Source organism: Triturus cristatus, chromosome 2_2 (genome assembly GCF_964204655.1).
Source record: "Triturus cristatus chromosome 2_2, aTriCri1.1, whole genome shotgun sequence".
In the NCBI taxonomy this organism is placed as follows: domain Eukaryota; kingdom Metazoa; phylum Chordata; class Amphibia; order Caudata; family Salamandridae; genus Triturus; species Triturus cristatus.
In genome coordinates, this window is record NC_140582.1 from 1,116,706,619 (window position 1) to 1,116,778,707 (window position 72,089).

The window sequence follows — 72,089 nt, forward strand, 5'->3', positions numbered from 1 at the left end:
TGTGCGCAATGGATACAAAACAACACTTGATATCTCAAATTGATTTTCCTGCCAAAATATAGTGCCTGAAAGCAGGTATCTGACCGCATTCAGACAATTTTGTCGACTAGCCCAAGAGTATAAGAACAGCCCAGGGTATTTTCAGCAAGGGTAACAGAGTTACTTCAAAAATTTGATGAAGAAGCGTTGTCCTATGTGGATGATATTTATCTGACGGACGATGACTTAGAGAGGCACTTGACCAGGGTAAGCACTATTATTATGGGATTTGCCACTGAGGGCTACAAATTTATCTTTAAAAAATCAAAAATAACCCACCTCAATGTTCTATTTTTGGGATACAAACTGTCAAGTAAAGGGAAAAGTCTGGCAGCAAACTTTTTAGAAAAGTGTGCGCTGCTCCAGCCTCCAAAATCAAAAAAAAATGTACAATCAATACTTGGATTCCTAAATTTTGGCAGAACATACATTTTATATCACGCACAAATGGTAAAACCTTTCTACAACTTAATAAAACCTGACTTTTCAGCCAGCAATTGGACACGAGCACATACTAATATTCTTTGTTCATTCCAGGAAGACATGATAGCTTCCAAACACTTATAAACACGCGTAAACGTATGCCACTTGGTGATCCGTATGATTGCAGGTCAATGCGGGTACACTTATTTAACCTTCAATGAAGGCGAAACAGTACCAATCGCATACAAATCACACCTGTACACAAATGCAGAAATGCGTTTCACTTCAACAGAAAAAATCCTGACACCTGTTCAGACTGCTGTAGCAAGAGAAAGAGCACTGGCTCAGGGGAAACGCATTATTGTCGTAACCCCGGTACCGGCTTTAGAAGCTGTTACAAAACACAAGCATTCCTGCAATACAAACAAGAATATCCTCTACCAAATGAAATCTTGCCTCTCGATCAGTATGAAAATATTAATTATACTGACGGATTTGCGCAACCGGCCATAGGAAGTAAGCAGCAATATTTTTCGGCGTGTGCTATCATTAAAGCTTACATGCGTGATGGCAAGTTCCACCCTAGTTGCACAAAAACGCAATCTCCAGGCGACTGCACTGCACAGTTGTCAGAATTAAAAGCACTGATACTGGCACTTGTAAATACGGATCACAAATTCCCCACACTAATCGTGTGTGATTCTTTTTACTGTGTACAGGCGTACAATAAGTACTTAAAACATTGGGAACAAAACGGGTTCACAGATGTGAAAGGTGGCACGATTAAGCATAAAATGCTATGGGAACAGGTAGCAGAGTTGAAAGCCGAGCTACCGAGGACTCCAATGATCCATACACTGAGTCATCAACGTGATGTTGTTCACGTTGCAGGGAATTAATTGGCTGATGAAGCCGCAAAGGGGGCTGTTCGCACAGCTTCCGTAGCTACACTTACTCATTCTATAACGAGAATAGACTGAGATATTATGGTAGCTGTCTTCGCATCACGCAAAGGCAGCTCAGCAGTACCTAAAAAATGTCCACTCAAATACTTCTACCACTTAGATGCACAAAACATTCCATATGCTCAGATTCCTGGAGTGGGGGATAGAGTAATACCAAATATGGATCGTAGGCAAGGTTTAATACTAGCTGCACACGAGGGTTTGGGCTCTGCACCCACAGGCGTTACAGCCGCTATGTCTTTACTAAACTAGAGCTATTGGTGGCCAGGGTTAACTAAGCACGCCCGGCACAGATGCCATTATTTAAATCAGACAAACCTCTTGCAAGTGTCTACTTGGACCACTGCGGCCCCTTACAAACGGATGGGGCTTACAAATATATTGTGGTTGCAGTGGATTCCTGCTTGAGATTCCTATGGGTATGGCCTCAGCGCTCGGCTGATGCTTGAACTGTTATAAAAGATTTGAGAGTCTTTATCGGCACATACGCAGTTAGCATGTTACATTCTGACCACAGCCCTACATTTATCTCTCAGGCTTACAAAGAGGCCATGGAAGGAATGGGCGTAGCATTGCAGTTCTCATCTCTGTACCATCCTGAGGGAAATGCGGTTGTGGAGAGAAAAAACTGTGACTTAAAGTAATCTTTAACAGCTAGGGTATTAGGCAAGGGCGGTAGTTGGCTCAAACACCTTTATGGGGTACAACAGACATTAAAAAACCAGCCAAGAAACTCTCTAGGGGGTGTCACTCCATATGAAGTCCTCTTTGGGACACAAATGTGGTTACCTGATCTTGATTGTGAAGGCGCAGTGGCGGATGAAAAACCATTTGATATCCATGATTGTTAGGCTGTTTTACAGGATCTAAATTAATCCAGGACAAAACAAAGCAATGTCCATCTAAAGCAGACCGCCACTGAGGAAGTCATGGTAGTCACGGCAACACCTGTCTGGATCCCAAAAGTCAGGGATCTGGTCAGAGAGAAAATTGCAGACAAAAAGGAATTTGAACCTTCATAGAGAAAACCTGTACCAGTCCTTGCAGTACACAGAACAAGAACGGTGCTGCTCCCGCCTACTGCCGGAAAAAAAGGAGAAAAGATTTGTCTCAATCGACTCAATCAAACCACACTATGTGGCCGATACTAAACAGTAGGCCTCGTGGACTCCTCTGTAGCAGACGCCTTCCTCTTGCTGCACTCCACGAAGCTCAAACAGAAAGACTCATCATGTTTGAAGAGCCACCTGTAAGGAATGAAGGACTAAGCAAAAATGCTATGGAACTTGTTCCACTTGAACCAGACATTCAAATTCAAAATGAACATCAGAATAATTCACAAATTGAATTAGACCTAATACAGACGTCTACATCAACATGCCTCGTCGAGAGGAAAATAAAATTTCAACTAATCCCGATGCAATTCCTACAATTGATCGAACTGCTTCTGGCTATTTCATGAACTTTCTTACATTTTCTCTGGATCCAAGCAAGCCGGAAATGATGCCAGCCAAAACACCATTCAAGCAACAGTTGAAGAACTTTCTTCTCTATCCTCAAAAGACATACCTGGTATCACCTTGGCTTGAACTCTGGGTAATTTCTGGGATATTGTTTTTTCTTTTCTGGCTAGACTTAGTACTAACTTTTAGTATGCTTATTAATGGACACTATCTTCAACAAAGTTCCACAGCCCAAAATGTCAACATCCTACTGAAGCCACATACATCATCACATCGTGAACAAAGAGACTTGTCATCAGTGAACTTTACAGCAGTTCCTATACCTGATGGTATAGTATGGGACAAGGTTGATTTTAACATATTCGGCCCGACCGAGCTTTAAATATTAATCATGTATTGAAAATTTAATTAAGTGATATCATTACCTCAAGTACATTTTCTGATGATTGGGACACTGAAACAATCAATAACATGTTGTCTGATTTAGAGAAAACATCTGCATTTTCTAATAATGAAATGTTAGAGGGTTCTTCAGACTATGACACATTGTACTGTTACCAACATTATGGTCATTATTTCCTGCACAAATCCATTTCACCTAGGAATGTTTTTGAGTACCATATAGATTTCGATACTGGAGTGGGGATCGAGAAGTGTTTCTTAGTGGTACAAACTACAAGAACGCTTTAAGTCGGTTCTCTCATGTGCCAAGATATTGTTCTGCACGGAGCATTTAATGGTTCAGTACTGAATCTGTTTTGCCACATGAAAGGAACTCCAGCTGCCATGATCATGCCAGCATTTGAGTTACTTTCAAATGGGAGTTACTTGATGCTGAATGATCAAGGTTGCTGTGGTATGCTTCCGGGCATCACCTATCTGGTCACCATGAACACCAAGGTTACTTGCTCTATGCAAGTACTGTTTCCACCGACAAATACAGTCAGGGATGCGCCACTATGGCCTACACTGAATGTTTCTTTTATACAGTTTGATGCTTTGAGCAGAATGAAAGTCATGCTTTTACAGCAGACCGTACAATTAACCTCCGTTCGAGAAACCTTTGAACTTCAAATCACAGGGACCTTGCCTGAGATACAGGCACTTATTCATACCAACTGCCCTCTACATTTTGTAGAAATGGTGGGTCGTATCTTTAACATGTCAGATACATGTGGTATTGTACACCTATTTAAGACCATAGGGTCAGGATTCCTTAGGACCTTCCAGACAGTCCTCGGAGTTATTCCTATCTTTATACACTCTGTATTTGGAAGCATTTTCGGGGGTCTACCTCTGATCCTGCTCACAATAGCTGGAATCCTGATTGTCGATTACCTGCTACGCAATGGACGGACCAACCGCCAGCGAGATTGTAAAAGCACTCCTGGACAGATATTACCGTGAGCGCATGGTACAACATCTGGGTGCACCTCGCCTTCGAGAACTAAGTGCTTTTTGGTTCCTATTGTTCAGACCAGTCTTTGAAGACTGTATCATACCTGTTTTCCGATGCCTGTTTTGCAGAGGAGAATGCGAGTTGGAAATCTGTCTGACACCTCTAATGGAATCACCGGCGGACTTAGACTCCAGGCTGGAACTAGTGCGGTCCCATGCTCAACTCTGTCCTCAGCATATTCCCATCTTGACAAATGCATTCCTCAGGGAACCGCAGGTGCCCTTTTCAACTGAGTTGAATTTCAGCTCCACCATTGGCACTGAGGTATCGACTACAGCACCGGCTGCCTCTCCAACAACTGTTGGCAGCACGGAACTTCATCTGTGCACTCTTGACGTGCTATGCGAGGTACTACAATGTTTGTCCCCTGTGGCACTAGGCTGCGATAATGCTGTGTCTCCCAGCCAGGACATTTAATCTAAATCTGGCTCACCATGTGCTTGGAATGAATTTATATTTTTTACCCTTTCAGTTCAACAAAATTCCTCAAATTACACTTGCAATAACAAAGCATGGCCTTCTAAGTACGCTTGCAGTAGTTCAACTTGTGTGATCGAACTCATTTAAAACTGTGATTTGTGGAACTTTACATCAAAAATTCATATTTCAAGAGAACATTTCTTTCTCTCCTTGTTTTTAAACTGTTTTTAAATGAATTTTTAAAGTTTTTAGAAACATTTTAAATGACTAATGGATAATCTTATGTACTGACACCATTATAAATGAGTATTTCCAATTGTGTATTATTATTGTTGGGTATTATGAGGAGTGTATGTTATATTTCATATTGGTACCCTAATATATATCTCTGCTATTGTATTACAGTTGTAGCAGCGCATTTATTTTATACTAGAAGAACAACGGTACAATAAATTCTTATTGTAAACACGCTTGACTGTTTCTTCCGTGTATGTCTCTGAGACAAAATGAGCAAGCACGAGTGACTGGGTGAAAATTAGTATATTGTTTCCACGAGTCTGAGGAATCAGGGTTTGTTGTGTTCCGAGGTTGCCAACAACGAATCTCTCTGATAAAAGGAGATTCTAGTGGCACTGTGAGCTAGCTACTGCAAAAATAAGCCTACATACGTGGTGGGGGTGCACTGAGTCAGTCTACCACCTGACCCACAGTGTAATGTTGTCCAAAAGCGCAGGTCTTGCAGGGGTACTATAAGAAATACACTACACTACGTTTGCGCGAACAAATGTTCACAGTTGGCGCTTCGATCTTTTAGGTGCTAGCTTTTCCCAATACCTGAAAGAAATCATAACTCTGGTTCTATAGATTGGATTTTTATTGTTTTGTTGTCAATATTATTTAACTTACTCTATTGTTGTAAATTGGTTGGAATTTTTCTTGTGTTCCGTATTCACGTTATTATTGTTTGTGTGCTACCTAAATACTTTACACATTACCTGAGACTTTTTGTGCCAAGCTACCCAGGGTTAAGCATAGGTTAATTGAGTGACTTCCACACCCAATGGAAGAATATTTTCTCAATCCTATTTAGGACATGCTACTTTTCTTAGATGACATTTTTACTAATGATAGTCTGAAAAAATGGCAGATGTCCTTTCTGTTAGAATCCAGTCTATCTGTATTCTAAATTGAGTGGAAAGGCTATCTGATTTTTAGTCAGTGTTCCAGATCTAAAAAGCTCTAAAAATGGCCCAAAGACAATAAGCATCAGTAATGTAGAGAGGGAACTCCTTGTGGCCTGCTTTTCCTCCTTTGCCATACATGCAGTGACACGAGTTCTTGGAAGTGACAAAGTGTGCTTGTGCCTCCAAATGGGACTTGATCTGGTTCCTCCACTGTTCATCCCCTGTGCATCACATATTGGAATTACCTTTGTAGACTTTGAGCTTGGACACTTGTGGTATGATCTTGCAATTGTAATGACCCAATCAAATTAGTTAAATACAGATAGTGGTCCCAAAAAGGTAACACAAATTACCATGGTGTGCAGGCTGCCGACAACGATTACAGAAAGGTTCAAGTTTTCCTGCATGTTCCAATATCTTTCTGCAACAAATATCTAACAGCTTTTTTGTGTTTAATTTTCCATTAGAAATTCTAGTTATAATTTATAGTTTTCAAAAATGCTCTCTCTTTCATATGAAAGAGCTACACAATACGGATTCAAGTGGTTTGTGGAAAGGTGATCGGTTGGGACCATGTTATATAATAAGGAATAAAATACCCCCTTCCCGACATGATAAGAATATTGCAAGTCACCTGGTTGTATCTTGACTGGATACAACCAAAGGCGCATAGACTTTATATATTAGGTTGAGGCTCTACATCCTCCGAACCTAAGCTTTTTTGGCAAATGGTGTAGACCATCTAGTAATGACCTCTGTAACTATGAATTTGAGGGCTGGGATGCGATGATGCTCTTCAGGTTCTTATGCACAAAAAAACGTTGGTGACTGCTGTAAATAGCGTGCTTCTCTATTCAGATCTTTCTCAATGACAGCTTTTGTTGAAGCCTTAATATTTTCTTTTAGAACAGATGATCCCACGGTATATTATTTTTGAAGCTGATCATATATGCACTGCCCGGATTACTTAAAATAGAAACTAGTGGGCATGCTATTATTGAGACTACCACAGGCCTCCAGGAGATGAATTTTAGAAACAAAATACTTTTATTTGTGTTTTACAATCAATTGCTTGCTGCATATTTTAGACTTTTATGGTGTTCCTGTTTATCCTAAATTTCATGATTCTACATATATTATAGTCAATCAATCAATCAAATAGACTTTATTCGGATTTCAAAAACCATCCATAAAAGCACAAAATCTCGATTAAAATACACAATTTAACACTACAATTTCGGGCCGCAATTTATAATAAATAACATATTAAATATAACTTACAGGATCAACAATTAGAATACAATTATACCATCTTACTAGACTATGCATGAAACCATCATACATACATATATAAAGGTATACAGAAATGTAACTACTGACTTTATAGAGGCAAAGCAAATGCGATGCATTAAGTTTGTGCAAATTAGGCTTTAAAGTGCAAAATGCGTATGTAAACAAAATTACTCAATTTTCAAAGACCTGCGTGAACGTACAATTGCATTAAGAAAGCCACTAACTCTAAAAATTAGTTCGTCTGATCCAAGCATTAAGAAATGTCTAAAAGCATGATTGTGGTCAGTCAAATCATATTTCCTGCAATAAGGGATTAGGTAATACTTTGTTTATTTTCTGTAAAAACCACAGCCAAAAATAAAATGGAGCATACTCTGGGTTCCACCAAGGTCACAAGGGCAATGTAATTTTTCCAAATTTTTAATGTAGCCCAGTGGAAAGCAGATAAGATGTACAATGCTCCTGTCCCTAAATCTAAATAATAGGATCCTGTTCCACCTGCCCAATTTTTTACGTAAATAGGGCTGGGGTAACGTCGGAGATTCAATATATGGTTCCCGGATCATTAGGTAGTTTACTGTAGATTGTTTCAGAGAGTCCACTCTTTCCCTCTCATTATAGAAGTATTGGTAAAGTGCCCTTCTCACCAGGTTTTTATGGGAGCGGTCAATCTGGTCGGGATCTGTAAAAAGATGACCATAGTTGACACTCACAAGGCTCCTTTCTACCGCATTTATCCATGGGATTAAACTCGAGTTCTCACTTTTCAAACAATCCATAATGATCTCACGGGAAAGGGAAGCTGCTGGGTTTTGCCAAATCCTTAACCAAAATAATGCAGGTCTGGCTCTTATGAAGTCCTCGATATAATGCAATTTTAATTCATTGTGACATACGAAGGTCGATGCACTAATAACTCCCCCCAGGATCTTCCTACAGAATCTATTCTCTTCTCTTTGTAATTCTGAACAGTTCGAGAACCCCCAGACTTCTGCTCCATACGTTCCAGTTGGGAGGCATTGGGTCCGATAAATTTGTAATAAACTGGAAACCACGTCAGCCCGACGGGGTTGATGAAGAGAGGTAACAGAATTAATGGATTTAGAGAGTTTGTTCCTCCCCATTGCAACGTGGGGTTGCCATGAACCGCTATTGGAGAATAGCAGACCCAGATAAGGGAAAGTGCATGTGCTTTTTAAAATGTTTTGACCTATCTCAATCTTTGAGATTTTATAATTTTTAGGGCCGCAGGTCATTATAAAAGATTTACTAAAATTAGTGCACAAACCTAAATCAGACATATAATTAACAAATCCCGAGATTAAAATACGCAGAGCATTCGGGGTGCGGCCCATAAGGACCGCATCATCTGCGTAAAGTAACGCCGGGATAGGTCTCTTATTAATGATGGGGACGTCCTTTGTCAGATTACATAGAGAGTTAGTTAATTCATTGATGTAAAGTATAAAAAGCAAGGGGGCCAAGACGCAGCCTTGTCTCACCCCCTTGCCAATTAAAATATCGTTTGAAACCTCACCTTCGTTGTTTACTCGTACTCGGGCTTTCAAATTGCGATGGAGGTTGGCCAAAAAGTGGACTAAAGGTTCATCTAAACCATAATTTAAAAGAATGGACCATAAGCGGGTACGGTTTACAAAATCAAATGCTGAGCTTAAATCCATAAAACCAAAATATAAGGGGGATTGTTTGGCTCTTGTATATTTGGCCATTAGGAGATTAAGGTTCAAGCATTGTTCCACCGTACCAAGTTTACTCCTAAAACCCAACTGGCAACGATGGATAATAGAGTTCTCATCTGCCCAGGTGCTAATTTTATTAAATAAAACCCTTCCAAGGACCTTCAGGGTGTCATCGATCAAAGATATTGGTCGATAGCACCCCGGGTCCATCCTGTCTCCCTTTTTAAAAATAGGTACAATAGTACTGCTGGACCATGTCGAGGGGATGGATTTCTTACTCAAGTTGTTGAAAAGGTTACAGAGTAAGGGGGCCCAAAAACAGGTGTTCGATTTTATCTGATCGATGGACAAGCCATCTGGGCCAGGGGCCTTAGTGCCAGCACTATTGGCAATAGCTTCCTCCACCTCCTCTAATGTTATAACTATGGTACTGTCGGGGAAAATGTCCTCGGTTAGGTCTCCAACCGCAGCATAAAGCTTAGAGAAATGATTGACCCATGAATCACCTGTGATATTGCAGTTTATCGGGGTAATGTTACTGCCCAGGGCTCTCAAATTCTTTACTTCTCTCCAAAACCCTGTCGAATCTTTTAGGGCAGCAGTTATGGTGAGATTGTCCCAATGGCTTATTATCAACTCCTCAGATCTAGCTTTTAATGCATGTTTATATTTGAGACGTAATGATCTAACAAGGGACACATCTCGGGGTTTGGCTTCCAAGGCCTTTCTAAGTTCCCTATTAGCCCTCGAACAATTGGTATCAAACCATCTGTGGTTATTTATGTTATATTCTTTTGGGGGTTTGGAAATTGCCCTTTTTATAACTGCACATAAGTCACAGAAGGACTTGATTATGTCAGGGCCACCAAATGTTAAGCAGTTAGAAATCAATAGAGGGTGGTTCTTAATCACATTAGCTAGAATCTCTTGGTTATCGATCCCTCTCCATACAATCCAAAGCCTATCTGTAGATGCAGTAATATTTGAGGCCCCAACCTCATGTGGGCCTATAGGTCTTTTAATGGATTTAAGGTGGATTACTATTGGCAGATGATCACTATATGAACTACTGACAACCTCAGATTTAAGTAACACACCGCTAAGGAGAGAAGAGGTAAACATATAGCCAATAGTTGTTGAACTACCACGGCCAATGTAAGTGGGGGCCGGTACCTTTTCCTCAGCAATTCCACTGTAGCCCATTACATCGTCTAAATCCCTACTGTATAATAAGTCCAATAGTTCAGATCCTCGTCTACAAGGCGGGGATATAGAATGAATGTGAGCATTAAAATCTCCGCCTACACAAATACCATCGAATTGGCCATACTTTTCTCCATTTGCAACTTCATCAATAAAATTGGACAATTCTAAAAAAGTAGGATTGGGATGGTTAACGAAATCATTATCATAAAAATTTATAAAACAAATCTTTAACCTTGCAACATATTTCGCAGCTATCAAATGTTTACTGACCACATGTAGTGGTTCGATTTTCACGTCCTTGGAAATTTTTGCCCAGATAGATAGACCACCACTAGGTCGCCCCATAACAGGAGATGGTACAATAAGATTATGACAGAAAAAGCCCTCCAATAATTGAGCACATGTGCACCATGTTTCTTGCAACATTACCACATCAAAATTACTTATCCAAGTAACCCATTCTTTGATTTTCATTTTACCTAGAAGCCCAGCAATGTTCCAACTAATGATACTTAAAGTATCAATCGGTGAAATAATGGGAGAAAAAGGAAGGGCAATGGGAGGGTCGGGGCATACTACATGTGGAGGTACTAATCTACCTGAGCATGGCTTGTGAATACATGTAAAATTTGCCTTTTCCAGAGGAACTATACTAGTGACCTCATCAGAGATGTTAGGAGATGTTGGTGGTGGTCAATCTAGACTTCCTAAATCGGATAGGGCGGAAAATCTATTAGATAAAGGAAAGGTAGTAGGGGCCGTTTGAAATAATCTATGAGGAGGCCTATAGAAATAACCCAGTGGGAGGAGGGTTATTGCAGTAGACAGACTAACGTGAGTGTTATGTTTATCAATGAAAAATCTTACAGAGTTCGGGTGTCTAAAATTAATCACTATACAGTCCCCACTAATATTTTTGTATTGTGGGCCCACCCAACTCACCCGGCGAGTTAATATGATCTCATTTGAGATGTTCCATCTTGCCCCTTTATGTTTGGTCAGCCAATCAATACATTTGTTGTGTAATTGTGCCCATGACTCACTTTGACCTTCTTTAAGGGCAGGGACGCCTGCTAAAACTAAAACATATGGGCAGGCTTATGGGGGTAAGTGGAGTGACGGCCCTTGATTATTAGTGGGTCTATTTCTTACAGGTACACCTCCACTATTGCTTACGCCATCCAAGGTGATACCTGTCGTGACTAGTGAGGTAGCTAGTGGGGTAGTAATAGCCTTAACATTTGAACTTACAGTTCTGACCGTTGCTGTTCCTACTACTTCAGAGGGGTCATAAATTGAACCAGTATTCCGTACAGGTGAGGTATTGGCTAGGCTGCTGTTAGAGGAAACAATTTTAGAAATGGTTGGGCCTTTGGTGTTACTAGGCCCAAGGTCAGCAGCAACAGCCAATCCCCCTCCCTCAAGCAATTACATAGTGATTCTAGCTCATTCATAAATTTCTCGCCCCGAAGGGCATCTAAGCTAATAATACCTTTCCTTTTAGTTTCCTCTTTTTTTTACAAGGTTTTCGATTTTATCTAGTCTCTTAAAAATAGTATTAAATTGTTTAGCTATTTGAACTTCAACTTGTTTAAAAATGGTGTCTACAATAGTTTCAATCAAGTTGCCATTGAGTTTAGGTTGGGTATTTCGGTCGAAAAACTCGGTCTGTGTACTGACAGAGTTATCAGTTCCCTCAGGGGGCAGCATGAAGTCCCCACAGGTGCCTTTATCCAGAGCTGGAAACTGTGGTCTGCAGGTAAAAGCAGGGGGTCTCTCAATACCTTTGTCCAATAGTGATAGTGGAGGCAATAAATCCTCGGTGACAATTGATGTAACTATTTCGCAGTCTTTATCTTTATTCCACATACTCTGTGGGGTGGGTTGGTTCCTACAGCGACTTGGTTGTTTCCTTTTATTTACGGTACTTTTCACAGGGCCTCTCTTGCGTTTTTCCCTTGCTGTTTTGTTAGTACATGGCGTTGTATCTGTTTCAGGTTCCACTAACAAGTCAGTGACAGGGATGGTAGCCAAACTAGTAGCTCCAATAATAGGGGTTGATGTGTCAACTTGAACAGTTGGTTTGATGACAATTACTGTAGGGGAGAGTGGGAGGCCCAGATTAGAAGACGCCTTTGGGGATTGGGAACATAAGGAAGTAGTAGTAGGTAATCCGATGGACATTCTTCTTTCGGTATCGGCTATCTCATTGGTGACCATGGTAAGAGCATTGGCCAGCAATGTATCAAACGATGTGGGCAGCTCAATGGGGACAGCAGAGTCCATAGATGCGGTCATATTAGTGCGTTTCCCCATATTATGGTTAATTACCTTCGCAGCCTGATGTGAAAGAGGGATGGCCCGCCTGACCGCTGGTGACCGCTGAGGGCCACAGAGGGCCCGCCCTTTGCCCGGGCTTAGCCCGGCGGCGCCCATGCGCGTCCCGCGACGCGGAGGGAGCCTCTGTTTATGTAGCGCCTCCGGGCGCGGAACTGGCCGGAAGGAGGTCCGGGAGGAAGCAAAGGATGCCGAGAGCTGTAGTTCCCCCCCACTGCGGCCAGCGATGGAGAGTGGTGGCGAGGGGAACACACAGCGTCAGCGTCCCGTTACAGCCTGGTGGTCTAGTGGTCTTCGCCTGGTAAGTCCCGCTGCTTGGTGTGCAAAAAATGTGCCCCCCGCTCCACCGAGGGAGCCTCTGTTTATGTAGTGCCTCCGGGCGCGGAACTGGCCGGAAGGAGGTCCGGGAGGAAGCAAAGGATGCCGGGAGCTGTAGTTCCCCCCCACTACGGCCAGCGATGGAGAGTGGCGGCGAGGGGAACACACAGCGTCAGCGTCCCGTTACAGCCTGGTGGTCTAGTGGTCTTCGCCTGGTAAGTCCCGCTGCTTGGTGTGCAAAAAATGTGCCCCCCGCTCCACCGAGGGAGCCTCTGTTTATGTAGCACCTCCGGGCACGGAACTGGCCGGAAGGAGGTCCGGGAGGAAGCAAAGGATGCCGGGAGCTGTAGTTCCCCCCCACTACGGCCAGCGATGGAGAGTGTCGGCGAGGGGAACACACAGCGTCAGCGTCCCGTTACAGCCTGGTGGTCTAGTGGTCTTCGCCTGGTAAGTCCCGCTGCTTGGTGTGCAAAAAATGTGCCCCCCGCTACACCGAGGGAGCCTCTGTTTATGTAGCGCCTCCGGGCGCGGAACTGGCCGGAAGGAGGTCCGGGAGGAAGCAAAGGATGCCGGGAGCTGTAGTTCCCCCCCACTGCTGCCAGCGATGGAGAGTGGCGGCGAGGGGAACACACAGCGTCAGCGTCCCGTTACAGCCTGGTGGTCTAGTGGTCTTCGCCTGGTAAGTCCCGCTGCTTGGTGTGCAAAAAATGTGCCCCCCGCTCCACCGAGGGAGCCTCTGTTTATGTAGCGCCTCCGGGCGCGGAACTGGCCGGAAGGAGGTCCGGGAGGAAGCAAAGGATGCCGGGAGCCGTAGTTCCCCCCCACTGCAGCCAGCGATGGAGAGTGGCGGCGAGGGGAACACACAGCGTCAGCGTCCCGTTACAGCCTGGTGGTCTAGTGGTCTTCGCCTGGTAAGTCCCGCTGCTTGGTGTGCAAAACATGTGCCCCTTATATTTTGGTTTTATGGATTTAAGCTCAGCATTTGATTTTGTAAACCGTTCCCGCTTATGGTCCATTCTTTTAAATTATGGTTTAGATGAACCTTTAGTCCACTTTTTGGCCAACCTCCATCGCAATTTGAAAGCCCGAGTACGAGTAAACAACGAAGGTGAGGTTTCAAACGATATTTTAATTGGCAAGGGGGTGAGACAAGGCTGCGTCTTGGCCCCCTTGCTTTTTATACTTTACATCAATGAATTAACTAACTCTCTATGTAATCTGACAAAGGACGTCCCCATCATTAATAAGAGACCTATCCCGGCGTTACTTTACGCAGATGATGCGGTCCTTATGGGCCGCACCCCGAATGCTCTGCGTATTTTAATCTCGGGATTTGTTAATTATATGTCTGATTTAGGTTTGTGCACTAATTTTAGTAAATCTTTTATAATGACCTGCGGCCCTAAAAATTATAAAATCTCAAAGATTGCGATAGGTCAAAACATTTTAAAAAGCACATGCACTTTTCCTTATCTGGGTCTGCTATTCTCCAGTAGCGGTTCATGGCAACCCCACGTTGCAATGGGGAGGAACAAACTCTCTAAATCCATTAATTCTGTTACCTCTCTTCATCAACCCCGTCGGGCTGACGTGGTTTCCAGTTTATTACAAATTTATCGGACCCAATGCCTCCCAACTGGAACGTATGGAGCAGAAGTCTGGGGGTTCTCGAACTGTTCAGAATTACAAAGAGAAGAGAATAGATTCTGTAGGAAGATCCTGGGGGGAGTTATTAGTGCATCGACCTTCGTATGTCACAATGAATTAAAATTGCATTATATCGAGGACTTCATAAGAGCCAGACCTGCATTATTTTGGTTAAGGATTTGGCAAAACCCAGCAGCTTCACTTTCCCGTGAGATCATTATGGATTGTTTGAAAAGTGAGAACTCGAGTTTAATCCCATGGATAAATGCAGTAGAAAGGAGCCTTGTGAGTGTCAACTATGGTCATCTTTTTACAGATCCCGACCAGATTGACCGCTCCCATAAAAACCTGGTGAGAAGGGCACTTTACAGTAACATGGGATTGAGGTTTTCATATATTGAGTGTTTTGCTATTTTAAATATCTGTTGTTGTTGTGGATAATGCTGAAAATAAAATAATTTTTCACCTCTGATAATCTTCAGTTACCACCAAAAGAGATATTTTACTCCTCCAACCTTCGACCTTTCAGATGGCCCAGGTAAAAATATCAAACACTTGGATAAGTGGGTACACACCCTTACAAAGACACTAACCCCTTTTTCCCATCTCACATCTTTCTGAGTTCTAATCTGCAAATTTCATTACAGACATGTCATTACTAGTCCTGGGCCAAAATTCCGTTCCGTTCGCGGAAATTGCGATAATTTGGCATTTTCGCGTACTGCGGAAAGCGCGAAAATGTCAAAATTTCCGCATTCCGCAGCTTAGCGATAATTTGTTTCTTGCTCGCGCTGTAAAATAATACATTCTCGCGTGCGCGCGATCGCCTTACCTGAATCCCCGGGTTCGCCGACAAGTTTTCCCGATCCGGTCGCGTTCTCCACGAGATGTTGGATTGTTGGTAGCCATTTGCGCTGTCTCGCGACAGTTCGCGCCCGCAGTAACGTCATGCGTCGTGCGATCACGTCTTTCTTCTCGCGATCATGCACCGCGAGACAAGTGAAAACAAGATGGCCACGCCCGCGAGCAACCGCATGGGTAAGTTGGCGAACAGCGACTACGCAGAAAATACCGCGAACGGACGGGAAAAAAACGTCCGCATCTTCGCGATATTTCCACGTGTTTGCTGAGATTTTTAAAATGTTCGCGATAGTTTGCGAAAGTGAATTTCGCAAATTCCGCCCACCCCTAGTCATTACTCATAGGAATCAAGAGTTGCAGCCAATATTCAGTTTTTTTCAAGAAGCCACAAAGCCATAATGCAATCATCACTCACATTTATATTTGTCATTATTATCGACCTTCTACTGGTCAGATAGAATAAACAATCAACTGTATGCCAGTGCTCCTCAGTGTTGAAACATTATCATAAAATTCCCCACAATGTGTCAGTCTTAAAATGGCTCCTCTTGTCCTTGATTGTACTAAACTGCCACCTCCAACATCGGAGATGGCTACTCAGCACACCGGTCTTCAGCATGCAATGAAAGAGAATGCAAAAATTGATAGGCATGATTCATTGGAAGCACCTTGGGCCTGATTCACAAAGGGCCTTCGCTCTCGTGGCGGAAGACCCGCAGTCATGGGGGAGTCTCCGCACTCATGGCAGAGGCCCTGCAGTCGTAGGGGAGTCTCCGCACTTGTGGCGGAGGCCCCGCAGTTTTGGGGGAGTCTCTGCACTCAGAGCAGAATCTGCATTTGTTAATTTTCCCTTTTTCTTACCACACTTTTTTAAAAGTAGTGCAAGGTCTTTTATGTGTTGCTGTGTTTTTTTCCCTTCTAGGTTCTTGGCCTTATTGCTAGAGGTCTTGTTCTTGACCGTTGCACTTTATTCCAGGCTGATCTGCGGTATTTCAAGCTATTCCAAAGGTGGCAAGCTGGAATGAGGGAGAAGTCACCCATTAGATCTCTGAAGCAGGTAAAAGCACAAGGGAAAGGTTGAAGTAGGTCTAGCCCATAATTATATGTAAATGAATTTGGTGAGCATGGTCTTAACTCGGTTTCATAAACATACTCCAACAATTGGTGGTGACAGCTGCTTCAGTGGAAGTAGTAATATATGTAGTTACATGTTGCACCAATGAGCAATTTCCAATATATGTTGTAAGAAAATTGTAACACCACAAGGCATCCTTGAAACCAAATGCAGTAGAGCAGTGGTGGGATATGCTTGGCAAGGTTTTCCAAGTACTGTACCAGTATTACATGGTCTACATGTACTGCAATTTTGCTACAGATCTAGATCACTTTTCTGTACCTGTAGGCTTTTTAGAAATCATTGAAGTGAATACGCTAGTAGTTGCATGGACCTTTTATTATCAACAGCAAGTGTATGCAAGAAGCTAGTATCAGCACTAAAATTTAATTGCAGTGTAAAAGATTTGGCTTCACAAGAATGACAAAGGGGATGGTGTGCAAACCACAAAGGTTCATTAGTAGATAAATAATCTTATGTACCAATTTGGTCTTACAATATGAATGTGTATAATATATAATGGAGAATGCAAAACATAGCGAAGCACAGAATCCAGAACAGAAAGTATATTGGTTCCATAAAGGAACTTCCCTAAGCTTAGGTATGAGAGTGACAAGGGGAAATCCTAAACCGAATTTGTCAGCATCAGTTGAACCAAATTAAATATTCAAGGGTAATGTTAATTGAATATGAATTTACTTTGAAAAAGATAGGAACAGTTGTTTTAATTAAACACTGTGGCCAGGAGTACAACATGCAGAAACGGGTCTGAGGAGTGACTCTAAGTAGAATCATTTTGACCACCTTTATATACATTTCTTGGAGCATCATCAAACAATTCATAGATCCTGTTTAGAGAGAGGTATGTGGGCATAGTCATGGTGTCGTAAATGACTCCCATCTGATGACAAATGCAGGTGGGTCTCGACCTTGCATCGACACAATGAGTGACAGTGGGTAACGTGTCCAGATGTCCGGCATGGGGAACGGGTGATCACTGTGTGTGCTGGGTCCTGAATGGTTAAGTGTTCCTAACTTCATGTGGCATCTAACTTTATGATATTTTGGGAACGCGCACCCCTACAGCCATGTGCTTTATTGGGGCCAATCTTCCCATACCATTGTGATGTCACTGCCTAACTGTGGGATTAATCAGGGTTTTTCCTGTTCAAACGTTTGTTCTGCTGGTTACGTGCCACTCCACCTGTGATCTGTCAATCAGTTGCCTCCGGGCTAGGTTGAAGGGTCTTCCTGACTACATAATTCTGGCTCGGGGTTGACAAAGAGGTAATCTTGGGTGACTTCGCCAACAGTGATTGGATTTTGTTTTTAGGCACACATGTATCATTGCATACAACAACATCAATGTTAACACTAACAGGTGTGGATGTACATGATAGAAGCTCAAGAAACAGAGATAAGGAACACCAGCAGAGTTGGGGAAAGTTCCTCCCTCAACGAAGTCAGGACAGGATCTGTTAAAATATTTTAAGAAGCCACTGGTAATTACTGGGGGCGCATCCCAATCCATCTTTTTTTTTGCACACAATGCCACCTCAATTTGGACCCAGCTATATGCAAATCAGTTTTGACCCTGCTCCAATCCGAACAGTCAGACCCAGAATACAAGTACCCCAGGACCAGAATCACCCTTGTCGTGTGCTTATCAGCCGGGTATAGCTTGGTTCCATTGACACAGTGTGCACAGGGCCCACATCTGGACATACCCGTCCCACTTACGGCGAAATGCTAAAGTATACAAAAAGGATGAAATGCTTGAATTAATCAATGCCACTGGTTTATACTTTTTTGTATACATTAGTAAAATTAAGGAGCAATACATTTTTGCTGCTCCAGTACTCAGCCATCTCCGCTATTGAAAATCTGACAAGAAACCTTCTGCGGGATACTGTGCACCTCTTGTATGTGACATTCCTAAAAATTCCACCATTGTCTCTGTTAGATCTGGGGGTCTCTAGTTGGCAGAGGTAAGTACCACTGTCCAAATAGGGACCCTTACTTCTAGTCAGCGTAAGGGGGATACCCTCTTTAGATAACCCCTGCTCACCCCCTTGGTAGCTTGGCACGAGCAGACAGGCTTATCAAAGGCAATGTGTAAAGTATTTGTACCAACACTCACAGTAACACAGTGAAAACACCACAAATGGACTCCACACCAGTGTAGATAAATAAAGTACTTTTATATAAACTACACAAGACCAAAACGACAAAAAATCCAACATGCACAGTTCAAGAATATGGTTTCAAAAGAGTTCTTAGCTTACCGACAAAATAATCCACATTAGCGTCGATTTTAGCCAACAGTACCTGGTGATGCGATAAAAGTTCGTAGCGGCGCTCAGGCGTTGAAAAACAAGCAACAGCGTCAGTCCTGAGACCCTGGGGAGGCAATACGACAACCCCGCTGCACGCAGCGGGCGTGTGCGAAGAATCCGGCCTGTATGGGGAGTGAGGGGATACTTGTATGGATTCCAAGGCATAGCTTCTCCGGTAGAAATGTTCTTGCAAAGGCACGATGCGACGATCTTCGATGTTTCTGCGACGATGTTGGCAGCGATGAAATGCGGCCCGCTAACGAGCGGTGTGACGATCTCACTCAGCGGCGGCAGGCTCTGCGACGATACTCGCAGCGAGGGGAATCTTCCCGCTCTGGGGACGATGCGCTCCGAAGATGAACGCGGCATTGACATTGCAGCAGCAACAGGCGCTGCGACGATCTTCGTTGCGACGGAAATTGTCTCGCTAAGCTGGCGGTGCGTGAAAAAGTTGCAGATCTTTTACTTCTTTTCTCTTGGTCAGCTTCCCAACAGGAGGCACCACTTCCAGACACACAGCAGAGTTCAGGGGGAAGCTGGGGGTGAAATACTGTTGTTCCTGGGACTTCTTAACAGGAGGCCAGCTCTACTCAGGCCCTTGGAGATTCCTTCAAGCCAGGGGACACAGCACACAGCAAAGTCCTTCCCCTCTCCTTGGCAGCAACACCACTGCAGGTCAGTCTTACAGCAGGTCAGTCCTTCTTCTTCAGTCTTCCAGCTTTCTCCTTGGCAGAGGTTCCTTCTTGATTCCAGGATGATCTAATTTTCTGTGGTCTGGGCCCCAATACTTATACCCCAAAATCCTTTGTCCTCTAAAGGCAGAGGGGCCTTGGCCTAGTCAGAACCAGTTCTGACCAGTCCTGGAGCACTCTGTTTACTTGGTTTCTTCTTTCCTTTGAGAGAGAGGGGGAGGGTTGTCAGCCGCCCGCAGGGGGTGGAGCCAGCATTGAGGAAGACAGGCACAGCCAGATTTAGGCCCAGGTGCTACTCCTCCCACCCATCTACAGGGGAATTTCCCTATTCAGCCCTGGGCGGACTCATTCATCCTCTGGGAGCCACCCCTGTCCCTGTCACTCACAAACCAGACAGTCAATTCACAAACAGGCCAAGGCACACAGAAAGGGCAGCAAAGGAAACAGCCACTTTCTAAAAGAGCTGTTTTCACACACAGGATTTAAAAACCATCTTTCCTAAAAGATGTGTTATTAAATTCTGAGTTCAGGGATACCAGTCTTTAATTTTCTATCTTGCTCCTATGGGAAGATATGCAGGTAAACATTATACTCAGCATTCCCCATTATAGCCTATGGGCAAGATAGCCTTTCAATAGTGAAAAACGAAAATGGCTGTAATTCACTACCAGAGCATGTCACCTACACCAGTACATGCTCTACCTTTCACATACACTGCACCCTGCCCAGGGGGTACCTAGGGCCTTCCATAGGGGTGTCCAATGTGTACAGAAAGGGAAAGGTTGGGCCTGGCCAGTGTGGACACTGGTCAGGTCAGCATGGCAGTTAGCAACTGCACCCAGGCACTGCGGTGGCAGGCCTGTGATACCATTTTAGGGCTGCTCCTGAGGGTGGCACAATCAGTGCTGCAGGCCCACTAGTAGCATTTGAATCACCAGCCCTGGCACACTCGGTGCACTTTACTAGGGGCTAACAGGTGAAACAAATATACCAATCAGGGATAACCAATCAATATAACAATTTACCTAGGGAGCACTTGCACTTTGACACTGATCAGCAGTGGCAAAGTGCCCAAAGCATCTAAACCACCAAAAACGAAATCCAGCACAGCGTAAATAAATACAGGAGTTAGAGGCAAAAAGTGAGGGGAAACTACCCCAAAGATGCCAGGTCTAACAGTCTTCATAACATCTGGGCTCGGATTGCTGTGCCTCTGTCCAAGCAAGACATGTTGATTGTCTTGATGGCCTGATCAATGCCAGAATTTCAGGAGAACCGCCGGCTATGCAAATATTGTCCATTTATGTTCACAACATGTACATCTATTTAATACAGCTATGATACAGATCTGCCATCGACCCAGCATTCATGGACCTACCTTGGACACCCCAGATCAAGGCAATTTTAAGAAACCTTCCTTTCACGACGTACAATAAGCAAGAAGATCACTTTTTTATTTTTCAGTTAATTGATGTTACCACTTTACCTTGAGGAACTGCTATTTTAGAGGTTGCCTTTCCTTGACTAAGGTGAACTGTGAGTCTCATAATAGGGTCAGCTAGGATCATACCCTTCCATCAGTGGGGGTGCCCAGAGTCTGGGAAACTCAGGAATTCTGTATTGTGACAACACATGATAGGAAAACCTATTGAGTCTCTTTTGTGGTGTCTCATTTAGGTGGTAATCAGCAAATTCGTACGTGGATCCTGGGAGGAGGATCAAACATCTCCCCGGAAAAAACTCCTACATTCGGGTTCAATTAATTTGAAGGTGAGATAATGTCCACCTCTCAAATAAGGGTGCGCTGAGGTCCCAGTATGAGGGGGGGATGGTATGTGATTGGGGTGTAAGTTTGTTGAAAGATAGAGGGGCCCTGTGACGATTGATTAAACAGTAGTGCTATTCCTATTTTTAGTGAAGTTGTTATTGTGTACATTAGGGTGCAACTTTTAGACTGCTATGAGATATGGTATGTCTGTTTTAAATATCTTTGTGTAATATCTGTATATTTTTATTCTAGATATATTAACAGCTGAGAGTGTATATGCTTTTAGTCTTGATAAAGATGGTCTAAACCAGTATACCATCAAAACGCGTTGACGCCTGTACACCATAAATCCATTCAGTGGGATTTTATCCTAGATGCCAACGGACTGCAGTACATCAGGGTTCAGCCTTAACATTTCTTCTTATGGATATGGTTTCTTATGACAAAGAGGAGTGTCTTTTTTAACTCCCGCTAGGTTTTTATTTTTTATTTTTTGCACTGTATTTGTAATTCTATGTGGATTTATATGATGATGCTGCTACTGTATACAATCTAATCTGTATGACAAAGTTTTTAATTCTAAGATACTTTTATCAATACATTTTCTTTAACATTTTGTAAAGAACTTTTATGTGTGAGCACACTGCTTTTTTGGTCAGAACAGTAACCCTCAAGATTGGTGGTGAAATAGTCTATAAAGGACAATTCTTTGCTTCTTTTTGATTGAACCCTAGTACTTTGGGTGTTGAAAGGGTCCCTCTCACTTTTTGTAAGGAAACTGCTGTTACACCAAATATGCTATATGCGGGCTTTCCACTTGGTGGCACCACTTAACATCGAAAAAACACCAAAAAAGTGGTTTTATTATACTGGCTGGGAAGCAGTCCATTGGCAAAATTGTAATTGGCCTGGATCATTGAAAATTCTTACTAATGGATGTCAGGATATCTATGAAACAAATGAGTTGAGTGGGTGATCAATGTACTACCCCTGTTATAAATTCATATACATTACATTTGTGTGAGAATCTCACTTCCCATAAATGTTCTTTACTTGTGTCTGTGAATCTCAGGCAAAGCCTATGAAATGCAAATTCCTAAAAATTGAAGCGCAGGTGAGTCTGTCAATTTTAAACATCAAACGAATTAAACGTGATTAGAGGGGGCTTAAGACAAAGCAATTGATGAACGTAGAGCCACTGAAGCGGAACTGATTACTGTCGGAATAACAACGCACTCCTCTTAAAAATGCTTAATGTAAAGGTGTCTGGAACATACTTTTGTTGCATAATCCACTCCAAATCACTGAGTGCTGCAGTGACGTGCAGGTGCTCTTGACACCGATTGAAGACGGTAAAATATCTCTATTGTACGGCGAGGATTAACCACTGGGTTTCGAGTCCCCTTGCACGGGCATTTGGAAGCAAAGTGCTGTAGGGCGAAGAGGAGCTAACGACATGTAACCGAGGAGAGGGTCTGTGCGGAAGGGGCTCCCGGCAAAGGTGAGCGCTCAGATTATTAGGATAAAATGGAAAGGGACATTTGTGGCAAAGGACAAAGGACGCTTCCATTTCCATTGAGCCGTCATTGTTCTGTCATTCCGAGCGAACTAATGAATAGTCATTTGGATCTCGGCTCCCCTGATGAGTGCGCGCGGTACTTTGTCCTAAAAGCGCTGTGGCGCGCGCATCCAGGCGGGTCACAGAGGTCCGTGCTCGTGACAGCCAAGTGGGAGGCAGCCAGCCAGGGGCGATTAGCATATTTAACAGCTGCAAACGCGTCTCATAAGCCTCGGTTCCCCGGTGTGCTGTACATGTAACCAACTATTGCCTTCAATATTCAGCTTCTACAGTGCCCTGTTGGGGCTTGACTGGAAGCCAGGTTAATAGATATGACGTTAATATAGATGAGGCAATGATTGGTGATAGCATTAAATGTAGGATAGAGGTTTAGAATATAATATTTTCCTGATCTTATGATATGTAGGGCATCACAAACCTGCAGAATCTAATGAGGAGGTTATAGAAAGAGGTCCTATCCAACGTGGCTTAGGGTTCTTCTGAGCTCTTCTCAGATCTCACATAGATTTTGGTTTGCGTGCAATGCTAGCATTCTAAGATGCTCACACTCTTTCATCAAAGGAGTTGCTGCTTTCATTCTCTTAATCTCCTCCATTGCTCTCACATGCACTCATGTTTGCGTCGTCGCTCCTTTTTTCTTTCTTCCTCCCTTTTTTATTTATTTCTCCGTTACATATTAATTATTCCTTCCTTCCGCCTTTTGTTCTTACTCATTTCATCCCCTCCTCCCTTTCTTCCTTCATGCTTTTCCCTTTCCTTCTTTCCTTTACTTCAGGAGATCCTTTCTCACGCTCTAATATAACTTTTCAATGAAGGGACTAAGGACACATTTTAGTATTTTTTTATAAAGAAGGAACAACTCAATCAATGATGGACTGTACAGTGCTGTAGGTAGAACAGTCGAAGCCAATATTTGAGGTGAAATTGAAAAATCAAAGGAGGATTAATAGTTTGAGAATTCTGGTTTGGAAGCTGCACATGTTCTTGATGCCTTAGGAGAGCTTTTCAACTATTTGATTTTTGGGAGTGGATGGAAGACGCGCTCAGGATGGATAAGGCATGTCGTAATGATCTGACCATGCAATGAGGATGCTATTTGAACAGTGGAGTAGATTTTGACATGAAGGGTTGATGTTCAGTGAGTTTTTTGTGGTGTAAAAATAGTATGCACTGAGTAACACTATTTTGTAGCATTTATGGGAAAATCCTTCTTTTTGCTGACTGGTATCGCAGGTTTTTCAACTTTTTACACTGGGGCACTTTCAACCAATTACTGGGGTATGTGCTCTGACGCCCCTACACATGGTAAAATTGGCAAAGCCCCAATTAGCAGAGCAAACTTTCCAGGAAGGCAACAATATTTTGTCCTGGGAGTGCACCATTGGCAGAGAGGTTAACTATAACCTGTGGGCTGTTCATATATTGTGCCATATACTAGGCTGGCAAAGAAAACATGATTTCATGCCCCAGTGTGTAGACTGACGGCTGCAGCTTTTAGACTTGCAGGCAGACCTGTCAACATATACCTTTTAGAGAGAAAGGAACTATACTTTTAAACAGTACATTTGTCACCCCTGAGTAAGCCATGTAGCCTACAAGGTTGAGGGCCTAGTATTTAAAAGTGAAACATGTAAGAATTTAGAGTTGGCTTTTCCTGCAGCGACTATCAAAAGCTACTTCCACTATATAGATCTGTAACTGTTTCTACATTTTCCAAGAGAAACACTAAAGCACAATTAACATATTAATTTAGTAACTTTGGTTTGGAAAAAGCTACACAGACCATTTCTATGGATATTCTGGATGTTTGATAAACATTCAGGAAATGTAACATTTAAAATGTAAGACTTTGACTACCCAAAGCTCCAAGAGGATATTTAGCCTGAGCCAGCCTGCATCTGCCCTCGGTGACAGTGATTTCCCATTGATGAGATTTGGAAACTGCTCCAAGAGCAGAAAGAGTGTCTTGTTCATATTAGCGAAAGACCTGGGTGTGACGTATATGACGTATCCTCTATCAGGAAAAGAACTTAATTAACTTGAAAGAAGAAACCAGACCATTCAAAGTTAATTGAAAATTGAGACCTCGGGAGGAGGGGTCCTCATTTCTGGGAGAACTGTAGCCCGTCTGGCTCCATTCCACTGGGAAAGGGAGCTGATCCCCTAACTGCTCCTTTCACCAAACTCCTCCAGGGGCAGGTTATTCCGCCTTCTTGATTTTGCCTCTGTGAATGGTGCACTGTGGTATAGGTTGCAGTAAGGCAAAAAGGGTGTGGTGAAAAAGGGAGCAGGTTTGCCCTTGGGAATCTTTAGCCTACTGGTTACGGAGTGTCCAGATCACACCCAATCCACTGACGAGTGAAGTGCTACCTCACCCCCATCTCCTCAGAACACATCTTGACCTAAGGAAGAGGACCTGTGTTGAGACCTCAAGAGTTGCACCTCCTCCCACTTGCACCCCGCAATAAGGAGTAGACTTAAAAGTTCAGTTGGCCTGTGTGGTTACTGGGACACCAATAACTGCAGGAGACCTTATCCTGAACTGTCCAGCTGAACAGTGGCAAGAGAACCTGTACTGGACTGTCCTGGTTGTATCTGCTGGTTGGGTCCTGGGCTCTAAATGTTGTCTCTGAGGCCCTGGGAGCCTTAGAAGTGACCAAGAGGACCTACTTCAGAAAGTTGGAAAAAACGCCACTTAGAAGCATTCTCATCTTTCATTTTTCTGAAAGACCAGCAAGGAAGTCAGGTTTGTCCCACTCCGAGATTTTTGCCACCTCATTAACAGGCTTCAGCAGACTGTCATCGATAAGGTACCCGGCTTCAGTGTGTACTGCCCGACTTCAACTTCTAGAGCGGTTACTTCAAGGTTTTTCATCTCCAAAAGTGAGAGACCAAGATCCCCATCATGAGTTGCACAGGACTCAGACGGATTTACAATATAGTAAATCTTCATGCACATTTACCTTTACAGTTATAAAATCTATCCAGTACATAAATGAGTTAAACCCCATGCAATGGGGAATTACTGCTTGGAGAAATTGTTTACAGCTGCAAAACCACACGAAGTACCCACATCTTCTGGATTTAATGCATACCTTTACCAACCACTCTGAGCAGGTGATAAATGTATGCTGAACCCTCCGTTTAGGGTGGGGTATGAGGGAGGTAGGGGAGGCCTGACCTTAAATACAGATAACCTCATGCTCATGGAATGTGCTCCAATGCCCTCGCGCCGATTTCTTTCTATGAGGGGGGAGTGAAGGAAGAGAAACATTTTTCTAGTGGGGAAAACATTGTATACTTCCACCTGTTGGAAAAAACAAAAACAAGGATGGACAAGGATGGACTTGACTACTAGTGCAGACGAAGAGTGATGAGATTTTTCAAACAGTTTTTTTCAGGCATTAATTTTGTTCTGCCACACTCATAATAGGGCCTCATGTCCCAATACCAATATAGAAATCTTGATTGAGCGAAGGTGCGTCACCCTCAATGGCTTGTTTTCCTGAGATCTTCATCTGGGATTTTCTCTTGGACAGAAGCGCTTTTGTGGTGGTCCTTTGAGTTCCCATATATCGTTGTCCATTCCCAGGTGAGTCATCTCTGCTTTGTGGTCACGGTTTCCATCCCTTCAGCCTTTGTGCTCCCACTTGAAAGCTGTGTTTTTCTCCAGGAGACCAGTCTTTCGCCCCTAACCAGGGATGCTATTTACAGCCACCGGGGCGGGGCTCACTGGCAAGCTAGTTTTAATTTAGTCCTGTCGGACATCACAAAATAAACATTTGAAGATTTGCCTTCCCAGTAAATCTATGAACAATCTATTTTGACCATTGAATTTTCTCTATATTAACAAGCGAAAATTTATTATGAAATATTTTGCTATCTTTTTTTTTAGACTGAGTTGTGAAAATCGATTATACTTCATAATCAGACCCACTGATGTATGAGGTATTTTGGTCTGCATAGTCTCAAACAGCTTTTGGCAACTATTCATGGTGAAGTCTTACTTGTCTTTATTATTTATTATTTACATTACGTACCCCACATTGCAGACTTACAAGGTAAAGGTGGCTAATGTATAAAGTTGGGCCCAGATTTTCTAAGGGTTTACGTCGCCCTTGGTGACGCAAGGCGACCCAAACTCTTAAGTCAGATTTCCTATGCCACACAGATCCATCTTGTGTGGCTCTGCACGGCATAAGCAGTTCAAGTTGCTGCCTTGCGTCACTTTGTGCTGGGAAGGTGTTCCATGGGTTGAGCACAGATGTTTGCAGGTTTCCACCCATGATTTTGGGTGCATTCCCAGATTTACTAAAACTAGTAAACCTGGCAGTTTGTTGAAATGCTCCGCCTCCACAGGTATGGCGTCGCCAAGAGAAATATATTTACTTCTCCTCATTCTTTCTCTTTCTACGTGTGCTACATTCAGCAGCACACATCGAAAGGGGAAAATTCCTCTGAAGATTGTTTTTGTGCAGAAACATGCCCCTTCCTGCACATAAACATTCCTGACTGTAAAGCAGGCACCCTTGTACCATAGCGCAAGTGATTGTTTTTGTGCAGAAACATGCCCCTTCCTGCACATAAACATTCCTGACTGTAAAGCAGGCACCCCTGTACCATAGTGCAAGTGTACCTTCGTTGGTGCTAGCATGTACACAGTGCTCCAGTGCATAGAGAGAGCAGGAATGAGCTATGTGTTAGTGAATATACTGCAATGCTCCAGTCTCCATTTGATGCAACGCAGCAAGTTGTCTTGCTGTTTTGCGACAAATGTTCGTAAATTTGGCCCATTATGATCTACATGGCAAAGCACTTTTCCTTGCCATATATCACTGAAGTGGTTTAACAGGGCAGCCCAGCCAAGACACATTGGTACTCTAGGGTGGTCATACACTTCATTCGTACATCTGGGTGATGTGAACATACACTGTAGCTCAACTTTTGGGCATTTACAAGTTTCACTCTAACATTTCCATATGCTTAAATTGGTCAGAGAGATGTCTCCTGCCAAGTCCTAGATTAAATTCCCTAAAAGAATGTATAGGGGAATGGAACACCGTACAAATGGTATGGGAACGAAAGAGACATTGTTCTTCTACATGAAAAACTATTATTTATGTGGGGAAAAGAAGACAAACACAAATAACTACTTTATAAAGTCACTGCTGTTTGACAATGTACCACTGTGCTCCATGCTTGTATTGTACCCCGTGCACATTCCATATTGTTGAAATGCAAGTGCCCAAACAGTAGGCACAACTTTCTAGTCAAGGTCTCTAGATAGGCAAAATATAATATAATATTTGCACTGGTGCTTATATTTATTTATATGGATTAAATTAAAAAATATTTGAATACAGACCCACACTCGGTTTTATATAGGTTATGCACTAAAACGCTATTGCAGTTGTTGTTGCATGTTCATTTTATCTAACAAGGTAATGTGAGACTGATAGACTTGAGAATGGACTGGGAAGCCAATGATGATTAGTCTTTTACCGAATGGGATCACATGTTAAACGTATTTATGTGGTGGACAGCAGTAAAATATATTTGTGGAAATATTAGTCATCTTTGGACCAGTTGACGAGTGGCTTACATAGGCTTGTAACTTCTAATGTCCAAGTAGTCTATCCCTTCTTTAGAGATAACTACGATGGTGGTAGCAGATACAGTGCCCAAAATGATACCAGAGGATGCACATTGATGGAATACTGCCACAATTGGGGTTGCCAATTTGTCTGAAAACACTTTCTAAAATTTCCCCGAGTATCCGTCTGGGCTGGGAACCTTTCCCATTTTAAGATTGTACATAACTTTCCTAATTTCAGTTTGGCTAATTGGTGCATTGTGAATGTTTAACTCGTTCTTAGAGATGGATGGAATACTAATCTTGGAAAAATATGCTCTACAATCAACTAGGTTAACAATCCCATTGGAATTGCATAGTGTTGAGTAAAATTCCTTAAGGGATAGAAGAATGTCAGAGGTTGTGGTAACAGTTTCCCCTTTACTATTTATAGTAGCATATATTGCAGCTAGTGTATTTTAGATAGTTTGCTAGTGCTTTCTACCGAAGACTTTTTGGCCTAAGAGATTTCTACCCATTTCTGTGCTTTCATGCTCAGGATTTTGTTAAACTCGTATTGGAGATTCCATAGCCATGATAAGGTAGCAGTGCCCTTAGCACTCCCGAGGGCCTTCTCTCAAATTTCACTTCTAACCTGATCACTTGTTTTTGTTTATATTTATGCAAATTTAGGACTATCATAGTCCCTCTCAGCATTGTTTTCAGGGCATCCCATGTAGTAGTCTGTGAGGTATCAGAAGTGTTGTTTTCTACCAAAAGTTCTTCAATGGCTACAGAAATGGCTTGTTTGGCGTTTGTGTCATTCAGTAAGATTTTATTATGTCTCTATTGTCTGGCCGAACTGAAGTATTCCCAGGGTGATATCTATGGATATGCATGCATGATCGGATATTGTAATTGGTAAAACTTTCAGGTTAGAGGATAATTGCAGTCATTGTTTACTGAACAACAAGTAGTCTATGCTAGAGAAGGTATTATGGGGGTAAGAGTAAAATGTAGCTTTCTCATGCATTCGTGTGATTTACTGCCTAGGAATTTATTATTTGCAATCCTATGAAACATCCCATCCATTTGTTTGTTGAAGTCTCCATTCACTATTTTATTGAGTTACCCCATAAAATCTGTGATAGTCTTCTTCAGGTCTCTCTAAAATTCCATCGAGTTGTCTGTAATGCCATACCTGTTTATGATAAAAATAGCTTCATCATTTTTCTTAACATTAGAATTCAACCACCTGCTTTGAGTCTCATGTGAGTGAGCCTCCATTGACTCAAGCATGGTTCCTTGTAACAAAATGATATCTCCTTTCAGTCTAAGACAATAGTCCACTATCTATCTTCTTTTGGAAGTGTGATTCAGTCCTTTGGCACTGAGAGAATGGAATTTTAAAGCACCATCAGACATATTTGTCATATTTGACACAATGAGGTGGTTTATAGTACATAGATCAGAGCCTGTGTCTGTATACTGGACATGTTGGTACAGATCAATGGGGAGAAAGATGCGAGCCAATGCCAGAGAATGCAAGGGCACAGTGCTCCATGAATTGCAAAAGGTAATACATGGAGAGGAATTGATGGAAAATTTACCGCACACAGCCAGAGAAAAACTGTGTTTAGAGTAAATTGTAATTGTTGACTGTTGTCAAATCAGATTTTGCAAGAGCAGTGGTGGATCCAAAATGAATGCCAGCTCTCTGTCACATCTTTCTAAGTTATCCCTTAAGATGGGCAGCCAATACGGGTATTGTCTCAGGATGATGGTGTAATGTTGCAGGTTTTAATCCTGTGTTATGATAGTGTCAGAATAATTATTGTAGGCATTGTGCCACTGGGGGTGATATTTGGTATTAATTGGAAGATTTACAGCATTAGACCTTTAACAGTGTGGATGCTCTGAGTCACTTACCCCGGGGCCCAATGTGTGTGTGAGCTATGTTCCCTCCTTCCTCACCTCATCTATTCCAGGGGAACACTGGGCCTTAATGAAACTGCTTTTCCCTCATCAAGTGGGAGGAAACTGTTGACTCTGCTCTCAGGCAGGTCGCTCCCTTCGCCGCCGCAACAGCTCCACCTGGTGTAAGCACCCCCCACAGCTTGCTCCTGCTGCCGGTCGCGAGCTCGAGGCTCGCTCGCGGCACTTTGTTTTGTATTGTTTTTGTGTTGTTTTACCACCTGTATTTCCCTTCATCCCCTGGGATTTCTGCACCCTGAATAGTATTTTTTGTGCCCTGTATTTAGTTTCTGCCTGTAATTTCTTTTCTCCCCTGTGATTCTGTGCCCCTTTGCCCTCTGATTCCTTCCGCCGCTCCTCACTCGTTTTTTTCCTGCCGCTGCATCCTTGCGGACCCGCCCCCCCTGCTCGCCCATTCGCCGCCCGCTCCCGCCTCCCAACTGCTCCTCCCTCCAACCTCCCCATATATGCTGGCTGCTGCGTGGCCCCACACAGCGGGGGCACCAAAGGCGCACCTAAGGCAAGCCCGTCTGTGCTCGTCCATGCCTGGACTGCACCTAGCACCAGAACCCCGCGAAAGCCACAACGCCTGTCTCCGCTATGCCAGCACCCTCCATGCATTCAACACAGGACGCCTACACACCTGCTTACTGGCCGCCCCAAAGCACACCCAAGGACCCTTCTCCTGCCAAGACTGCAGTTTCACCAGCATCCGACCCGCCAACCCAACCACCAGGAAATAACCGAACTACCTCAGATGCATTCTGCTCAACACCCGCCCCACCCGCAAACACACCATTGAACTCTGGGACCTACTCGACTCAACCTCCCCAGACAACACCTTCCTGACGGAGACCTGGCTGAACCCCTCCTCGGCACCCGACATCGCTATAGCCATCCCGGACGGCTACAAGATCATCCGAAGGGACCGCACCAATGGAATAGGTGGAGGAATCGCCATCGTCCACATGAACACGCTCAGAGTCTTGACCAACACCGACGACACGCTCAGCACTGCCGAACACCTGCACTTCCAGATCCACACCAATCTCACCACCACCCTCAGGGGAACCCTCATCTACAGACCCCCCGGACCCCGACCACAGTTCAGCGACTCCATCACCGACTTCGTCAGCACACACGCCCTCACCTCCATGGACTACATCCTCCTCGGGGACCTGAACTTCCACCTCGAGAACAACAACAACACCAACTCCACCACCCTGATCGACAACCTCACCAGCCTCAAACTCAGATAACTCGTCACAACACCAACCCACTCCACCCGCCACACGCTTGACCCCATCTTCTCTGCAAGCTCCCACGTTTCCTTCAAACACACCACTGAACTCCACTGGACCGACCATCGCTGCATCCATTTCACCTTCCGGAAACCCACCACGCACCACTGCACCCTACAGATCCCCCACCGCTGCTGGAGCAAAGTCACCAAATACCAGCTAACCACCACCCTCGCCCATAGCCCACCCGCCGACCCCACAGACCCCGAAACCGCCGCCCGCAACCTCAGACAGTGGATCAAAGACTGCGCCAACAACGTCGCCCTGATCAAGAAACCATCCAACAGTCTCACCAGCAAGAAAGCCAGCTGGTTTAGTGAAAAGACCTCCAGGCTTCCAAACAATCCTGCCGAAATCTAGAGAAGAAATGGCACCGTGAACGGACACTGGACAGTTACGCAGCCCACAAGAACGCCACCCACAGACACCATCACCTCATCAGATCCGCCAAAAGGGCCTCCTTCAAAGACCGCCCAGACAACAATGAACACAACAGCAAAGAGCTCTTCAGCATCATGAAGGAACTCTCCAAACCCAGCTCCAACACCAACAACATCCCACCCTCGCAAGACCTGTGCGACTCCCTTGCCACCTTCTTCCTTCGCAAGATTGCAGACATCCACAACAGCATCAATGCCACAACCGCCCCGACAACCACTGAGACCTCCAACACCACGACCACCACCCGCACTGACCGCCTGCTCTCCTGGACCAACATAAACGACGACAACTCCATCAAAATCATGAACACCGTTCACTCCGAATCTCCGTCAGACCCATGCCCCCACCACATCTTCAACAAAGCCAGCACCACTTTCGCACCCCATCTCCGGAAAGCCATCAACATCTCCTTCAAAACAGTGACCTTCCAGGAGAGCTGGAAGCATGCAGAGATCAACGCCTTACTCAAAAAATCCAAGGCGGACCCCAAGGACCTCAAGAACCTACGACCCATCTCCCTGCTCCCGTTCCCGGCGAAGGTCATCGAGAAGACCGTCAACAAACAACTGACCCGCAACCTCGAGGAGAACAGCATCCTGGACCAGTCCCTTTCCGGGTTCCGCAGCAACCACAGCACCGAAACTGCCCTCATCACCGCCACCGATGACATCAGGGCCCTGCTAGAAATGGAGAAACCGCGGCCCTCATCCTCCTGGACCTGTCAGCCACCTTCGACACGGTCTGGCATCGCACCCTACGCACATGCCTCCACCACGCTGGGATCCAAGAGAAGGCCCTGGACTGGACCACCTCCTTCCTCTCCAGCAGAATCCAGAGCGTCTGCCTCCCCCCTTTCTGCTCCGAAGCCACTGAGATCATCTGCGGCGTAACTCAGGGCTCATCCTGCAGCCCAACACTGTTTAACATCTACATGGCACCGCTCTCCCACGTCGCCCGACTGCATGACCTCAACATCATCTCCTACGCTGACGACACCCAGCTGATCCTCTCCCTCACCAAGGACCCCCACACCGCCAAAACCAACCTCCACGAAGGAATGAAAGCCGTCGCTGAGTGGATGATGAACAGCCGACTGAAGCTAAACTCGAACAAGATGGAAGTCCTCATCCTCGGATCCACCCCCTCGGCCTGGGACGACTCCTGGTGGCCGACCGCACTGGGATCAGCTCCAACACCCACTGACCATGCACGCAACCTGGGGTTCATCCTCAACTCCACCCTCTCCATGACCAAGCAGGTCAATGACGTCTCCATCTCCTGCTTCAACACCCTCCGCATGCTCCACAAGATCTACAAGTGGATCTCCACCGAAACGAGAAGAACGGTCACCCTGGCCCTCGTCAGCAGCAGGCTGGACTACAGTAATGCCTCGGCCAAACTCCTGAAAAGACTTCAACGCATTCAGAACGCCTCTGCATGCCTCATACTCAACATACCTCATCGCAGCCACATCACACCCCACCTGAGAGACCTTCACTGGCTCCCCATCAACAAGAGGATAACCTTCAAGCTCCTCACCCACGCACACAAGGCACTCCACAACACCGGACCAGCGTACCTCAACAGACGACTCAGCTTCTACACCCCCACCCGCCAGCATCGCTCTGCTGACCTCGCCCCCGCAACAGTCCCCCGCATCTGAAGAGTGACCTCCGGCGGCAGATTGTTCTCCCACCTCGCCGCCAAGACCTGGAACACCCTCCCCATCCCCCTACGGCAGACCCAAGACCTGCTGACATTCAGAAGACTCCTTAAGACCTGGCTTTTCGAGCAGTAGCATCATTCTCTTCCTTCACCCCAGCGCCTTGAGACCCTCACGGGTAAGTAGTGTGCTTTACAAATGTTTTGATTGATTGATTGATTGTTTGAATGAACATCACACTCTCACTCATGTACCGTGATTCAAGCGGTTTGGCATCTGGTTGAAATAACCCATGGCCATTTTGACTTGGTACAACAGCGAGTTGTTGAAGCAGCCTGCAGAAGGGATGAGTTCCAATAATTCACCGCAGTAATTGCACATGTCCTTATAATGAGCACAAGAGCCTCCTCATATGTTGAGCAGTTCTTGAAAATCACATTGGTGGACAGAGGCACTGCAAGGCTCCAGGACAGGCAGCTTACAAGCATCAGTCACGCTTAGGCAGAAGGCATGACCCCACATATGTCATTATCTAAATATAATTATTAAATAAGCATATTTGTGCATCTGAAAGACATATGCCCCTGGAGAATTACATTAGTATAATTGCTCAACACAGAGGGCTCTGAAATGTGGGTACTGTTAGCTTTTTCAACATTAAGAGTGGGAATACATCTTCCAGTTATTTAAGAGATTGAGCAAGACTTTTACAAGAAAGATTACAATAATCGACAGAATAATTTTTTGGTTTCTTTCTTGCCTTTAAATTGCTCTCTGGTGGCCTGGAACATCATTGTGACATAGGAGAGCATTTAAGCCAGACAGAGGGTCTGATTTACAAAAGTAGGTTTACATATAAATCTATTAACACTCCTTGGCACAAATTTAAATTTTCTTGAAATTCGCCATTTCAAGAAAAGATTTGTATCTAGATGTAGACTTACATGTCCCTCCCCCCAACAATTAGGGGTTGCAGCCTCCAACAAGAGGATTTACAAGTGTAAGACGACTACTAGTAAATTTGAAAAAGCTGGTGGAGCACTTCACTACTGTGGCAAAGATTTCAATACGGTAAAGCATTCTGAAAATATTATATTTGTGTTGTACCTTAATTCCCTCAAGTGCAAGAGAGAGTGGAATGTTTGTGTGCCTGCTTAGTGGTGAGAGTGACAGTTGGAGAGAGTGGGCTGAGCAGCAACCATGCTGCTCCTGGTGTGGCCATCATCTGGACTAATTTTGTCATCTACTGAACTACCTTGTAACATCAAGTAACCAAATAATAAACCTCTACTTAAAATATACTTCAAGGCTACGTGTGGAATTTCCTATGATTTCATCTTTTCTACATTGGCGACGTTCTGGAAGAAACCCTGCGTGACAAGACTACTGAAGGTGAAGATACTTACATTTATCCAGAACTTTATTTGTACAAGAAACTACTCAAAGCTAAGCAACTTTAAAAAGCAAGGAAATGAACGCCCTTGCAGGTCCCACCAGTGTCCTTCACCATCTGGACAGCCTACCCAGGGCGCTTCACATTCCTTATACTTCATACTTCTTACTTCAAAGGTAAATAAATACAGCGTTAATCTATATGCGTTTAAGACCGGCTTACTTTCAAAATCCTGCCTACCGAAACGTGAACTTGAAAAGAAAAAGAAAATGTTTCACGATCTTTAAACTACTGTCTTCATCAGAGTCTAGAAGTGTGTTCAAACATTTGGAGATGCCCTTATTTGCAACCTTCAGAAACGGTGACGGCACACTGTATTATTTTTTTTGGTGTGTAGAGAGCACCATCCACTCGGAAACTTGTTGTCTTTCACCTGATGTCGGAAGACACCGTTTATCTTTGTTCTAGCGGAGCTGCGGCTATCACCGTGGATGTTGGTGTGGCATTGGATAACTTGTCTACGGTGTTTGGAGACGCGTGCTCTCTGACTGACATGACGGACTCCGTCTACTATGGCTGCTTGTGTATTTCAACTAATTTGACAACATTTGCTTTCCACCAGATTGGCAGCTACTGGACAAGTGTTGCGTGTTTTGAGTCATGGGCAAGTATGGAGCTATACCTATGTCATGGGTGAGTTTTTTGTCCGTGTTGGTTTTTGAACTTTGAGCCTTGTTAAGGGTGGTGTCGTTAGCAGTGCGCGTTGCTGTTTACTATTTGAAAATGTTGCGCGTGGCTTCCTTAGCGCGCTCAAGCTCGCCTGTATTCCCGGTGAGGCGCCTCTGCTTCCATGCCTGTCAGAGCTGCTCCTTGACGCCTGTGTGCACAGACGTACTGTGAACCATCCGGCTAGGCGTCATGAAGCGTGCCGCCATATTGCGTTTCCACCAGAGCCATGCACCTAAGCCATGCTGTCTTCCGTGTTCATTCAGCGGTGCTCCTTCTGCCAGCCATGTTTGTTTTCCTTTTGGAGGACAATAAAGTTTTTTTTTTCCGAAATACACCACAACATCGTATTCTGCTAATTCTTCAAATGCCTGCCTGCTCAGATGCTCTGTGGTAATCGAGTAGTGCAGCGTAATGAACTGACGCACTGGAGCAAAAACCTTTGGGACTATCTTGCAACAATTGCAGAGAAGTATCCTTAAAAATGGATCTACGGTGACAACTTTATTTGTTTCAGTTTATTGTGTTATAATGGACAGCGTTTTTTGACATGTGTTTTGCACTGTAGTTACTTCCTATGTTTTTATGCTTTCTATATATGTAATGTATCCTTTATTAGTTATATTACAATGTTAGTGACATCTCACAGTGGTGAGTTGTTCACTCTTCATAATATGTACATTATGATTGCCGTTGACACTTCATAGAGAGTTACGCTTTGCCTTATTTGTTTTTCCTGACTTAGATACTTTCAGGGTATCTGGCATTTTCTTCAGGGTATTTGTTGTTTAGGAGCTGGTCTTCTTACACTAGTTTTCATTCTTCAGTGGGGGTAGTGCGCACACCCTTCACACTGATTTCACCCTACACAGTCTTTGGTGCCTAGCAGTAGTGTTACGCTTGCATTACCCTTTAGATTGTTATCTATCAGTGGTTACCTGCGCAGTGGGCTGTGTACCCATCTTTAGTCAAAATGCGCAATGGGCAGTGTCCCCATTTTATTAGTATTACGTAACGGGCAGTGTACCCATCATTAGTTTAGTTAAAACGCGCAATGGGCAGTGAATCCATCTTTAGTCAAAATGCGCAATGGGCAGTGTTCCCATCTTTATTTCGAATGCGCAATGGGCAGTGTACCCACTCTTTAGCTTGTTATGCTCAGTGGTGCTTTAGTATATTAGTACATGAGGCGTGCAAAAGAGGATGAGTGCATAGGTATTTACATCTCCCGGGGTTCTTATTTAGCATATTAGTATATGAGGCGTGCAAAACATCTCCCGGGGTTCTTCACTCTCCTAGTCCTGCACTATTTCCTCCATTGTGCGGTGTGTAGAAATGTAGTTGGGGTGTCTGATCTTTTGGTCTCCCTTTTCCTCAGCTGTCAGTTACGCTACCGCCGTGCATCTTTTACTGATTTTCTTTGTCCTGCCTTCTCTAACCTCTGTTATTATCTCCTTATATTCTGTTTTTCCTCTCTTTACTTTTATCACACTTGAATGTTTTACATACAATGTTCTAACCTTTTCTATTGTTTTTCCCAAGGGATGGGGAAGGGCTATTTGTATCTTTTGAATTTGAATCCTTGCTAACTACCACTCTTCTATCATTTGAGTTGCTTTTTGCTATTTACTCATCCCTTACTTCTCTCTCACTGTATTTTCATATTTTCTCTTTATATTTATTGTGCGCGATGTTACATGCGTGCTCATTCTTATTTTTGCTGCTATGTCGTTTTGTTGTTTATTGTTGCCAAGGGAAGGGGATGTGTTGTACATTAATTCCCTCAAGTGCATTCCCTTCTTAGCTGCTCAGCCAGAATGAATGTGATGGATGCGTGGAATGTTGGAATGCTGGATGAGAGAGAGAGTGGAATGTTTGTGTGCCTGCTTAGTGGTGAGAGTGACAGTTGGAGAGAGTGGGCTGAGCAGCAACCATGCTGCTCCTGGTGTGGCCATCATCTGGACTAATCTTGTCAGCTACTGAACTACCTTGTACCATCAAGTAACCAAATAATAAACCTCTACTTAAAATATACTTCAAGGCTACATGTGGAATTTCCCACTAACCATCGTTTTCTACAATTTGCTATTTTTTAAAAACTATTCAAAATATCTTAATATATATGTAAGATAAGTTAAATATTTATTAGAAACCTAGTACTATTCATGAAATGTTTCAGCAGGTTAACATATTAAAGGAAATGTGGATATATGAACTGATTACTAAAATATATTTATTTTCTGCATAAATAATATTTCTCACATAAGAATTAAAAAGGCTGGAGAAAAAACCAAGGTGGCGCATGGTTTGGTAAGGTGCTGATTGGTAAACAAAACTTAGCTATGAACATTGAGTCAATGTTTACTTACCAATATTTCTAAAACTAATTGTAATCTCTACACAACTGAAAAATCAATTCTACAAGATTTTACAGACTAGTATAAAAAATGTGGGGAAAAGTGCACTTGTGTCACTATGTTGCACCAAAGCAGTGGCGGGCGGCAAGGCTCACGGGTAGCAGGCAGCCGGGCGTGGGGTAAGTGGGTGGAGCGGGGGCTTGGGCACAATGTAAAAAAAAAACACTAACCTTGCTGCCGGGTTCCACGTCTCTGCTCCTGCTCTCCTTGTCTTGACTCGAGGAACAGGAAGCACAGCAAGGCTTAGCTGACCAATCACAATGCTTCAGAGCAGCATTGTGATTGGTAAGCACCCAGGCTCCCCTGACCAATACCACTCCTTGCCTGTCCTGCTCCAACAGCAGCAGCCCCACCCATCCAGACACCCACAAAGCAGCACAGAAACATACAATTATAATAACTCAAAGTTATTATCATTTTATGTTTCCTTTACGTTGCACTACTTAAAAGCAGCGGGGCGACGCTCCTCCGCCATAGCAGAAGAGCAGCCACTGCACCAAAGACCCTGTAAAATGTGTGAAAGAGATTAGCAAATTGGGGCCATTTCAAAGAAACTGTTCTAAGCATGAAAACTGCAAAAATAATAGCATTATGAGAGTTCTACGCATAATTTAAAAGGACATCTCTAAAATAAAATAAAATACAATAAATCTGGCACAAAGTCGAATATAGACAGCTATTTATCTCTGCGGCTCTTGAAATATTAAGCTATAAGATTACTTAAAATGCCTGCAGTAAAGCGTGCTAAAATGAAACATATTTTTTATTATTGCCCTTTTCTCTTCGTATTACATTCAATCTACAGAGGAAATTGATGTATTACAAAAAGGTTGCACATTTTGTGACATTTCTGTGGTGATTATTCTAATCCAGCGATTCATATATTCTGTTTCTCAATATCAGGCTGCAATTTACAAGTGTATTTTGCATAATCTAGATTTTCCAGCAACATTTCCTAGGATCTGCAGCTCTCAGCCATTAAGGATTGGGTGGGTCAAACCTATGCCTTATTAGATTCTTTGCTTCTAAACTCTTCATTAATATAAAATCGTGCAATACTGTTCTGTCACTGTTTGGTTATGATTAACAGCATTGCAGTGGCAAAGGCTTGGTAAATATAGTACCAATTACTGAGCAGATGGAAGTTTAACCCATTTTACACACTATATTGCTGAATTCTATTGCAGAAAATGCCCATCCGTAACATATCCAAAACAATATAAAGCCCAGTGTAATTTTTTTTAACCTAGAACTAGCTACTCAGGGAGATTTACTAAGCTTTTGCACCATGTTTGCATCACAAAAGTGACGCAAATCGGCGCAAAATCTTTTTTTTGTAATTTACTTCCAGAGCTAAACTTGTTTAGCGCTGGAAATAACGTAAAAGTAATGCGAAGCTGCACATTGCGCTGCTTCGCGTTACTTTGAGCCATGAGGGCGTACCAAGGGTGGTGCATGGGCGTTTCCATGCAACCATTCAAGGTTTCTCACGCTAAACCCTATTTACTAAAAACAGTAGTTTGGGTTTACAGTGCGAAAACTGTGCCCTTTTCATCTAGGCGCAAGTAAGGAGAAATGCTTTCATTTCTCCTTCCTTTTCCAACTTTGCATGCGTGGGGGCTGCGTTGCGTGACTTTTTCTAAATCTCCCTGTTAGTGTTTCATTCTGAGTTCCTTGGTATTATGCATGGTAGTAGAGGACCAGGAGAGAAGGGAACGGGAGAGAAAGGGAGGGAAGGAGGGCAGACATAATGGGTGCATTGCAGGGTTGGACTGGGGCAAAAAGTAGACGTGGGGCCACATTACACAATATGCGCATTTTCATTGTTTGCGCGGGGCGCACCTTTTATAAGGTGCATCCGGCATAAACAATGAAAGTGCGCCCTAAAATGACTGCGTGCCACCAGGGAGGAACTCGCGCTACAGCTAGGGCAGTGCATTCAGGTGAAAAAGAGAACTCTGCTTTACAGCCGTTCCGAGTTCTCGCAGTGCAGACGGCAACTTGCCTGCACTTTTGAAAGGGGTTAGAGATCCCCATGCAGGCGGGTGCAGTCAGTGACTGCACCCGCCTGCAAGGGGTTGTCTAGGGGGGTCCATGGGACCTTTTTCCTATACCAGAGGGCTGCTATCAGGGACTCACTGACAGTGCGCCTCCTTTTAGGTGGCGTACTGTGAGTGCGCCTCCAGATGACTTATCTGCCTCTGCGCTGGCGTCTGTAATACGGTGAGGGTGCAGAGGCAAAGGGATTCCCTCAATTGCCTGGGGCACACCCCGTGCAAATGAGTGAACGTCCCCTGCAGGTAATGCTGGTACTTTATGTGCTATCGGTATTACAGAAGGTGCTGCACAAGTGTCTGCGTCCCCTTCTGTAATACCAAAGTGTGCCCCGGGGACACTTTCTGTAACACGGCCCCTGGACTCCCCCCAAAAAATGCACTTAATTAGCGAATCAGATACCTACAACCTGGCCCAAATTTGCAAATCGGGCAGTTTGGAATTGTAAAGATTCGCTGTATAGGTGTTTAGCACTACATGGGAGACTTCATGCCGTTATGGTGCTTGTTGCAGTCAGAGCCTGACAAAGAAATAAACAGTAAACCCTGGCCCAGCAGGCCACAAAACAAGCCAAAAAAAAAAAAAATTACCTCGCACAATGACCGGTCAGAATCGCCATTCTGACACTGCCAAATTGTCCCACAGGCCAGTCCGAGCCTGGTGCCATTTGTTTGTGTTCTGACCCATGTAATGAGAGATCGTTTGACAATACAGCACATATCCCTTTCCCCTTTCCAAAGTATGAAACACAATGATCTGATTTTTCACTACACAAAATTTGCCAGGTTTTATCTGGTGAAAATCATGTAGGGGGCGGCAGAGGGGGTTGGGCTGCTGATAAGGCAATTTATGTTCACTCATCTTAGTCAGCCTTTTTTTAGGTTACAAACTTGAATCAAACATATTTTGTGGAAGTTGAGGGTGGAGGGTTGAAGGGCTGAATTTATGATTTGGTGGATACAGAGCATCTAGCAGGTTTTGGCGGAGGTTCCACATCCCAGAAACATTAAATGCTACACTTACTGCCTTATCTCTGAATGTGTCTTTATCGTATCCAAAGCTTCCTACAGTCCCAGCTACGACATGCACTGATCTTGCAGTGCTATTCCCTCAAATATACAGTTCCATGACGCCCATTAAAAACTATTTAGCACTACAGAAATCTATCTGTATAAATAAATGCACAAATACATAAATAAGCAAATACATAAATACATAAAAAAAAAAAAAAATTATTGCAAGTGAATAAAAAGGGAGCAAACATTAGGCACAGGAGTTTTCTCTCATTTTAAAATCTAACAGAAGTTAGTAGATCACAAAAAAGAACAAGTGTGAAAATGTTTTTTCACAATGTAAGCAGAGAACATTGCTTTTCTCCATTCTTTAGTTTATCAGGGTTCGGAGGGGCGTAAGATATTCAATGTAGTTTTCAGAATATTAATACCACTTTGATGGTGTAAAAACAAAAAACAAATGCATAATACTAAATATGTATGTAAACCCTGCTCGTAAGGGTAGAAAACTAGTTACAGGGGATTTACACACCAACACGCCTCTTTTCGGAGCAATCAAAACTCCTAGTGTAAGAATTTGGGCTATTAGTTGGGGGAGGCAAGTACCTACCTCAAGTATTAACCATAATCATTGTAGGGTGAAATACTAAAGTCACTAAACAAACTTCAGCTCAAACCACTGGTAACTATGGCACGGGACAGACAGGCCTAAAATAGTGTCAATGTGTGAAGTATTTATGCTGTATGAATTTGAAATGCAAAACAATAAAAATCTCCAAATAAATTGGAAGCCAGGGAACTGGAAATATGAACTTTCAAAGTGTTAAGTACAAATAGTGCCAGAAGCAAAAAGCAATAATGATAGCAAATGGTCATGGTAGATCACATCCTAGGTGCAAATTGAGACTGACTGAAAAAGGAGCACGGGTTGAAAACATATCCAGGTTTATCTTGTCATGGTCAAAGATATTACATTCTGACTTAAGTCCTTTAAGTTCCACTACAGGAGTGGCCTTCCTAAGCCCAGTGGGAGTCACGGAGAGGCACTTAAAGACTCAGAGGGTGTCAGGCATAGTCAATTCTACGTCCAGTTGCCACTGATCAGCCTGGCGGTTGCAGGAAAGGCCACTTTGAGCTTGTTGTATCCCTGTTGTTTGAACAGGAGGACAGCCTTATGCCCCTTTGAATCCACTCCTGGGTAGAAGTGAGAGAGCAGTTCCAGTCCCCTTGTGCTCTTCCCATGGTGCAGACAGCAGGTTCAGTCCTCTTCTGATCTTCCTCAGGTTCAGGAGTGTTCTGACATTGCTCCTTTGAGGAGTTACATTTATACCTGGTACGAGCTGTTGGATAAGAATTAACTGACCTGCGGGAGAACCCTAATCAATACGGTAAGGATTTCCAGGGCTAACAATACCCACTTTGGGCATGTTCAAGATGGCCAAAATCTTCGGCCACACTAAGCTTGGTCTCTGAGGGCTGGTCATGTGCGTGGGAAATGCACTTTGGAAAACCCTGTGTCCTCCAACATCTATCACCAAAATCCAATTTTAAACCTAAAAACTCAGAGACAGACGTCTGGTAAAATAAAAGCTGAGCTGTAAGCAACTAGACAGTATGTACACATAAAGCGTTTCGACATTCTATTTCCCTCCTTAGAAATGCATCCCAAATGTTATATTTAAAACCCCAACAGCCCTGACAAGCAGGTTGCGACAGTCAAGCAGGATTTGACACTCTAATGTCAAAAAAGGTTGATCACAGTCCTACCTGGTGATCACTCCGCAACAAGTTGTTGGGCACCTCTTCCTCCCACTGAGTTTGTGCTTGTCTGGCTAGATGGGCAAACAGAAAGGCAGGCCTAGGTGTGATCTATATATACCAGTGACAAGGGTGACACCTTTGAAGTGCACTAATGGTCTGGCATAGCCACTGAAATGCATTTGGGATACTATGCACTGTTTCCACAAAATTAATGGTGGAAGGTACTTGCATATGAGTAAAAGGAGTTACTTGGTATGGAATTTGAGTGTCTTTTTATCATCTTGACAGAAGGGGTTTGACTTGTGGCTTTTTTAGTATGTGACATTAGTTGTTTTTAAGTAGGAATTGCTAGTAGCTAACCTGTAATGTAGTTAAGTACTTTAAGGATTACGGGCCTAATGTAGATCTTGGTGGATTGAGTCCTACCGGGCTTTTTTGGCAGTCTCCTCACCAGCTGGCTGGGCATTCCATCCTCCCTATTTAGATTTTATTGGGTCCATAGAAGAAAGGCCGCCACAGTCCCGACTTCCCCACCAGGAAATCTCAACCGCAAAAACAGCCATTGGAGGGAGGACCACCAGTTTTCCTGCGGGCCCAATCATGATGAGCCTTCGAACCAACGTGACGGTGGCAGAAAAACCTCCACACCTGAGTTTGCAAATGGAAGGGATATGAGGTTCCTGTTTTGTCATGTATCCGATCTTCCAAGTCCTGCCACTGCTGCTGCTGTCTGATGACGAACAAAACCAATACCATTGTGAATGCAATCAATGGTAAGCTCCACTTTTACCTGTTACCTATTGATTACATTTGCCCAGGAGGACTCATGCATTTACAAATCTCTCTCCCAAGCAATAGCATATCAATGTGCTATGCACATGTCTGTACTGTTGACGTTCAAGACATTTAAAGAAACACACCTGTATGATCACATTGTATGTAGCAATCTGGTGCAAGCTGCCTTAAAAAAAATGGACCCTTGCACAAAAAAGGCTAGCCAAATAAAACTCAAAAAGTCGCCATACAGGTGTGTTTAAAGAAATTTCGGAAATTCGGACATTAAAAACATATGCAACACACGTCATAGGGATAAGTGCAATGTAACATGATGTAGAAACTGCACTGGACAAGGTGTTAACTTTACCATAGAAATAAACTGTAAAATCAATGTCAGTCACAAATTCAAAGTATTGAACACACACATCCATGTAAACTGTTCTCTTGCCTAGTAAAATTCTTGTACTGTATTTAATTTCAATATAAACAAAACTTTTCATACTGATCAGGAATCAAGGTGTAGTAACACATCTAAATTAGGTTTGTAACATCAGTTAGTTGGTGCAAGTGGCTATTAGTATGACGACTGCCTGCAACTAAATTCAAATGATCATCACATACTATGTTAATCAGTGTGCACACTTAACAAAGTAGACATTAAAACAATCAGTTGTATTTACTGCCATCATGGTTAATACAAATAAGTACTTCACATTTTATTCAGAAACATTGCTAGGAATCAAACAATTGCTAAGGACAAATAATGGCAGGAATAATTAGGTGAAATCAAAAGTATGGATTTATTACATAAAATGTAATAAGGCTCTCAAATTTATAAACAAGCCAGATTGCAGTCAATAAAGTAAAAAATGTTGCACTGTTGTGCAGTGGCACAAAGCTTGCCTCCCAATTCACTGCCAAGAGGAACCTTCTCAGGAAGGGGCATCTATTGAGCAGAGCAGGGATCACAAAGATCTTAAATTGGAGGGGGTGTTTGAGAGGGGTGCCCTTGTGTTTGTAATGGGGATGTGGTTTTGGGAGATGTACTCTTGCATTTGGTACGGGTGGGTTGTAATGTGGAAAGGTGGATTTGCATTTGGTAGGGTTGGGTTGGGGTGTGGAAGGGGTTTAGGCAAGTGTAAAAAGGACATATTCAATGAGAAAATGGGCAGGGTGTTCTGCAGGGAGTTGGATTTTGGAGGTAGAGGGAGTGGCAGTGTCTGTTGAGGGTGCAGGTGACTGTGGTTATGGTGTATGTCGTGTGAGTTTGGGTGTGTCTTGCATCATAGGTGTCTGTTGTTGTGATGAGTGTGGGTGTTTGAGTTTTGTGGGTGTATTCTAATGTGTGTGTGTGTGGATGGGGATGCTGTGGAGGTGCTTGGTGTGGTTGGGTTGCATGCAGGTGTGGTGCTGGCTGCAGTGTCTATGGAGGTGCTGGGTGTGGTTGTGATGCAAGTGGGTGTGGTGGTGCCTGAAGTGTCTGTGTGTGAGCTGGTGGTGGGGTGGTGCATTTGGGGGTGGCGATGGTTGCAGTGTCTGTGGTTGTGCTGGTGGTGGGGTGGTGCATGTGGGTGTGGTGGTAGGTATGGTGGTGGCTGTAGTTTATGTGTATGTGCTGGCAGTGCGGGTGGTGCATGTGGGGGTGGTGGTGCTGAGATGTCTGTTGATGTGCTGGGGTGGTGCATGTAGGTGTGGTAGTGGCTATGGTGGCTGTATGTTTGGTTGTCCACCTGTGTTTTTATGGTCTCTGTGTTTATGTGTGTGTTCTTGTGTGTGTTGGAATGGTGTGGGCAAAGGTGTGAGTGTGCTTGGAACAATGCTTGGAATAATAAATTGGGACGGAGAAGGGGTGGGAGGTAGGGCAGACGATTGGGTTGGCTGGGAGGCTGTAGTCAGTGAAGAGGCCAGACCTTGAAAGACCGCTGTAGGCCTGACATTCCACTATGTATGTCTTCCAGGTAAGCTGCTATTGGTTGCATATGGCAGCTAAGCCCCTGAATATCATTCAAGAGTGTAGTCTGGCCTACAGTGATGCTGAGGAGAAGGTCAATAACCTCCCCAGTTAGCACAGCCAGGGGTACTGTGGTAGGGGGTGAGGTGCTTGGACCGAAACATACACCACCCCTTTTAGGGGGTGGGATTGGCCAACTGGGGGAGCAAGAGTGAGGATGGAAATGGTATTTTGGGTGGCAGACAAGGATGCAGGTATAACAAGAGCAGTAGGGTCTGCTACTACTAGGGACTGGTTGCTTGGGGAGGCCTCCAAAGAAGATGGTGAGCTGCAGTCCTCCATGGCAGTCCACTCACCCTCTGAGGCACTGTGTCCCTCAGTGTTGGTGGTCTCACCAAGCGGGATACAGTGTCTAGCTGACATTCCACCTTTGTGGCCAACGTCTCCTTATCCTACTACGGATGATGTTGAAAAGACATATACAATAGTTTAATTGCAGCTGTGTGAAGAGAACTGATCAACAACTTTGAGCAATGGGACATTTTCCTAATTTCCATATTGCACCTGCTACAAGTTTGACAGATTTTGGTTTTTTACTTCATCATCTCACACATTTAAGAGCATCTTCAGACACCATTTACTCACAGTTCTGTAATTCCCCATGAAAGCTCCTACATCAAATATGATCTTGTCTCTTAACCATGATATTTTTCTAAAGAAACTGTTGTACACCTCTGAATGGTTGGCCTTTGTTCTCCAGAATAGTGAACTTATGTCACCAATTAGGATATACACCAAGTATGCCTTTAAGCACTGTGCGAGCTAGGTCCGAAAAGCAGCATTATTGACATATACTAAAAGTAAAATATGAATCAATGTGGGCCAACAAATACTGCAATGTTGTAACAATATTTGTGGAATTGGAAAGCCTGTCTCCTTTGTTTGGCTATTTCACAATGGTAACACTTACCACAAGCAACTCAAGTATTGTAGAAATGTATAACATATTATATGCTTCCAGTATTGACGTGGCTTATCAATATAACACGCAATATGTATTTACCTATGCTGTTGAATACATTGTAGCAAAAAGAATAGATAATGGACAGAATGGTGAACAAATCAAACATTCACCCAGTCACAGTTCTGGTTCAATCCATCATATTTTTGCCCACAAAGCCACCCCAGTTTGGACCCAGCCATATACATATCAATTTTGAACCTGCACCCCATGGGAACAGTCCACCCCGAGTTGCCAGGCCAGCTCCTCCCTGGACCGAAAACAAGCACCCTGGGACTGGTTTCGGGCATCCCCCCTTATCAACCAGGCTAGTTTTAATCCAGTGACACAATGAGAACAAGACACACGATTGGGCATACCGTTCACACTTAAGGTGACAAAAGCAAAAAGAATAGATGATGGACTGAATGCTGAACATCATACATGGAGCAAAAAGAACAGATAATGGACAGAGTGGTGAACAAATCAAACATTCACCCCAGTCACAGATCTGGGTTCAATGCATTTTTTTTGGCCACCATGCCACCTCATTTCGGACCCAGCCTTATACATATCAATCTTGAACCTGCTCCCCATGGGAACAGTCCTCCCGGAGCTGCCAGGCCATGTCCTCCTTGGACCAGAAACATGCACCCTGGACCTGACACAACAAAGACTACTGGCCTGTTTGGCACAACTGTACCTCATGACATCATAGAGCCTGATGTATATGTGGAGTTCGGGTAGCAATGTTTATGCTCAGAACAGTCCTTTGGTTGTGAACAGGAATCAGATGGGATCCTTTCCAATAAATTAATAGACAAAGCACATCATCATACACATTGTGCAAAACTTCCACCTTCAAGAACTCTTCTTGTGTGTTGGACGTGGGTCACCCTTAATGGGAAAAATCCTTTCTGTAACAAAAAGTGTGTCATGTCACATGTGAATTTCTGATAAGGTCATACCCCCCTGTTGCTGCTGTTGGGCTCTCAACTGCCCATCAAGCTCAGGAGAGGCTACCATAAGAATGTGGGCCATTATGGGGGTCTGGGTACCACACACGCATTTCCCATGTTGGGAGGACTGCCCGAGCTGACATCAGCTGACTTTCTGGGTGAGCGTCATAGGTACTTCCACCTCTTGCAACAATGGACGCTGCACCTCTTGTTATATACATATATATGTTTTTTAGCATTGTAAGGTGCTTCCAATTCCCAAACATCATTGTCCTATGTAAGGACCAAAATATATGACAATAGTGGCAGAGGTCTTGATGGCAGCAGTGTTAGGAGTCAAGTGAGCTCTTTTTGCGTTCACCATGTACATGTATGCGATGTACCTGATCATCAGATAGAGGAACACAGTCCTTGACCTTCATACATTACTTTCACCAATATTAGCCTATGGCTGTGTCAGTCATGGAGTTCACCACCCACTAAGTGGTCAATTTCCACAGCGCCCATCTTATTCCAAATGTCCTATCGGTGAGGTCAGGCACCCGCCATTTTAGAAGTTCAAAATCGTGAGTTTGTAACAGTTAGGTGCGTCACCACCACTCAAAATGGGGGCTAGTTTGTTTAGATATTCAAACTTTGATGGACACTCGTTCTTTAAAAAAATATACATTTATATGCAGTGCCTTACTGTGCTGAAATGTGACATTAGCTAGGTTTTGTTTCGACCTTTTTTGGGAGGAAAATATATATATTTTTTAAGAATTTTTAAAAGAATGAGTTTGAAATGTATTTTTTACACTTTTTTTATTTTAAAATTATTTCAGGCTAAAAACGGTATTTGAGAAGAATAAAGATCAGACAGCAAATGTTTAATTAAAATATGTTGTAAAACCATATATATATGGTACAACTGCATGGCTTTATTGTTATATATCAAATATGTTGCTGTGGAAAATGTGAAAAATGTTGAAATATTTTACCATTGCAGACCTATGAACCGTAGTAGAGTGAGAAGACAAGTGCCTTAGGTGTGTCGCCCATTTACATACCTTTTCACCATGAAAGCATGAGATATAATCAAGTTCATTTGAATAGCCTAACTGTACTGCATTTATGCCATTAGCTTGAGCCAGATCTTCAGCCTCACAACAGAAATCTAATATACCAGTTGTCAAACTCATGGCAGTGCTTCTTTTTGTTTCCAGTATCTGGTGTCATGTCACAACCAACTTTCAGTGGTGTGCTAAAGGAAGTTATATCTTCAATGATGAGACACATCAACAGCTTCCTCTATTTACCAGCTAATGTGAAAGGCGACTTTTACAGTTTGAGTGGCCTACCATATCTGGATGGAGCAACTGATGGTACAGATATTGCCTTAGTGCCACCACACACCAGAGAAAGGTCTATCATTCAATCAACATGCAAGTTGTCTGCTTACCAGAGATGTACATCACAATCGTCTGTGCGAGTTTCCCCGGCTCTGCCCATCATTCCTTTGTACTACAGAAATGCTCCATACCCCTACAAATGTCACAACTTGGGCTTGCTGGTCAGTACAATCTTTCATAATATTGTTTGATGAATTTCTAGTTGAATAATCTGAAATTGTGTTACATTTTTGGCACTTTTTTTGTCTTTCATCTTAGGGACTCAGCTTATCCGAACTAACCATGGTTGTTGGCACAACTGAGGAATCCAATAATGCCTGGGAAATTCTGCTTCAATGAGGCCCAGGGAAGAATATGGCAGCCAGTGGAGCCAACTTTCAGGCTCCTACAGGCCAGAATTTGTTGTCTGGACAAAAACTGGTGGAGCCCTCCTCTTATCACCCGATCAGGCATACAAAATTACTGTGGCCTGCTGCATGATCCACAACATTGCCTTGGGATGAAACATCCCTTACATGGCAGAGGATGGAGACCATGTGGAGCCACCGGGTGAGGATCCTGAAATGCCAAATTAAGATGATACTGGTAAAAAGGAAGTAGTTGACCTACGTCAAGATGTCATTGACAACTTCATCTCTTGAGTGTAAGTATATCTTTCCATGTTATCACTTTCACCATTACAGCAACTATTGATGTGATGATGAAAGAAGTATGTGGGGATAATTGTTTAGGGAGGCAATTTCGGGGAAATACAGGCCAAAGGTGTTTGTTGATCAAAGTTTTGACACATTGACTACCGTGTTCAGTTAGATTGCTTATCTCTGATTGTTTTGTGAAACTGTGCCCTACAAAAGGTAACTTGGAATATGTCTATTATGTTATGTTTGATTGGTAATCTTTTTGTTTTGATCTGTTTTAGGTTCTTCACAATGTCATCTTTATTTGAGCATTTCAAAGTTGTGCCATTTGCAGGTATATGGTGCTGTTTTGAAGTACAAAGGGAACTTGAGTTGATCCTGGGAAAGAAAGACACATACTTTGGGTGTACAAAGCTTGTACCAAAGCAACTTGAATGGAATGGAATTGATTGGAAAATTTGAAGATTACATTGGACTTGTTCTCTGTCACGCGTTGGCACTAAGGCAATATGTGTGCCATCATTAGCGCAAACCACATGTGGTAGTGGAGCCAACTCATGCTAATTTACCTTCCCATTGTCAAAATCCTCATTGTGTGTTTAATATATGTAGCTGTTGATGTATCTCATCATTGTAGGACATATGTCTTGTGACACACCACTGAAACATGGTTGTGACATTCCACCAGATCCTGTAACAGTGGATTGGAATGATCTGGTGTCTACAAAATGTAGTACTGCCATGTTTTTGTCTATTGGTATTATTGACATCAGATTATATGAGCCAGAAGAACAGGCTTCAGCTAATAACATTAGTCAGTGATAATTTGTCTGTTCAATTTGATTATTTCCCCATATCCCCTTCTTCCATGTTGGCAAGGTCTGGGACTGGAAATGTGAAAACTGACACTGAGTATTTCTGGTCATTAATGGATTGCTATGTTAGTGAAAATGTTGACAGACAAATATTGGTCAAATAGAATAAACATAGTAGCAGATTAATTAATTGTATATTTTTGGGGGAATCATGGTTGGGAACTTGATATAAACATTGCCCACTTGCAAATTATCTCTGTTTACACAATCATTTGATTTTTGTACTAGTAAAGTTATGACTGAAAGAAACAATTTCATAGACAGAGTTGAGATATACAACACCAGTCTACGGGTATTTGAGTTGTGAATTTATTGAACTAATCATGCAGAAATTATACAGGGTGAAAATGAAAAAGCAAACCAAAAAGTGAAGATGTCAGTCATGGTGAATGAAACCATAGTTGGAGAGCTAAAATTGTTTGAAGTCCAATGTCCAAAATACGAATGGCATTAGAAAGGTAAATGTGCCCAGAAATATTCCACAGAGTGAACGGTAGTCAAACACTGGAGGAAATTAGCGTCAAGGTTTTTTTTGTTACTGGTGGTGGTAGAGGTCTTGCCATCCTCAACTCCTGATAATCTGGGTGGGTGTCCCCTCCTGCTGGTGAGGGGGGATCCACAGTTACAGGGCCTAGGTGGCTGACAGTTGTTCTACCTGTGGCAGGGCTTCCCTTCCTGTGGCTGTTGCAGTTATAGATGGACCAGATGTTGTAGGACCACAGGAAAGGGTAGATGGTGCTTGGAAAGCCCTACACATATGGGTGTAAATGTCTTGCATCACGCCAGTCAGGTAGCCCCTATTGGAGTTGTGAGCCTCCATCTGATAATTGAGCTCCCTCTGAAGCTGCTTCATCTCCCGGAGCTCAGTGAGTACCTGGTCCATCATGTCTTGGGACTGATGATAAGCCGTCAAGACTCAGTTAATGGTGGTCTGTGTGAAAGTGAACCCAGTGACCTCACTATGCTGGCCCACATAATCTATCTAACTACTCCTACCCCCACTACCATGTGCCCTTGGCCTTGTGTCCCCCGCTCAACTGGGTTCTGGGTGAGCTGGAGGTGCTGTGGTCTCTATATTACCCAGGACGGGGGGGGGGGAGGAGCGGACACGATCGGGGTACATTGGTAGGAAAACTGGAAGCCAAGGCTTTAGTCAGTGGAGATGTTACAGCTGGGGTGAGAGGAGTCAGTGTGGGCCCAGGGAGACTCACTGGAGCTGTCAGCCCACACTGAGAAGATGGACAAAATTCCTCATCATCATCCAGATTACCAGGAGTGTTGTCCTCACTGCAGGCTTGATCCTGGGCTGGAGTGGAGGTCTCATCAGTGGCAGATGCTTGGCCTTGTGGTCTGGCAGTTGGACCTTTTGAGAAATTGAGAACATTTGTATTATTAAAAGTATGTATTATACATCCAAATCTTTTGAGCCAAACTATGTAGAGGATCAAAGTTAGAGATTATTGTGAAGATAGCTTTCCGTGGTATTGAACATATTGCCTTAATGTTTTGCAATTTCAAGCAGTACAACTTCAAATAAGTAAGTAATAAGATGACCTGAAATGCTTTTGAAGTGATTAGGAAGTATAGCTAACATCTCCCAATCATTCAACCCAACATAGTGGAGAGATGAAATGTGCAATAAGTAATTTCAAGGCCTAGCTGACTTCAAAATAAATATTTACACAACATTGATGGATGATTGGCATACATCATCATATGAACAGTGCAGAGTCAATTTTTGCAATTACCACTTATTTTCAGTATAGTACTTTTCATACCTTACAATTTTTGGGTCGACAGAGTTTGATTTGTCAGGGCATCAATTCAAAAGGTTGAGAAGAACAGGACACCATTCAGAAAACAACACAAACTATTTTCACAAGGGAGCATTAAATAGGAATTTGTCACTACATAACACGTTACCATATGTGGAAATATATGTTAGACAAGAGTGAAACAGGGCATCATGGTAGTTGTAGTCATTTCGAAGACAACTTTCCAACACTTGCAAAATGGTGAGTAGAACATATCTGTGGAAAATATGCAAACACTTAAAATATGATACATATATGGGTAATGGGTTATTTGGTGTTCTAACACTTACAGGCACCAAACCATCATGTGACACGCAATGGAAATTGACACCTGTAATCTTAGATACAACACATTACATTCACATAAACAATCCAAATTATCTGATACTAATACGTTGAGATTTCTATGTTAAGAAAATAAGCACATAATACATTGGCAAGAGTTGAGAACAAACAGAACATTGAGGTTTAGTAAGACTTTGTGAAGTGTAACTTATCAGACACAACTCCACCAGGTATTCCTATCAAGCCTTCAGGATGTAGGCGTTGCAAAACGTTCTCCTTCCCAGGCATGAGTTGCAAGTGGGGCCTGGGAGAGCCACCACCAGTCCTCTGGCCTCCAGACGATCCTTGGAGGAGAGGAAATGCACCCTCCCCCACAGGTAATTCCACCTCTTCCTAATTTCCTGCTGTATGCACAGGTTGTTTGCCACAGCATTCACTATGTTGACTATTCTGGCCTACATTTGCCTTTTCAGAGACTAGGGATGTATTTGTGAACTATTGTGGCCCTACTCTTATGATTTCATCCACCATGACTCTCACTCAGTAAAACAGGGATTTTTGGGGCCTGGCATTGTGCAACGAAAGATTATGAAATCAGATTATTTAACCACAAAGAAATAAATTAAAGAAGATAAAGGGACAGGAAACAAGGAAAAACTCAAAAATAACTACACTTTACTGGCAAAGTTTCTGCTAGAACACGTTGTCGTTCAGTGGAATGGCAAAGGATCATAGTCTGACATGGAGTGGGTTTCTTTGAGTGGTATGCAGGTGTTTCCATTTCACCAATGGACATCAGGTGTATTATACTAGCATCCATCCAATGGCCAAAATGATGGTGCATTGTTGAGCGTGTACCGCAGCAGACTCCATTAGGGAACCTCTGCTAAGAGACCACCAGCACAAATGTGAATTCTGAATCTGCTGGGAGGGAACCTTGGGTATTGACTGGGTATTGTTCTCCTGTGTAAGATGTCCTGGGGAATTGTGCTCATCCCTTCCTGATGTGCAAAGGGTAGCCTCATGGCCTGCACACTCCGTTCCTGACTTCTAAGGCTGCCTGCACTGCCTCTGACAAATGCAGTTCATACCTAGGACTGCCTGCCCTTTATTATACTAAATAGTTTGGAGCCTAAATCAGTAAACTGCGAAGATTAAAGCAAGGGGGCATTCCCCTTCCCAAAGGTTAGCACTTGAGATAAAAGTGGCAAATTCAAAACCTCTCATCACAACTCTGAACATGGTCTACACTGTTGTTTGAAGAAGGACCTGGGTGCCTTGAATCTAGGCTTCCTAGAAGTGACTCTAAGGGTAAGTTGGCTGACCACCTGTTTGAGCTACAGGGACACAATAACCTTCCAGGTACGTTCCCAGCAATTGCTCAGCTGACACCCCTACCTCCTTTGACCTGCATGAGCCCTGCTGCTGGCCTCTGCTGGAGTGAATTCTGGTTCACAAGTGGTGCCCCCCTGGTCCTAAGCTGTCAGCTGACACCAGAAGGCACCCCTCTTGCCTCAAAATCACATGTACTGAGCTTGAGGTGATGGGCTATTCACGACTGCAAACATACTCCTTTTGTGGCTCAATGGCCATCTGCGACACCAGCCAAAGCAAATCTCCAGCGAAGACCACTCTTCACGTCAGCCCCGAGATCCAGTGCCAAAGGTGATAGGGTTTGGCGACCACCAACACGAAGCTACAGTGGTGACTGACTCTTTGTGCCAAATAGGGACCATCCATGAGGGCGGACCTACTCCTCGCACAGACATCAGTCACTTTGCCCTGACTGCCAAAGCGAAGCTCCGCTACAGCCCTTCGCATTGACTTGGACCCAGACAAGGTGAAATCTTCATTGGGATGAACCTGTCTCTTGATCTGACCCATACTCTTTTGCAGTCAACTTGAACATTTGATTTCAAACTGTGTCCAATGCAATCAGCTAACCACACTTGGCACTTTGTTCTTTTTGGCACTATTTTCACTAGAAACTTTGAAAATTCATAACTGCAACTCTACTGATAGGAATTTGCTGTCATTTTATTTATTTAAATGTACTCTTTTGTTCTAAGTTTGTTTAGGATTGTATTGAAGTTGTGTTTTCACTTTTTTACTATTTAAGTGCTGCATAAATGCCTTATACATTGCCTGTAAGGTCAGCCTGACTGCTTTTGTGACGTTTGTTGTTCACCTTGAGAAGGACTGTGTTCATTATTTGAGTGGGGCTTCCACCCCTCTCAAATAATAACCTAAATTGAACAAGTTACAAGTGTTCCTAGTGAGCCAATGAGACAGTAACAGTCTCTTCTCTAATGTTGCTCCCGATCCAAGAACACTAGCATCTGTAGCTATACCCTTCAAATGGTCTGAATTCGGTTTGAATATGTTTCTTGATATTTTCACAGATGAGCATTCAATGTACATGAAAAGTTTCAGTCTATTTTACCTAAGCGGAGGGAAGATTCCCAGCATAAAATATATTACCGTAGTTCCATCAACTTGTTAACATATGGAGAAGAGGGTTCCGTCCCAAAAATGACAGCAACATCCCTTATTTACTGTAACAGTAATGAGACATTCAGTAACTGGTACAATACTTAAAAGCTACTAGAAATTATTTCATGTTAAAAGCAGTATGTCACTACAAATCTATAATATTTGGATGACTTTGTCATTCAGTCTCTAAATCATCTGTTAATACGCAGCCATCATGGCCATAGTGTCCTTCCAGTCTGTGAGAGTAAAAAGAGAGGTCTTTTACAATTGATGCAGAAGACAGAGTTTTGCTGTTGCCAGTACAGAGTCAATCCATCTTTTCATGTGGTTATTCAAAGTGGCAAAAATGCTTCTGATGGGACAAATGTTAGACCACTCATGTCCCTGTTGGTTTTCTAGCCAAATATGCTTAAGTTCAGTGACAGGACCAGAGGATGATCAAGATGTCTCTTTCAGGAGGTGTCATCTCTAGCACTCATTTGTAATGCCCATCTGTTCTCAATAGAGCTTGTTTTAGGTTTAACTCCATTCATGTGAAAATTTAAAAAATCTGAATTTAATATATATTTTGTGAATGCCTCTGTCATTTGATGACAGTAGGTAGAAGTGGAGCCAATCTTCGTCAGATCTAGTTGATCTTAGAGTGATTGCTCCACTGGGGAAAGTGTGGTATTAGTTGGTCATACAGACCAGTGATCAGTTTCTGGTAGTGACTCCATTTTAGTAGGTATTTGTGGATAGACCAAAGTGCCTTTGGGCCACGGTTGTATTACAGGTTTTGTTTGATGACAGTGTCTCAATTGTAGATTGAAATTCACATGCCAAATAAGCAAATTATTTAAGCGCATGATATTTTGATACATGATCTAAGGTCTTTAGGCCTGTGGATTCCCAATCTTCTCATCTGAAGGATGACGTGTTTATTTGGAGCATCATGTTGAGCCTTAGAGGAGCTTTGGAGTTTAGAAAACCATGTTCTCCTTGGGGTTTATGTGTTGAAAGCCAGACGCTATGCATTTTGATCAGGATCCGGTTTGCAGAATCTGATGATATTTTGTAGCTATTGTAAGGAGATTCATATCCTGTGGCACCTTTGCATTGGTTTTGCTCCAGGCTCAGAATGGTTTCTCTTTTTGTGGGATTTACATGATGGGCCATTTGCGACAGGTGAAGTGCCCGAGAGTAGGTGTACATGTGTGGCAGGTGATGACCTGTTAGTGTAGAGGTGTCCTATACCTTTTAATCAGCTAGTCTTGGTGGCTTTTGGACCCAAACAAATTTCCATATGACGGTGTCTGTTAGTCTGAGAGCATTAGTGGGGATTTTGAATGATGGCATGCTGAAGACACAGTTAAATCTTGTGGCTACTATCATTTTGACTGTTTGTGTTTTTCCCCACAAGAAGATCTGTAGTAATTTTAATTCATCAAAGTCTTTCCTGGTTTTCTCCAATAGTGTCAGTACATTGTTTAGGATCCTAGAAGAAAAATCACTGCTGACTAGCACTCCTAAGAATTTTTCCTCCGGATGGGATCCACTTTGCCTTGAGATATCCTAAGGCTTGATGCTGCATTTGGGGGTTATTGACATGGCTGCTGTTTAGTCCCAGCTTATTCTATATCCTTGGAAGATTGAGAATTTGTTTATAAATTTGATTAGTGAAGGTACTGTAGTTTGAGGTTTACCAAGCGTCAAAAGGATGTCATCAGCATATATCATAATTTTAGCTTAACCTGCCCCATGTTGATTCAGGTCACACTAGTGGAGGAGTCAATAAATATCATCATCCGTGGTGCATATAAATTCTGGGTGTGTGCAGCCCGCACCATATGTTAGGAGTTTTCCTGACTTAGTATTGACTGTTTATTTAGCTTAACCAACCCTCCTTCCCTCCATCCCCCTCCAACACTAGTGCCCAAGCAAACAGTTAGAACAATCCCATCCCATAGCAACAGTGCTATTGAAATTAAACTGTGCATTATGGCTTCATGCCTGAAGAGCCAGTAGCCCAGAGCTTGAACACTGCCTGAGAGAGCAGTGTCTGCCAGAGATGTGCATATTATTTATATTCCTTCAGATGCTTCCAGTTTTAACACCCAACCTGCTCCTCATGATACTAGATTGTCATGTATATAGTATATCTCAGAATGGCTTTTAGTAAAATTGCAAGTAACATTTCTGCAGGTGCCCACTCCCTCACAGGCATATCGATCTACTCCACTGTGCCCCACATTAGAAATTGTGTTATTTGACAGGGGTGTAAACCCAAGTGAAACAGCAACTAAAATCCTCGTCAGGGTAAGTGTCAATGTGTTGGTGCCGATCCACTCTGGCGCTGGTTTCGATCCATGGGGCAGCAGTAATATGTCGGCGGAGAATGTATTGGTTCCGCTGGAGCAATCACCTTAGGCCCACTTCCAAAGTTCCAGGTCTGGGGTGGCAACACTTGTCAGGGAAGACACACAGATGGCAGAGTCCATGTGCACAAGCAGGGTGGTCGGAAGTTTTTTATGTCCCAGAGAATTCAGATCAGGAGGTCAGCAAAGCACCAGTCCACCAGACTGACAGTCCTTTCAGCAGCACAGCAGTCCTTCTTCATGGCAGAGTAGTCACAGGTCCAGAAGGGTACTGAAGTAGTGGTGACAGAGGTCCAGTACTCATTATACCCAGTTTGGCCTTAGAAGTAGGGGAGACTTCAAAGACAGGCCTTTAAAGTGCAGAGAGGTCCTGTCCTTCCTGCCCTGGCTCCAGATGTACTACAGGTGGGTATGCAGCCCTTTGTGTGGGGACTTGACACAGCCTATTCAAGTGTAAGTGAGGTTGGGTCCAGCTCTTCCATCCCATCCTCCCATCAAATCATACCTAAGCTGCCATTGTGGGTAGCTGTCTAGGGAGGATACACAAAGCCCAGCTGTCACCAACCCCAGACAGGTGATAAGAGAAATGCAGCAGGCACCAAATGGTTAAAGTAAGAAAATGCAAACTTTCTAAAAGTGGCATTTTCAGAATTGTATTTTAAAGTCTGTCTTCGCCATAAGTTAAGATTTTAAATTAGGATTCCAGAGACACCAGACTTGGAGGTTTTAGCTCTTCTCAACTGGAAATTACACATATAAAGTGTAATAAGGCAATCCCAATGTTACCCTATGGGAAAGATAGGCCTTGCAGTAGTGACAAATGACTTTGAGGGGGTTTCCACTACCAGGACATGTAAAATTTAAAAGCACATGTCCTGTCTTTTACATACATTGCACCCTGCCCTCTGGGTTGTCCAGGGCCTACATTAGGGATGATTTATATGTAAAATACGAGTAGGTTTGGGCCTGGCAAAGGGTTTATTTTGCCAGTTCGACATGGCAGTGTAAACTGCACACACAGACTCTGAAATGGCAGGTCTGAGACATGGTTAGAAGCCTACTTAAGTGGGTGGCACAATCAGTGCTGCAGGCTCTCTAGCAGCATTTAATTTACAGATACTGGACACATGTAGTGCACTGTATTAGGGAGTTTTAAGTAAATTAAATATGTCAATTGGGTATGAGCCAATATTAACATAGAGGAGGGAGCACATGCACTTTAGCACTGGTGAGCAGTGGTAAAGCACTCAGAGTCCTAGGGTCAACAAAAAATAAGTCAGAAAAAGTGGCGGAGGAAGGCAAAACGTTTGGGGTCGACCCCGCATAAAGGGCAATCTTCCAACACCCCTTATGTGCTTTCAGCAGTTCATATGTGTAGGGTGTGGGTTTATCTATTCATCATCAAGTCTGATGGGTGATTCGGGTTCAATCTCAGAGTATTAGAATGGCTGGTCATGGGTTTCTTTATAAATTCTGCAGCCCCAGATGCCTCATTAAAGACTCGGGCCATATTATCAAGAATGGCGATAACATTATCGCGGCTTTAGCGGCAGCAAACTGCCGGTAAAGTGCGATGAGGGGCTTCATAATATGCCCTAGAGAATTCCAATAGAAGCCCAGGTTCTGGTGTGAAGGACTACAAACCTGGGCTTCTATTGGAATTCTCTAGGGCATATTATCAAGCCCCATATCGCCGCTTTAGCTGCAGTTTCCTGACGATAAAGCGGCGATTATGTTATCGCCGTTCTTGATAATATGGCCCTGGGTGTTGGCCATCTATAGTGAACTTCAGACACTCTGGATACAGGCTTGCAGATGACGGAGCAGGTAAAACAAGATTTTGTATACCTCCTGTAATTTGCATGAAATTAATTACGTGATCATTCTAAAATTAATTTACATAACATGTTTGAAGTGGAAGTGATACTAACCAATATTTGCACCTTGATAAACATAAATACAAGTGGGACTAAATTGCTGATTACATGACAAAATTAAATAATTAACGATGGTACGCAAACTAACCTTAGACTGTGGTGAGATAGTAAAATTGCATGATTTATATTGCTTTGTGACTTAAAGTTATCGTATGGTAAGTATTATCACTTTAAATGTTGCTGCAGCTAGGAAAATACTAATATATATTGGGATCAGTGTGGATTTGAACATTAGAACCTTCATTTCTACATATTAATTTCTGCTATGTCTATTCTCGCTTAGTTAACGTTCGAGCCTACTAGGCTGCAGTACTCAAGATGGCGTTCTCTGAAGCAGATGCCACCATGTATGCACGATGATTTCTGTGCATGCCCAGATGGCACTGGAAATCATGAGGTGAAATGAACTCCTGACAGCGTGTTCCCTGCCTAGGTCGATGTGTTGGGGACTTGACCGCAAGCCAGTAAATGACTGTATGAGAATCACGGAAGAGACAAAGGATGAACCTGTCAATAAGACCCTTTTGCCTTCAAAAGATACATTTTCTGGTTCCCTCATGAGAATCGGAAGAGCCATTACAATTTGTGAACTCTTGTGCCAAGTCACTATGAAGAACCAGTTTGCACTAGGAATGAGTGCAATGAACTATTGATAACCCCGATCTGTCCAATCAGAACATTTGCTCTGTCCCTAAAGTTGCCATATTTTGTATGAAGTAAGTCAAGGAAAGGTATAATAACCCCTCATCTGTCATTACGGAAAAAGTTGCTTTTGCGGTTACTCGTAGTTGCTGTTGCCGTCGTTCTTGGGTTATTCTTTAGTTGTTTTAAAGGCTGACGGTTTGATCACTTGGTGAGGGTCGGACTGTCTGTCCGAGGGAGTCTTTACCTGAAGGTTTTGATTAAAGAAAAACTTAAGAAAAGTTTGCCGATAAATTTTGTGAAGGAGGGGTCAGCAAGAGCAGGAGTAGTGGGAAAGGCTGACGACAGAAAGACCGCGCTAAGATTGGTCAGCTGCGGAAAGACGAAGCTTTCACTGATTGGTGCGTTAGTGTGAGACGCGCTAGGATTGGAGAGTTACAAGGGTGACATAAACGCTCTGGATTGGTGCGTTAGTGTGAGTCGCGCTAGGATTGGTTAGAAAATTGAGAAGCAGGGAAAAGGTGAATTGCGGAGCTTAATTGATTACGAGTTATGAAAAAGAAAAATAAGAAATATTACGATCCACCTGAAAAGGAGAAAAGGTCATGGTTTGGAAAAATCAAAAACCTACTCAAGAAAGATAAGCCGATTGTAACTAGAGATGGACAGATACTTCCTCCACCGAAAACGCCTGCATCCTTTATGATGACGAAAGATGGTTATCATACAAGCATTTGGTTGGAAAATTGGGTAAAATATACCTAAGAGGATGGAGCACTAGCGTTTCCGGAGAATGGTTCATTTAGTTTAGCTGTACTATGAAATTTGAGAGATATAATGATGAGATTGGAACCGAAACCCAGACCTACCCAATTTGAGGCTTATACTGAATGGGAAGAAGAGATGTACGAAAGAGAAAGGCATCGGAGTGGAAGAAGGTATAATTATGCGTTTGGTAGATATTATGGTCAAGAAAGCCATGATGATAGAATGAGAAGATGGCATAATGCGAGCATGACTGATGCATGTTTCCCTGAGAAATGCTGGAGATACGGGTAGTAGAAAATATACTGAAAAAAGAAATAACACGGAGTCAGAAGGTTACAGATATGGAGTGAGTGAATCTGAGGATGAAGTGCTGGAGGACATTTTCTATAAAAAACCACCTCCATATCAACAGGATTATGTGATGGTGACACCAAGTGCACCACCAAACTAAACTGTACTAAATAAAAGTCTTGAACAAATGCCGAACAATTTTGGAAAAAATAATCCATTTAATGATTCAGAAATGTCACAGACGGTAAGATCTGAGAATGAAAAGTCTGTTGAATTAGCTAGAACAACACAGGAATGAACTGAAAAGATTAGAGAATTAACAAAGAATATGGAAGCAGTGACTGTGCCTGTAACTATAGGACCAGTGATACCAGTTTTTGATAAACAAAAAGATAATGAGCATTGTTTAACAGGCCCTTATAATTGCGGTATGCAAAAGGAGGAAGAAAGGAGTAGTTCAGGTGAAAATGAATGTAAGGTTACTGCAGGAATATCAGGATTAAGTACACCTAAACATTTGACTGTAAACCAGAGTCCAGCAAATTAGACTCCTATGGCAACAGAATCCGCCACAGAAACCCAGAGAAAATGGTAGATAAAATGAGAATAGTGACAACCCCTGTAGGACCAACATCTGAAGGATTAAGTGATTGGTTAAGGAGTTTGCAGAAAAAGGATACAGAACCACAACCTTTAGATGTGACGAAATTAAAAATAACTTTAGAAGAATTAATTGTAGGAACCATTCCAACTGAAAAATTAAAAGCATACCAAGATTAGGAATTAATGTTTTTATGTAAAAGCATTACTTGGAGAGCAAGGGCTTTGCATGAAAAGTTAGAAGAGACAGCGAGTGAAATGGGAATAGATTTTGAAAAAATAAGGTCATTGCAGAAGCCATACAGAGTAGATTTTATTAAAAAGGACATTGAAAACTTGAATACTACAGGAAGGTTAACCCAAATTAAGGAGTTAATGGCATTATTAAGAAGATGGGGTGATATGGACAGATGGAAATGGAAATGGTTTAGAAGGAGAGAGGACACTACAGACAAAGCCTCTCTAGCTTTCCCAATGAGAGAGAAAGAGCCAGTTGTAACAGAATGTCCAATGAGAGAAATTGGATATGTACATGTTCCATGGACTAGACAGGATATTTTGTCATTTACAAATGATTTTCCAAGGGTGAGAGAAAAAACAGTTGAATGGTATAGACAGGTAGATAGGTTTGTCAAACTTTCAAAAGTATTATGGATAGATCTGAATGGTCTTTTTGACATAATTGTGCCTCCAGATTTATAGACAGAATGTAAGATCACTATAGATTGGCCAACCCAAGAGTATCCCAGGGATCTCAGGACAGGAACCCCAGATCCAGAAGTAATGAAAAAAAATGATCAGGCAATTACGTTTCTGAAAAATAAAGTACCTCTGAAAGAAACTGATTGGGTAAAAATTGACAGAACTCACCAGGAGGTCAACGAATTAGTGCATGCATATTACGAGAGGTTACTGTTGGCTTTTAAGCAATACAGTGAAGATGAGAAACTAAGTGAAAAGGATTTGAGTCATTTCGTTTACAGATTTGTCTATGGTTTAAGGCCGGAAGTTAATGAAATGATTAAACAACATACGGTAGACTGGCAAAATAAAAAAATAGACGAAATGTTGCGTCATGCAAAATATGTTTGTGATGAAATTGAAACCAAACAACCCAAGGTGAAGGAAAAGGCAATGTGGGCACAAGTTAAAGTAGCAGAGCGACAAAAAGCCCAGTTAATTGAACAAACCAGTGGAATGGGGCAAGCAAGACCAAAACCTAATATTGGAAAGGGATAAGGGAAGATTAGCATAGATGAAGCTAAAAAGAAGTGGCCATGTCATAATTGCAGAAAGTTATGACAATGGAAATCCGAGTGTAAATTGCCATTGAAAGCTAATGGTGATAACTCATCATTAAATCAACAGGTGCAGAATGAGGTGAGTTGCCAACCGCCGTGACAGCAGCAGGTTGTTACCCAACAGTGTCAGGTGCCAAAGCCACCATTTCCACAGAACCTAAATCCTCAAAGATACAGTAATGAGACAGGATTCTACAACGAAGAACAGTTAAGAAGCTACCGCGTGCTGGTGCCATTTCGCAGTATTGGCTGCAACACGATGAAAGTGAGTCAGAGGAGAGCTATTGACGGTGCCTAGGAGAGGAAGGAGTGCGTACTTGGCGCAACTCTAAAAGTAGACCAGACTGGACCCTTTGTGGATGGAAAGGTGAATGAAATAAATGTTACTTTCCTAGTGGACACTGGTGCTACTCGTTCAACTGTTTGATCAGCTAAAGTAAAAAATCTTCCTCTCTCTGGTGAGACAATCCAAGTGGTTGGAGTTTCTAACAAACAGATAAAAGCCCATCTTACAGATCCTGTAAAGGTTGGAATAGGGAAATTTGCTGATATGCATTGCTTTGTAGTATGTGACACTAGTTCTGTAAATCTGTTAGGTAGGGACTTCCTTTTGTACACCTGATGGTATAGCTTTTGAAACTCCAGACGATGATGTTCTTTATAGAATGACAATGGCTAACCTAGAACCAGAAAATACTGATGCATTTGTTGTATTTGATCCAGAGGGAATACCTAAGGAATTAAAAGAAACAGTGAAAACAGAAGTGTGGGATTTCACAGGAGAAGATGTTGGATTAATGAAAAGGGTAGATCCTGTTAAAATAACTGTAAAAGAAGGAGTAAATTACCTGAATACTCCTCAGTACAAGTTAATACCAGAGATAGTTACAGGAGTAATGCCTGTAATAGACAGAATGATTGAACAAGGAATTCTAAGAGAAATAATGAACAGTCCATGTAATTCACCGATCATGGGTTTGAAAAAGCCCAATGGGACATTTAGAATAGTGCAGGATTTGAGAAAGGTGAATAAAATTGATGTTCCTTGCTCTCCCATTGTGCCAAACCCTTCAGTAATTTTATATTTGGTTTCCCCATGATGCAGAATGGTACACAGTCATTGATTTGTGTCATGCTTTCTTTTCTATTCCATTGCACCCTGATAGCCAACACATTTTGGCGTTCCGGTCTGGCGAGCGTATTTTGGAATGCAGCCGATCCCTCAAGGGTATACAGAAAGTCCTTCAATTTGTAATCAGATCTTAAAGAAATCACTGGAAGATTTAAGGATGCCAGAAACTTCGGTGCTAGTCCAATATATTGATGAACTATTAGTGGCATCAAAGACGCGAAAAGTCTGTGTTGTTGACACAATTGCACTGTTGAATCATTTGGCAGGTGGAGGACTCAAAGTATAACCATCAAAATTGCCGTTTTGTCAGAAAGAAGTACAATACTTAGGTCATAAGATTGAGAAAGGCCTGAGAAAAGTAACATTGGATAGGATTAAAATCATTAAAGGAATGAGAGCCCCAATGACACAGAGAGAGGTCAGACTGTTTCTTGAAATGGTGGGATACTGTCGCCAGTGGATTAGTGATTTTTCTTGCAAAACCATTGGTACGTTTGACAAAGAGTGATGTGAGAGATCCAATTAAGCTGAATAAAGAAGAGATGAAATCTTTTAAACAATTGAGAGAAAGCTTGTGTGAAGCACCGGCTCTTGGAATGCCTGATTATGAAAAATAATTTGAGCTTTATTGCAGTGAAAGAGATGGATGTGCTCTTTCCGTGTTAGTGCAGAGACATGGAAGATTGAGACGACCAATTGCCTATTTTTCAGCTGTACTAGCTGTAGCATTGCCTAGATGTTTGAAAGCAGTAGCTGCTACATGTAAGAGCTTGGAACGAGGTGAAGGAATTGTAATGGGATATCCTGTGAGAGTTTGTTCCACATGATGTGGCAATCCTTTTGACAAGAAGTAAAACACAGTTCTTGACGCATAGTCTTCTAACTAAATATGAAAAGGTGATTTTGGGTGTTACAAATGTGAATCTTGTAAGATGACTAATGTGAACCCATCCACGTTACTGCCTGATGCTGTAAATGCAGAAGTGAAGGACGACGTTGATCATGATTGTCTGGAAGTGCTTGATTTTTGTACCAAACCGCGTCCTGACATGCCTTTGAAAGAATCTGACTATGTGATGTTTGTAGATGGGTCATGCCTAAGAACTGAGGAAGGAATTTTGAGTGCTGCATATGTTGTGTGCACCGTAGCAACCGTTTTGGAAGCATCTTGTTTGAAAGGAGTACGATCTGCTCAAGTTGCACAGTTGTTTGCACTGATTAGAGCATGCAAGTTGGGAAAGAATTTGCGAGTCACTGTGGTTACTGACAGCCAATATGGGTTTGGAGTGGTGCATGATTTTGGGCAGATATGGTCCCAAAGAGGTTTCTTGACGTCTAGTGGAAATGCAGAAATAGTTGGCAAGTTACTTGGGGCGATACAGCTACCTAAAGAAATAGCTGTCATAAAATGTACAGCACACAAGAAAGGAACAGATTATGTCAGCTGGTAATGAATTTGCAAATGACATAGCCCAATACTGTGCTCAAAATTTGACTTAATTGAATCGTAACAGGGAAAAGGAAATGGATTTATGTACCTTGCTTTTTACTAACACAGTATGTACATGGGGTGAGGTGAGACAGTTACAGGAAGCAGCAGGGGAAGAGGAGAAAAAACAATGGATAAAATTAGGATGCAAACAACGGGAGGTTGACAGAGTTTGGGTTTATTATATATTATTATATATATATATATATGTTTTTTTTTTCCAAAAAAACCTTTATTGACAGACAGGAAGCGTACAGGACAAACCGCCGTGGAACAACATAACAATGGGAGGACCCAGCCAACCAGTAGGGCGGTTAAGGTGTCTCTTACACGGCCATTTAGCCGACATCCCGGAGGACCGGCGGCGTCTCAGTAAAACATCATATACAATAGACCGGTCATGATTACTTCCGTGATTGGCGGCTGTACTAGTCCCCAGTCCATACCACAGCCTTACGTTTATGAATGGCAAGCCTACAATTAGCACCCAGCGCCCACAGACCTGGCCTATTTCCTGTACGCTTCTAATCATGTCACAACCCCCAACCACCCACCCCACCCACCGCACACTAGCTGTCTCCTCCTTCGCCCCATCTACATGCACACACGTCCGCAGTCCTTCCGCCCAGCAGTAACCAGTAAGAGCGCCCCCCGTATTAAGACCGTATACAACCTTGCGGCACTCATTCACACCCCGAGCGACCCCATTTGGAGCGCGCCAGACAGATCCGACGTGCATCCACTCACTCTCTCCACGCGCAATCATCCATCCCAGCCACCACGCCTACATCCCACACTTTCATGCGCCCGTAGGGTCGTGATCTAGGCCCGCATCCCCCTCGGTCACATTGTATGCATTGGAGTCCTCACTCTGTGTCTCCCCCTGGCCAGCCGTCTCGGTGACCCCGGTAGTCAAGTACATTCTATACAACCCCCAGAAGTTCTTGGGACGACTTTTCGGGGGTAGCAATTCGCTGTAGTTCTCCGCCTGTGTGCTGCAGTACAGCATATCCCTGGCCCACCATTTCTTAGTAGGAAGTGGCCCTCTCATCCAACATGCCGCCACCACTCGCCTAGCAATTAACAGCGCCATATCTGTCAGACGCCGCAGTGCTAGCGGGAGCGGCCTGGAGTATCCCAGTAACACCAGTGATGGGTTGGGTTATATCTCCGTTTCCAACATCTGGCTCAGTTCCCGGAACACCATCGTCCAGAACTGAGCTATTCCCGGGCAGTACCAGGCCCTATGTATGAAGTCCGCCACTGGGAAGTGACAGCCCGTATCTATGCAGTCTCTCCGGCGTATAATAGACCCACTGTAAGTACTTAAAATGTATCAATCTGTGCCGACCATTTAGCGACACCTTCTTGGTGCTAGAGCAGCAGTATTTCCACATCTCATCAGTAATATCCATTTGAAGGTCAATCTGCCAGTCTCGCCTCGCTGCAGAGTACTGGTGCGTCTTGTGTTGGTCTCCAATTCTTTTAAGGGTCGTAACCAGTTTGGACGGCGCCACCGTTTTAATGACATAGGTAAGTTCCAGGATTTCCGGGGGTTATGCCATGCCCGGCCCCAACAGGGCCGACAGTGCTCTACGGACCCTATGAAATTGAAAGCGCTGGAGTAGCGTAGCCTCAGGTCGAGACACGCCAATCTGCTCCCATGTCTTGACCACCCCGTCCAGAAACAGATCCGCCATCCTGACGACACCCAATGCACTCAGCGCCTGCAGCACTCCTGCTTCTCGCAGGGGGGAGCCAGACCGCCCACTCCACCTGCATCAGCAGGGAATACAATAGTGCACGGTCTTGTGCTCTCAGTAACGCATGCCACGCGTGGTTCGTGGCTTTTATCGAGTCCAATGTTCCCACACTGCGATCAACCGGCTGGAAGACAGTCGCCGGCAGGGGGAGTGGATCTGCAAATAGTCGCTCTAATATCACATGTGGGACATCAGAGTTGGCATGTATCCACGTGTGCAGGTGGGCCGCCTGCGCTACCCTGTAATACCTTTCCAGGTCCGGGGCTCCAAGCCCTCCAATCTCATAAGGCAGCGTTAACACCTTCCACTGAACTCTGGGCTGTTTACCCCCCCAGGCCAGCTTAATAAGGGTTTGGGTCAACTGCGCGAAGAAGGCCCTGGAGAGCACCACTGGGATGTTATTGAAAAGGAACAAAAAGACCACCATTTTCATGATGGCTATTTTGCCCAGCAGAGACAGGGGAAGCCTATTCCACACCTCCACATCATCAACGAGGTTGGCGTAAGCCACCCCGTAGTTTTCCCTGAGCAGAACCTCCGGATCCTTGTGTAGCCGAATTCCCAAGTATCGGATTGAGTCTGTCGTCCACTGCAAGGGATATTCCATAGGGAACGGCAAAGTAACCGGAGTCAGAGGGAATGCCAGCGACTTGCTCCAGTTCACCTTGAGGCCGGACAGGGCCCCAAACCGGACCACCTCCCTCAATATCGGAGAGAGATTCTCCTCCGGATCGCGTACGTAGAGCAGCATATCGTCTGCGTATGTTGAGATACAGATCTTATAGCTGGGAAAGTTAATACCCTCAAATCTATGGTATTCTCTCATTGTGCACGCCAAGGGTTCCGCCACCAGCGCATATAGGAGGGGGGAAAGGGGACAGCCCTGCCTGGTCCCCCTGCCGATCTCGAAGACCTCCGTAACGCGGTCACCTATACGTAGTCTGGCAGTAGGCCGATAATACATTGCTCCAATCATCTGCAGGAAAGGTTCTCCCAGTCCGAGTTTCCTCAATACCCTGACCATAAAGGGCCATGGCATTCCACAGAGTCGAACGCCTTCTCCATGTCAAGGAAGAGAGCCAAGGCCTTGCACTCTGGGCGCACATGTTGCATGGCCCCAAGTACTGTGCGAATATTATATGTGAGGTTCCTGGCCGGGATAAAGCCCGCCTGCTCCGGAGCAACGAGCTCCGGCACCAGCAGTGCTAAGCGCGTAGCCAAGACCTTGGCGTACAACTTGGCATCAACATTAATCAGGGAGAGCGGCCTGTAGGATCCGCACAAGCCAGGAGGTCTCCCGGGTTTCAAAATGGTGACCAGCAGTGCCTCTCGCATAGAGTGTCAGGCATGCAACCCTCCTGGCATATATCCTCAAAGAGGGTCATCAGATGCGGGAGGAGCTTATCCTTGAAGTCCTTGTAAAAGGCCACCGTCAGCCCATCAGCTCCCGGGGCACTGCCTGTTTTCATACCCTCCAGTGCCTCCAGTATCTCATCCTTTTGTATGGGCAGCATCAGAAATTCCCTCCGAGAGTTAGACAGAAAGGGCATTTTAATATAACTGAGGTAGTCATTTCCGCTTCCATCTGAGAGGACTTAGATTGATAAAGTCCCGCATAGTAGTCCCTGAATTGGTCAATAATCTCGTTCTCACCGGTAATCACTGCCCCCGAAGCGGTAACAAGTTCGTCAATGACCAGGGGCCTCCTAGCGTCGCGGAGTATCCCCGCTAATAAGGAGCCCGGGTGCTCACCCTCACCATACGTACGGGCCGTGGCATACTTGCCCATATGCTGCACTTCCCGATCCGCTTCACTGTTGTATTCAGAGACCAACTCTTGAATCTGAGCCGCCACGTCGGGATCCGCGGATATCCCATGGCGCTCTTCCAACTGCGCCAGTTGCGCCTCCAGGGCCCCCAGCCTCCGCCGTATGGACTTAAGATCACTAGAGTGCTTGGCCATAGCTACACCGCGAATATAGGCTTTGAACTAGTCCCACACCGTGTGGAAACTCTGGACAGACCCCAAGTTATTCTCGAAGAAGGTGTCTATGTCCTCCGCCAATTCCCCCCTAAACACCTCATCTAACAGTGAGTAGGGTGGCAGGCGCCATGTGAACGGGGGGATTCTTTTGACCGGTGTATCCAGTATCAAAAGAAGGGGGGAGTGGTCCGACAGTGTACGTGGTAAGACCTCGCACCCCTTAATAACCGCAAGCAGCGACTGTGATGCTAACCAATAATCGATTCTGGTGTGCACGTCATGGTATGCAGAGTAATGCGTATATCCCCCGCTCCCAGGATGTCTGTGTCTCCAGACATCCACCATGTCAAGTCTAGTCAGTTCCGCTTGCATGAGCAAGGCGGCAGCCGCCGGGCGGCGCACCTGCCCCTAAGAGCGGTCCAGGTTTGAGTTGAAAGTGAAGTATTGCCTGCAATATGCGGCCAATGCAGCGTAGAACTCAGGGTTATCATAATTGGGGCCGTAAACATTGACTACAACTAGATCATGACCTTTCCCGACGCACCTAGCTATTAAATAGCGCCCGTCCGGGTCGGCGGCCAGCATCGTTAATTTCAATTTGGATCGTAGGTTTACCCATGTGACCACCCCTCTGGAGTGCGTAGTAAAGCCCGCCGCCACACTGTTACCCGCCAGCCCCTTTGCTGAAAGCATTTTACTCGTAAGTGGGAGGTGGGTCTCTTGTATAAGTGCCAGGTCAATGTGGTGCCTGTGGAAATAATTCAGCACTTTTCTCAGTTTGCGGAAATCATTCAACCCCCTGACATTCCACGTCAACGCTCTCAGAGCCACAGTGCCATTGTCAACATTCACAGCTCTAGGGTCAGACATCCCTGCCAGAAAAAAAACCATAGTCTCAGCAGATAGGGTCCCTGTGTGAAGCGCCGCCCACTGGTCACCACAGGGCAATCTAGTTCGGACATGCAAAGATAAGACAGTAGACATTCCTCTCAGCGTATCGTGCGTACCCCAGACCCCAACTCCAAAACGTCCCCCCAGCATCCCCTCCCCCCTCCCACAGCCGACCGCCCCCAACCTGGCCAGACAGGACCCCGTCCCTACCCTCCTCCCCCCATTACAACTAACACCTAGAACATTCCCCAATCCGGTCCCCGTAGGGACCATGCGAGCCAGCAGCGCTGGGGCAGAGGTCACCGGGCAAAAACAACCCCAACCTTTCAACAGGCCACAGTATTGATGTGTCCCCACACCATTGCCCCCATATAGCAGTGTGGCACGAGTCGCTCTCCTTCCCTCACCAATAGGGCCAGGAGGATCCCCAACACCCCCAGCAGGGTCCAAGCGTTACGTCCAATGATGCATACCTGCCGGACCAACGGGGGCCCCCATGCAACTACCCCGCTCAGCAGCAAATAGCCTCAGACGCAGGCCAACACAGCAAATGTAAGGAACCAACCTAGCGAGGACCCCCCTGTTCCAAAGTTCATGGAGCAGTCGAGCCAGCAGCAAACGAGAACACGTACTCCCCCCTACCCAGAGCCCATGAGTTGGGGACCACAGAGTCTAGGCACCCACTTTATATCAGAAAGGTCTCACCAAGTAGCAACTGCGAAGTCCTCAAGGGCGACCGCCTCATCCTTCGCTGTCACTCTGCTCCAGGAGTCACAGCCACTGCCAGGGTAGCAGATGCCCCCCGTCCTACTAGCGCACCCAGACTGTGCGGCAGCTTGCAGATTTAAGCCACAACCAATGTCCTAGTCCTGCTCCTCTAAGCGTGAGGCATCCGCACCAGTGTCAGTGTGGCACCGTGGACTGTTCCGCTGGTCCGAATTCCCGCCGTTCTTCTTGGACTCTCGTGGTGAAGTCCGGATAAATGGAGATGTCCATTCCTTCAAATTGCAACTTCCCTTTTTCTCTTGCCACCCGCAGGGCTGTGTCTCTGTCCCTGTATTTCAGCAGCTTTGCTATAATGGGTCTCGCAGGTGCCCCCGGCTTGGGGCGGGGGCCCAGCGAATGATGGGCTCTCTCAACGACGAACATGGGGGAGAACACGTCCTTCCCCAGCAGGGCATGCAATAGTGTTTCCACATAAAGTTCCATCCTCCCAGTGTGTGTCGACTCAGCGACTCCCGTTATGCGAATGTTCGATCTCCTCGAGCGGGCCTCCAAGTCCTCCAACTTGTCCTGGATTACCTGAAGCAATCTGTGGAAGTGTTTGCGATCCGTATCCCATTCCGTCTGCGCTTCCTCCACATGCGTTATTCTCTTCTCTGACATATCTAGTCTTTCTGCATTCTTGTCCACCCGCACCGACATGCGGTATATATTATTATACATATTATATTATTATTTGTATAGCGCAAGCTCTGACAAAACAGAATCACTAGTGCTGAGGGGAGGGATCGATCAGGGGCCATCAGGCTCCTGGAAAGAGCCAGGTCTTAAGGCTCTTTCTAAATTCCATTAGAGAATTCGTCTGTCTAATCCCCTGTGGGAGCTCGTTCCACATCCGAGCACCCACA